General features: G+C 49.1%; 3 protein-coding genes and 2 long non-coding RNA genes across 9 annotated transcripts in view; 3 read left to right on the top strand and 2 right to left on the bottom strand.

The window, feature by feature from the left end:
- The window catches only part of PRR15L (proline rich 15 like), a 5,471-nt gene extending 1,818 nt beyond the window's left edge, over window positions 1–3,653 (top strand). Inside the window, exons 1-2 of one of the 3 annotated variants that reach the window (XM_033183312.1) lie at window positions 2,087–2,092; window positions 2,355–3,653. In XM_033183312.1, the coding sequence (XP_033039203.1) occupies window positions 2,384–2,695 (312 nt within the window). In that variant the 5' untranslated portion in view covers window positions 2,087–2,092; window positions 2,355–2,383 and the 3' untranslated portion in view covers window positions 2,696–3,653. Of the gene's footprint in view, window positions 1–2,086; window positions 2,093–2,351 lie in introns of those variants that run through there. The other 2 variants (XM_033183310.1, XM_033183311.1) reach the window with 2 other exon arrangements.
- Window positions 3,654–7,266: 3,613 nt separating this feature from the next.
- PNPO (pyridoxamine 5'-phosphate oxidase) lies at window positions 7,267–15,438 on the bottom strand. Its single transcript, XM_033183309.1, has 7 exons — window positions 15,156–15,438; window positions 13,532–13,656; window positions 11,979–12,078; window positions 11,083–11,136; window positions 10,706–10,834; window positions 10,317–10,387; window positions 7,267–9,788 (listed from the first exon to the last, which is right to left on the bottom strand). Exons 1-7 carry the CDS (start codon window positions 15,291–15,293, stop codon window positions 9,620–9,622), a joined length of 786 nt encoding a protein of 261 aa, XP_033039200.1. The 5' UTR covers window positions 15,294–15,438; the 3' UTR covers window positions 7,267–9,619.
- A 7,391-nt stretch (window positions 15,439–22,829) lies between these two features.
- LOC117067145 lies at window positions 22,830–28,182 on the top strand. The gene is made up of 2 exons (XR_004430624.1): window positions 22,830–23,879; window positions 27,024–28,182. It is a non-coding gene; the product is annotated as an uncharacterized LOC117067145 (long non-coding RNA).
- On the bottom strand, window positions 25,255–61,728 carry SP2 (Sp2 transcription factor). Of its 3 annotated transcripts, XM_033183308.1 has the most exons (9): window positions 61,591–61,658; window positions 48,109–48,174; window positions 41,997–42,073; window positions 40,256–41,230; window positions 34,026–34,338; window positions 31,902–32,076; window positions 31,456–31,649; window positions 27,935–29,268; window positions 25,255–27,333 (listed from the first exon to the last, which is right to left on the bottom strand). In XM_033183308.1, exons 3-8 carry the CDS (start codon window positions 42,057–42,059, stop codon window positions 29,168–29,170), a joined length of 1,821 nt encoding a protein of 606 aa, XP_033039199.1. In that variant the 5' UTR covers window positions 42,060–42,073; window positions 48,109–48,174; window positions 61,591–61,658; the 3' UTR covers window positions 25,255–27,333; window positions 27,935–29,167. The 3 variants fall into 3 exon arrangements, with proteins under 3 accessions (XP_033039199.1, XP_033039196.1, XP_033039198.1); XM_033183305.1 differs by lacking the exon at window positions 48,109–48,174 and having other exon boundaries at window positions 61,591–61,728; XM_033183307.1 differs by lacking the exon at window positions 48,109–48,174 and having other exon boundaries at window positions 25,255–27,261; window positions 61,591–61,728.
- Window positions 61,729–61,845: 117 nt separating this feature from the next.
- On the top strand, window positions 61,846–67,335 carry LOC117067144. The gene is made up of 2 exons (XR_004430623.1): window positions 61,846–62,182; window positions 66,930–67,335. It is a non-coding gene; the product is annotated as an uncharacterized LOC117067144 (long non-coding RNA).
- The last annotated feature ends 1,895 nt before the right edge of the window (window positions 67,336–69,230 follow it).

Here is a 69,230-nt window from a genome sequence, read left to right as displayed (position 1 = left end):
CAAGTTGGTCAGGCTAGTCTTAAACTCCTGGCCTTAAAAAAATAAATAAATAAATAAAATAAAATAAAAAACTCCTGGCCTTAAGCAATCCTCCTGCCTCAGCCTCCCAAAGTGCTGGGATTATAGTTTGAGCCACTGCACCTGGCCTCTGGCAGAGTATTCTAGAGAGACCAGAGTACAAGGCCAGAATGCAAGGGCATCAGAGCTGATGCTTTGATGGAGGCCCCAGGGCAGGGCACAAGGGCTGTTCCCATCTCTACAGTTTGCTGACAGGTTCCTCGTGATCTGTGGCTCCCTTTACGCCAAGGAGAGTTAAGCCCCAGGTTTGCCAACTTGAAATGCCTGTTAAAACAGGTGAATTTTAACGGGCACAGGCAGAAGCCCTTTTCTCCCTGGAGCTAGAAAATCTGGTGGTTATGACAGTCTTGGGAGCTGGATCTTCTGTTCTTCCATTCCCCAAGTTCCTTGGTAGCCCCAAATGGGCAGTGGTGGGGCTGTGGGCCTCATTCCAGACAAGGCAGTGACTGGGGCATCCACAGGCCAAGCAACTGCCCTGTTCCTCCTTCTCTGCTCTCCCCCACCTCCTTCCAGAAACCCATTCTGGAACACTAAGTTCTGTACAAGGCTGTGCTAAGCCCAGGTGGGGCAAGCTGCCAAAGCAAACCTCTCAGGCTGTCCCTAGGTGCGCTCACCTCTCCAGGGTGCCCTGGAAGTATTTATCACGCCCTCTCACTGCTCCTTCACTTTCTGAGCATGAGCTGCACAAGATCTCCCCTCAGCTTCTCTTGCTACTTGAGCCCAGCTAAAGGGACAGAGCTGGCAATGTGGGAGCTGCTTTCCAGACAGAGGTGTTGGAAGGAACCCACTGGCTGTGTGCTCTGAGGGAGGGGGTGGGGACATGGAGGATCAGGACACCAGAGCACAAGGGGTATGGATGCAGGCATTCAGGTCATTGTAAAGCCTAGGCCCACATCGTGCTCTCCTCTTTCCTAAATTTGATATGCCCCCCAACCCTTAAATAATCTATACTAATTACGGAAATTCCAGAAATCAGAAAACTAGAGAAGAGAAATCCTCTACTCCTACACAAAGAAAGGCACTATTGGGCCGGGCACAGTGGCTCACGCCTGTAATCCCAGCACTTTGGGAGACCCAGGCAGGCGGATCACCTGAGGTCAGGAGTTTGAGACCAGCCTGACCAACATGGAGAAACCCCGTCTCTATTAAAAATACAAAATTAGCCAGGTGTGGTGGCGCATGCCTGTAATCCCAGCTACTTGGGAGGAGTTTTACTTTGCAATGCATGGGTGCCTCTGTGGGCAGGGATTAACAGTAGAGCTAAATGCTAGAGCTGGATGGGATGGGTGAGGAGACTGAGGCCGAGAGGTGGTAGCTTGCCAGAGGTCATGAGGCTAGGACAGCCCCCAGGACTTCCCACTCCCAGCCTGAGGCTCTGACTCCTGCCTTAGGAACAGCCCAGCAGCTACTTTAGCCCTGCTGGTCACCACTGGGAAGTTCAAATTGCTTGAAATGTCACCAATTATATTTAATTTTGTAATGAATTCCAAGCAAAATGCCCAGGGCACTTCTCTCCCTATGCTACCAGTCAATGGTCTTCCCACGCCTGGCTGCAGGGTCTGGTGGTGTAGTGAGAAGTTCGGGAAAAGCATCAAAGGCCTGGATGCTATGTGACTCAGGCAAGCTGTCCACCTGCCTGTGGCCCTGAGGGGCCTGGCAGGAATTATCTCAAAGCTCCCGACAAACCTGCAGGGCAATGGTGTGTGCCTGTCCCACTGCCTCTCTGTCTGGCGGGTGACTTCCCTGTCTTGACCTTGACTTTGACCCTTTTCTTGTCTCACACTCTCCAAAAGCATTGTCACCCCCACTGATCTCAGTCTTGGGTTTATTCAGCCCTAGCTTAAATTCTTTCTTTAATTGTTCTTCTTCTTCTTCTTCTTTTTTTTCTTTAAGACAAGTCTCGCTCTGTCACCCAGGCTGGAGTGCAGTGGTGCGATCTCAGCTCACGGTAACCTCCACCTCCCGGTTTCAAGTGGTTCTCCTGCCTCAGCCTCCTGAGTAGCTGGGATTACAGGTGTGTGCCACCACGCCCAGCTAATTTTTAGTAGAGACAGGATTTCACCACATTGGCCAGACTGGTCTTGAACTCCTGGCCTCAGGTGATCCACCTGCCTTGGCCTCCCAAAGTGCTGGGATTATAGGTGTGAGGAACCGTGCCCAGCCCTTTCTTTAATTCTTAAAACAGCCCATGATTAGGAGTCTAAAGCACACTGGTCCAAAGGCACCTACCCCCTTTTCCCACTGACCCCTTTGTCTCCCCTACCCTGCTCCAGCAGAAAGCCCCACCCTCGGCTTAGGGAGCGCCATGACGACTGAAATTGGTTGGTGGAAGCTGACTTTCCTCCGGAAAAAGAAATCCACTCCCAAGGTGCTGTATGAGATCCCTGACAGCTATGCCCAAACAGAGGGAGGCGCAGATCCCCCAAGGCCTGACGCTGGAGGCCCCAACAGCGACTTTAACACCCGCCTGGAGAAGATCGTGGACAAGAGTACAAAGGGCAAGCACGTCAAAGTCTCCAACTCAGGACGCTTCAAGGAGAAGAATAAAGTGAGAGCCACGCTGGCAGAGAACCCTAACCTTTTTGATGATCACGAGGAAGGACGGTCATCAAAGTGAAGGGCTGAGGAGGGTGCTAACACCTCCTGGCTCCCTGCCATCAGCTAGATCTGAGACAGGACCTTGCCACGCTGGCCTCTTTGGCCATAGCTGAAGCTGTGGGGGTAGTTGATACCTGCTGGCAGGAAATGGCTGGTTTTTAGGTTTGTATTTATGTGCCTCCACTTTTGTAAGGCCTGGGAGATCCCAGGGTCCTCCCACCCTCCCCCGACCACATACAAAGGCACTCTAGTTCAAGGGTGAAAACTCTCACCCAAGAGGAATAGCCCTCCTTGAAGCAATGGCAGGGCCAGCAGAGAGGTGGGCATGGCAGAGAATGGAGGGAGTGAGCCAGACAGACTTCACCTCATCCCTAGACACAGGGTCAAGGTCAAGTTTGAACTGCTCCTCCCTTTACGTTCTCTACCCGTGACTACTCCCTGGACCAATCCTGAGGAGGGCACATTTTCCAGAAGCCACGTGATAGGGGCTGGTTTCTGTGGAGCCAGAGGCAGAGACACTGAACTTCAGCTCACCTCCTAACACCAGCAGTAAACTTCCTGGAACTTTGCCCTCAAGTGTGGAGGGGGCAGAGGACACTGGCACTCTGTTAGGGTGTTGCAGAAGACTAGATTGATGGTAGTTTGGCCTTTTGGTTCCTGTTTTGGCCATGACTTGTGCAGGTGGCAAGTCACACACCCTCGAAGGGAAGCTACACGGGCCAAATTGAGGGAGTGGATGGGGAATTTTCTCCTCTCCCTCCCTTACTGTAATAGTATTTAAGATGTATCAGCTCCAGAGATGAGTCCTGGAGCCTTGAATTTTGTTTAACAAACTAATTGTAGGTTTCTCTCTTTGTAATAACAATGCTGGAAAAGCAGAGAACCTCTTTTATGCTCATGTCTTGCATTTATTGAGATGACTGTTTCTCACGCCTTTATCTTCCTTCATGTAAGTAAAGTGGACCTTTGTGCTCAAACTGTTCCTTTCAAGCTTCAGGAAGGGTTGCCAGGTGTGACAATATAGGAACTGGGTCACTAATTTTTACCATCAAACTAGCCTTAGTATGGGGATGGGGTGCAGAAGGAGCTAGTTACACCTCAGTGGTCCGTTCTCTCCGGGTAACAGAGAGGCCATCAGGTGCTCTAAGAGAGTAGGGCAGACCTTTGGTGATTGACCCCAAAGTTTCAGTGGTTTGGTTTGGGATTAAGATTCAAACTCTGGCTCTCCCCCTTAGTAGCTGGGTGACCTTGGGAACATTTGCTTGTACTCTGAGCCTGGGTTCCCTCTTCTGTAAAAGGGGACTGAAATAATACCTATCACATAGGGAGGGTCAGTATTAACTAGCCTATGAGAGGCCCCATAGTAAGCACTCAGTTTAATACTGGCTTCCTTCCCCCTTACTTTATAAGGAACTCCACCATACCCTACAGCTTTGGTTTAAGAAAAAGGAGAAGGTGGGTATGGTGGCTCAGGCCTGTAATCCTAGCACTTTGGGAGGCTGAGGTGGGAGGATTGCTTGAGCCCAGGAGTTTGGACTAGCCTAGGCAACATAGTGAGACCCCATGTCTAAAAAAAGAAACCAACTAACAAACAAAAAGGAGCTGACTGTGCTGGCACATGCCTATAGTCCTATCTACCTGGGAGGCTGAGGTGGGAGGATTGCTTGAGTCCAGGAGTTCAAGACTACAGTGAGCCATGATTGTAGCACTGCACTACAACCTGGGTGACAGAACTAGATCTTATCTCCAGAAAAAAAAAAAAAATTCTTTTTTTTTTTTTTTTTTTTTTTTTGAGACGGAGTCTCGCTCTGTCGCCCAGGCTGGAGTGCAGTGGCCGGATCTCAGCTCACTGCAATCTCCACCTCCCGGGTTTACGCCATTCTCCTGCTTCAGCCTCCCGAGTAGCTGGGACTACAGGCGCCACCACCTCACCCGGCTAGTTTTTGTATTTTTTAGTAGAGACGGGGTTTCACCGTGTTCACCAGGATGGTCTCGAACTCCTGACCTCGTGATCCGCCCGTCCCGGCCTCCCAAAGTGCTGGGATTACAGGCTTGAGCCACCGCGCCCGGCCAAAAAAAATTCTTTTAATAAATAAGAAAGAGAGGCCAGGTGCGGTGGCTCATGCCTGTAATCCCAGCACTTTGGGAGGCTGAGGTGGGTGGATCACCTGAGGTTGGGAGTTCAAGACCAGCCTGGCCAACATGGAGAAACCCCACCTCTACTAAAAATACAAAATTAGCCAAGCTTTGTGGTGCATGCCTGTAATCCCAGCTACTTGGGAGGCTGAGGCAGGAGAATCGCTTTAACCCGGGAGGCTGAGGTTGTGGTGACCCGAGATTGCGCCATTGCACTCCAGCCTGGGCAACAAGAGCGCAACTCCATCTCAAAAATAAATAAATGGCCGGGCGCGGTGGCTCAAGCCTGTAATCCCAGCACTTTGGGAGGCCGAGACGGGCGGATCACGAGGTCAGGAGATCGAGACCATCCTGGCTAACACGGTGAAACCCCGTCTCTACTAAAAATACAAAAAACTAGTCGGACGAGGTGGCGGGCGCCTGTAGTCCCAGCTACTCGGGAGGCTGAGGCAGGAGAATGGCGGGAACCCGGGAGGCGGAGCTTGCAGTGAGCTGAGATCTGGCCACTGCACTCCAGCCTGGGAGACAGAGCCAGACTCCGTCTCAAAAAAAAAATAATAAATAAATAAATAAATAAATAAATATGCCGGGCACAGTGGCTCATGCCTGTAATCCCAGTACTTTGGGAGGCCGAGGTGGGTGGATCAAGAGGTCAGGTGATGGAGACCATCCTGGCTAACACAGTGAAATCCCGTCTCTACAAAAATACAAAAAAAATTAGCCGGGCGTGGTGGCAGGTGCCTGTAGTCCCAGCTACTAGGGAGGCTGAGGCAGGAGAATGGTGTGAACCTGGGAGGCAGAGCTTGCAGTGAGCCGAGATCGCGTCACTGCACTCCTGCCTGGGCGACAGAGTGAGACTCTGTCTCAAAAATTAAATAAATAAAAATAAATAAATAAGAAAGAAGAGAAAGCTATCATCTTATGAGGTTAGGTCCAGCTCTTTCTGAAGCCATAAGAGCTGGGAATTAAAAAAACGTTGGCGAAATCTCTGGAGCTCGTGGTAGAAACACAGGGAGAGACCAAGGTGGCCACTAAACAATGTGGTCCTGTAGCTTCCAGGTCAGCTCCTGGCAGGCTGCTGGGCCACCCCACCCCAGGAGCTGTTGCTCAGGGAATTTATTACTGAAACAAACAGACCTATACAAGGGAGCCTTTGTTAGGTGCCTCACCCAGGCCAGAGGGACCTCAAATGATGAGTAAGGGAGACCAGGAGCTGGAGGGATGGAAGGCAGGCTCGGGGTGCTGCCTTTTCCAAGGCTTCTTTCCACTACCCATTCCCACTACACAGAACTTTCTAGGGTCTCACCAACTACTCAATCCATGAGGCCTCCACAGAGGAGCTCAGACTTACCCCACACCGCAGCCCTGCGGTTAATAGCTAACTAACATTTATAGGGTGCTTATGGCAGGCGGCCCTTACAACAAGTTCTCCCTAAGCTTGTTCATTTAATCCTATCATCGCCTGAGACAGATACTGTCATTATCCCCATTTTTCAGACAAGTTGGCTGAGGCTTAGAGGTGAAATCACTCACCCCGGGGGCCAGGCACTGGCAGTGGTACAGCTGGGACTGAAGCCAGAGCTGGCTTGTACATGTGACCACTGTCCCACACAGCCACCTTCCACTCTTGATCCTCATCTGCTGCGGGAACAGGAAACTGAAGCTCGGAACAAAGAAAAGCACAGACATCTTCTGCGGAAGGGGAATTTGGGAGGGAAGGGAGCAACGTCTGGGTCTTAGGATCCTGGGAGGTGAGCATCATTCGAGGGAACCGGACAAACTCTGGAAGCAGTTGGATAAAGCCAACTAGTTTTGAAGCTGAGTGTCCCTTAAGACCCTAGACTACAGGCATCTCCCACATCCGCCCATTCTAGGTTTCCCTGAGGTGGGAGATAAGGATGGGCCCTGGGCCACCAACCTAAGGCTCTAGATAATACTGGCACTGTACTGCCAGCTCCTCCAGTATCACCATTACCCCTCTGGGTTAGAGTATCCACAGCCCCTCTGCCCCTTGCATGCTGACCCCGGCTCCATCTTCTAGGTAAAGTCCACCTATGTTTCTAAGCTGGGGTACCAGATGGATATGGGGTAGGTACTAGAAGCCAAAGGGGGATCTGGCGGCCCAGGGAAGCAGAGTGAGGCAGCTGCAAGTTTTCATGAGAACAGGGGAGGAGGAGGAACCGAGAGCGCAAATATGTGCGGGAACCGGGAGAGGCTACGGGTTATCGACCACAGTTTCACTGGGACGCGACCCAAGCGGATGAAGAGGGAGGCAGGGGAGGCCGGCTAGAAGTGGCTTTCACTGCCCGGAAGGGGCCGACACTGGGAGGAGGGCTCCCCCTGCTGGACGTACTGCCTACACGGTGGGGAGAAGTGAGGGGGCAGGAAAGTCGCTTAAATTCCCCAAGTCCCCGCCTTGGGGGTTGAGAGAGACCAGGCCGGGTTGAACATCAATAAAATGCACGGCTGACAGGCTTTTATTACAGACTGGGGGCAGTAACGGCTGGACAGAGAACAGAAAAGGAACATCTGAGACCAGGCTCAAAGCTGGGGGGGATAAACAACCTCCAAGAATACAAGGTGGGTGCAGCACTTCTAGACACACACACAGACACACATACACGTACTCATAAATGGCACAGCCTACGGTACAAGAAAAAGGGCAAGGTAGGTAAGGGCACCCGACACCCTCCTGCCTGCACGGGGCCAAGGGTTAATGTGCCTTCCTGCACGCAGGCTTAAGGGGGATAAACAAGGAGAGGGCTGCCCTTGGAAAAGGCCTGCGGATAATAGTGACTGAGGCACAGGTCCATGCAGGGGAAGGAAGCACAGTTCACAGAGTGGCAAGCTCAATGCCAGCCAGTGCAAGCAACAGTCAGTTCTCTGATCCTGGCTTAGTCACAGCAAATATTTACCCAGCCTGGCTCCTCTCCATAGCCAGCAGGTTGCTTGCTCATCCAGTCTGTCCCTGGTCAGCGGGCTTGTGCACAACGAGAACAAACACAGTTCAGCACAGGACTCAGCTGAGGGTCACTAAAGGATCACAGACTGTGAGGGTGGGAGCTCATGGTTTAGAGGTTGAGTCTAGTGCAGCTGGTCACCTGGGATCTAGTGAAAATGCAGGGTCAGATTCAGTGGGTCTGGAGTCTGAATCTCTAAGGGGCTGCCAAGTGATGTGGATGCTCCTGGCTTGTGGACCACACTGTATAGCAAAGCTCTAGACCAGGAGGTCTCAACCTTGGCTGCACAGAATTCTCTGGGGAGCTTTTAAATTTCCCAGTGCCCAGGCTGCACTCATATCTTGGCAGAGACAGAGTTTTGCCATGCTGGCCAGGCTGGTTCATTCATCTCTGAGGGTGAGACCCAGGCATCAGGTTTAAAGCTCCCCAGGTAATTCCAGTGTGGGCAAAAAGCCAATGATCTAGGAATTATCAGCAGAGGTGGGGAGTAAGGAAAGCAGATATGTGAATAGTCTGAAAAACATAATCTCTATAATCATTTAATTTTTCTTTTTGGAAAATGTATGTATATATACACACAATTTCTATAAACAAACATAGATAGTAAAGCTGATTAAAATCTTCCTGTCCGATTGGTACCAGCACATGAAGCTCTTCTACAAAATCCCTGACTGACTGGGAATAAAATTTCCTAGTGACAGCCCAGTCCTTCTTAGGCAGGTCTGACTGTTTGAAATCTCTCCCAATATTGAGATGAAACCTGCTTCCCTGTAATTTCCCTGTAACTCTACAGGTCCCTTGGAGCCACAGAGAAGGCAGCAATCAGTAGGGGAAGTGCTATAAAAATATACTATCATAGCTGGGCACGGTGGCTCATGTTTGTAATCCCAGCACTGCGGGAGGCTGAGGTGGATCATAAGGACAAGAGATGGAGACCATCCTGGCCAACATGGTGAAACCCCGTCTCTACTAAAAATACAAAACTTAGCTGGGTGTGGTGGCGTGTGCCTGTAGTCCCAGCTACTCAGGAGGCTGAGGCAGGAGAATTGCTTGAATCCGGGAGGCAGAGGCTGCAGTGAGCCAAGATCACGCCACTGCACTCCAGCCTGGGTGACAGAGTGAGGCTCTGTCTAAAAAAAAAAAAAATCCTATCCATAAATGAGTTAAGTTGTAACCAACAGAAATATATTCTAGCTAGATTAAGTTAAAAAAAAAAAAGAGAGAGAGAGAGAGACTTTACAGATAGTGGGGTGTTTCAAGGCAGGGGGAGGAACTGCACGGCCCAGACCTGGGAGGGAGGGATCCTGGGAGTTGCAACAGCAGCCGGCAGAGGCTGTTGGTTCCTGTTGTTTCCTGGCTGCCATGAATGACTTGGCTTCAATGACTCCCAAGGTTCTGGATCCCTCTAGTTCAAATTTCAAATTATTGACAAAACAATCTGATTGGCCACGTTGGCTCAGGTGAATATGCTGGCACTAAGCTTTGGCCAGTATGACTCACATGGTAACAGACAGGGCTGCTGGGGCCCTCCCTGTCACCAGAAACAGAGTCATACTGGTAGCTCCCCTTAGAGGGAGCTATCCTAATCAATCATAGGCAGGGTCAAAAACATAATTATGGAATGATTTTCCATTTGTGATTCTCTACGTCACCATTACACTCCACTTGACCAGCTAACTGAAAACCAGCTGAGTACAAAGAACTTAGAGCATGAGCTCTGAAGAGTCCTGAATATAAAGGGTAGGGAGGGAAATGGGTTGAGTTTAGAAAGAAGGGCCTGAGTCCCAATCCCACACCCTCTCTTGACACCTAGCCCTAGCTCCACTCTGGCCCAGCAGGTCCCAGAGTTAAGGTGCAAGTCTCTCATAGAGCCAGTCTTCCTCCCCGCGGTGGGTCATGGGCCCCAAAGGGGAATCTCCTGTGGGTAGGCCGCGCCGAAAGACTATCCGGTCATGCAGGCGGTTGGTTTGACCTTGCCAGAACTCCATCACCTGAGGGTACAGGACATAGCCACCCCTATAAGGAGAAGCAGAGGTTTCAGTGCTCTGTGGGTTTTCCTAGCCAGGTCACTCTCCCACCCTCACCCCTCATCCCCAGGGCCTCTTTTTTTTTTTTTTGAGACGGAGTCTCGCTCTGTCGCCCAGGCTGGAGTGCAGTGGCCGGATCTCAGCTCACTGCAAGCTCTGCTTCCCGGGTTTATGCCATTCTCCTGCCTCAGCCTCCCGAGTAGCTGGGACTACAGGCGCCCGCCACCTCGCCCGGCTAGTTTTTTGTATTTTTTAGTAGAGACGGGGTTTCACCATGTTAGCCAGGATGGTCTCGATCTCCTGACCTTGTGATCCGCCCGTCTCGGCCTCCCAAAGTGCTGGGATTACAGGCTTGAGCCACTGCGCCCGGCCCCCAGGGCCTCTTGAAGGAAGTTGCTGGGATGCATCTGATGAGGGTGGCCAGGGAGGAGGAGATCTGTGATTCCCCAGGCAGGTGGCTTCGAGTAAACACAGGGGCCTGGTGTCCCTTTCTAGATGACTACCAGATGTCACTCACCAGGATTTTGGCTTGGGCACCTCTTGATCCTGGTAGAGCTGTTCCAGTTCCTCATTTTTCTTTCTCAGATACTGTCCAGGGGAAGGAGTTAGAAGAAGGGCCAGGCCCAGTCAATGATTCATTAACAAGGACTTCCTGGGGATATGTGCTGGGGACATTGGTGAGCAGAGCAGACTGGCCTTTGCCTTCCAGGAGCACACAGTCAACGGGATGGCCAGATGGACAGAGGGGGCCTATTTTCCCTCTCCTACCCCTATTTCCCTTCGTACTGTCCTTTTCACTGTTTTCACTGGGCTGGAGAGAGAGGAACCTGACATCTCCTGGGGACAGCTTCTGGGGATAAGCCAAAGCCTCCACCACCTGGAGGACTACAGCGGAGCCCCACTCACCTCGCGATCAGGGATCACAGAACTCTGGTGGCTGACCACAGCCCCAATCTGACTGCTCTTGGGGCGGGAGTGGAAGTAGCTCTCAGCCTCCTCCTCGGGCAGCTTCTTCACAGGGCCTTCCACACGCACCTGCCCAAGGATGGCTCTGGGTGAATGGCGTTCAATGCCACCTGCCCTCCCTACCAGCACAGGCCCTGTTCCTCTCTGTTCTATCGGCTATCCCACCACTCTTGGCTCCAGCTAACTGAGGGCTATTTTAGAGGCAGAGTGCCCAGCTGGGATGTTTGCCCAGTCTGGGGACCTTCACTAGACTTAGCCATAAACTCAGGCCCTGCCAACCCAGCCCATCCCAGGCTGTCCTAGGAAAATTCACTCACCTGACGGTTAAGTGGCTCCCAGTAGAAGACAAGGGAAGCAAAGGGATTAGAGTCCTAGAAGTAAAAGAGAATCCACAGCCAGCCATCAGGATAGGGAGAGGAGGCCTCCGGCATGCAGGGAAAAGGCAGGAGAGCTGTAGTGTGCAGGCCCACAGCAGATGCATCCACTGTATGAGCTCATTTAAACCCTCAAAAGTAGGCCTATTGTCACAGATACGGAGACAGGCTAAGTCACATGCCCAAGTTCCTGCAGTAAGTGGTGGAGCTAAGTTTAAGCCAGTCAGACTCCAAAGTGAGACGGGATGATTTCTCTCACCCACAGATTTGCGAGTCTTGAGAAAGGCATGTTTGGCTGGCATGGACTCAGGGAGGTTTACTCACTTTGGATTCATTCATTGAATGCACACGAAGTGCTTACTCTGGGTTTGACAACAGGAGACATGTGGGGGATACAGCAGAGATAAAACACAGCATCCTCCACTCCTGCAGAGCTTACTGTTCAGCAGAGGAGAAAAATATCAGTTACATAATCACCCAAGTAAAAGCTTAGTTACAAACTGAAGAAAATGATAAAAAGGAAAGTTGCAAGTTATAATGGCAGCAAACAACATGAGGGGCTGAGTCTGAGTCGGAGTCAAGGAAGGCCTTCCTGAGGAGGTAACATGTGGGCTGAGATCTGAAGGAACAGGTGATGGCTGATGGGATGAGGCTGGTTAGAAAGTGCATTCATTTATTTATGGCAAAGAGCACAGCAAGTGCCAAGGCCTCATGGCAGGAGGGCACCTGCACATAGAGAGCAAGTAGACTGAGGGGTGGGGTGGCATGAGAAGGTGACTGAAGAGGAAAGGGCCAAATCCTGAAGGCCCTGGGAAAGATTACCAGCTGTTTTCACACACCAGCTCTTTTCCTTTTCGACTCTCGAAGTTAGTGAAGAAGCGGAAGCCATCTTTCCCAAAGCCCTTCAGTAGCAACATGCGAGCAGAGGGTTTTCCATCTCTAGGAGCAAACAGCAGAGCACTGTGGTCAGAGCCTGCTTCAATGTTCTGGCTACAGTCCCTCTCCCCAAAAGATGTCTCAGCACCCCCTCCAGCTGTACCTCCTTTACTGGGCTGTTAGGCTGGGGCCCCCTCCCATGTGCTCCTGGGGGTTTGTCCTAGAGCTATGACACCACAGCCTAGGGCCCTGTTATGGACTGAAGAGTGTCACCCAAAACCCCTGTGTTAAAGCCTTAAACCCCAATGTGACTGTATTTGGAGAAGGGACCTTATGGAGGTAATTAAGGTTAAATAACAAGGTCATAGGGGTGGGGCCCTAATCCAATAGGACTGGTGTCACTGTAAGAGAAGAGGAACTTCAGAACCACCTCCCTTGCCCCCTACAACACACACAGGAAAAGCAGTATGAGGACATGGCGAAAAGCAGCTGTCTGCAAACCCCAAGCAGAGGCCTCACCAGAAACCACCCCTGATGGCACCTTGATCTTGGACTTCCAGCCACCAGAACTATAAGGAAATAAACTCCTGTGGTTTAAGCTATCCAGTCTACAGTATTTTGTTAAGACATCCCTAGCTAACTCATAAGACCCTAAGGGCAGGGACTAACAATAATGCAATCATCCAGTGCTTCGGGATCACAGTGGTGCTACGAGATCTGCTCCTCTGCTCAGAGCTCTGGGAAATATCCACTCGCACAGTACAAGAGCGCTGGCTTCAAGGCCTTACACTTTAGCAAGGAGAATTGAATACAATTGATGTCTCAAAGGGCATATGACTGTCAAAGGAATGATATAGTCAAGTACTGTGCTAGATTTCGAGACAGAGACAGAGCTTCACCAGAAGTAGCTCCTGAATGGCAGACGAGGCTTGGGTAGATGGGGAGATGAGGGAGGCAAGGAGTTGCTTGTGGATGTATCAAGGGCAGAGATGAACAAGGTACTGCTTTTTTTTTTTTTTTTTTTTTTTGAGACGGAGTCTCACGTTCTGTCCCCCAGGCTGCAGTGCAGTGGCACGATCTTGGCTCACTGCAACCTCCACCTCCTGGGTTCACGCCATTCTTCTGCCTCAGCCTCCTGAGTAACTGGGACTACCCACCCGGCTAATTTTTTGTATTTTCAGTAGAGACGGGGTTTCACCGTGTTAGCCAGGATGGTCTTGATCTCCTGACCTTATGATCCACCTGCCTCGGCCTCCGAAAGTGCTGGGATTACAGGCGTGAGCCACCGCGCCCAGTCTAAGGCGTTGCATTTTTATCACTGAAATGTAATTTTGTGGTCTGGTCTTTGGTTTATAGGTAAGGACACAGGCCCAGAGAGGACAAGTATCTCATCTAAAGCCACACAGCACATTAATAACAGAGCTGGAACCATAAAGTTGGCATCCAGAGTTGAGAGCTTCATAAGCTTCCTAGTTCATATGTATCTACCCAAAGAGGGGCCCACGGCCATGCCCACCTGGTACAGGTAGCCAGACACATGGCATTTGCTTCCCCTATGTCAGGACACTGAACAGCCTCCTCAAACCAGGCAGCAAACTGTTTCACTGGGTCAAGGGAGGTCAGATGAGTCTCCTCAAATGCCTAGGAAGGGAGATTCATTCCATTTAATAAACATATATAGTGCTTACTAAGTACCTGGCACTGTTCTAATCATTTTTCAAATATCAACTCATTTAGTCGTCATGACAATGACCTTAAAATAAAAAATAGTATGCAGTAAGAAGAATCTGTGCCCCATTTTACAGGTAAGGAAACAGGCATAAAAAGGTCAGACAACTTGCTGTCCCAGAGCTAGTGATGGATAAATCAGGGTTTTCATATCATGGGTACCAAAACTGTCTGTGCATCAGAATCACCTGGGGAGCATTAAAAAAACTTTCTGGACTCCACCCCCATAATTTCTCATTCAGCAGGTCTGAGGCTTAATCAAAAACTGCATTTTTATTTACTTATTTATTTATTTTTTTTAGACAGGGTCTCACTCTGTCACCTAGGCTGGAGTGCGGTGGTGTGATCTTGGCTCACTGCAGCCTCAACTTCCCAAGCTCAAGTGATCTTCCAACCTCATCTTCCCAAGTAGCTGGAATTACAGGCACGCTCCAATATGCTCGACTAATTTTATTTTTTTGTAGAGACAGGGTCTCACTATGTTGCCCAGGCAGGAAAAACTGCATTTTAAACAAGCATTTCTAGAAATGACCACATGCAACCAGATTTGGCAACCAGGGCCCTGGACCCCAACTCCTGAAAGGTTCTCTTGGTTCCCCTCCTGAGGAGGGAAAAGGAAAAGAACTTCCCAGTGGTCAGCAGAAAGTACTGAAGGCAGTAAGCTAAGAGCTTTCTCCTCTCCTCCTCCCTGAGCTAGTCCCCTTCCGCCATATTCCACTTACTTTTTTGTCAAACAGTTTGTAAGCTGTTTATCACTGTACCCACCCAAAGAGGGGCCCATGACCATGCCCACCTGGCACAAGGAGGTTTGGGGGTCACCCAAACCTCCTTGCCCCAGGGGGTGGCCCCAGAAGCCCCGAGAGGCTGGTTCCTCCTACTCCCCTCCCCCTAGTAGATGACTCCCAGGACCACTCTTCCCCCGCCCTTGAGGGAGGCCCAGCACTGTCCTGACATCCATCACATGAAACCCTGATTCATCCATCACTAGCTGTGGGACTGAGCAAGTTATCTGACCTTGCTACCTGTCGAGTAGCAGGGTTCTAAGCACTTTACAAACATTTAAGACCATAACATCCCCGTGAGGCAGGTACTATCACTTCCCAGATGAGGAAACTGAGGCCCAGAGACACTAAGGATTCCAGCCCAGGCAGGCTCCAAAGTTCGAGCTCTTACCCATTACGAAAGGCTGCCTTTTGAACCCATTTTCATTTGCGTTTCCCCGGAACTCCTCCCCCAGTGGGATGTCTTTGAAGCCCCCTTTTCCCACTGAGGGTGATCCCCAAACCTCCTTGCCCCACCAGGTGGCCCCAGAAGCCCCGAGGGGCTCCTCCTACTCCCCGCCCCGCTGTAGATGACTCCGGGGACCCCTTTTCCCCCGCCCCTGCAAGGAGGCCTGGCCCTGGCGGCGGCACCTCTCGGTCCCCGCGGTAACTCTTGCGCATGGGTCCCAGGTCCATGGCAGCACTGCGACCACAGAGGTGACGGAGGTAGCCCGGCCACTCGGCAGGTCGCCCGAACGTCGCTGTGACGCCCCGCAGCCGGCACGTCATGGGGGCCGCCGGCCACGTGACCCGGCTGTGGCCCGGCGCTGGGTTCCTTTGAGTTCGGAACCAATTTCTCACCCTGGACTTCTACCCCGGGGAAGGAAGGATTTGCTAGTCGCCCAACCAAGCTAACAGGTCCTAAATCCTTGGAGCCAACGAGTTTCCAGGATCGGAGGAGGGAGACAGACACGGAGAGGTCATTGGTTGGAGCTTTTCTGTAGCAAGGCCAATTAGAGCGAGAACAGAGAAACCCAGCGACCAATGTGTAGCGCTTTTGGGGGCGGGAGCAGAGAGACAAGGAAATGCTGTCACCGCCGTTAACACGCACGTGGAGGTTGGTTAAAGGTATAGGAGGATCTCCTGCAGCTCAGGCGGGGTGAAGGATGTGTCCCGGGGGCTTGAGGGGAGTAGTCAGTATTAAGTGGCTGGCCCATAGTAGTGCCTGTAGGCGAGCTTAGGGCAGGAAGTACCCCTTGGGAAGGGAGACTAGTGGAATGGGAAAAGAAAAATGGAAAATGGAATTAGGGGCCAGACTCTGAGGCAAGGTGATGGGGAAACATAGAGAAAAGGGTAATATGGTTGTGGGGAGGAATTAGGGCATGAGAGTGGGAGAGGTTGAAATGACTTGTGGACCATGCCCCGAGTGGGGAGGTGCAGTGGGGTTAGGAAGAGACGGTGAGGTGAGAAGGAAGATGGCTTTGGGAAGGTCCCAAAGGAAATTTGGGACCAAGGTATCCCAGACCAGAGTGGTTTTCCTCTTCTAGTTTTGTTTTTGTTTTTGTTTTTGTTTTGTTTTGTTTTGTTTGAGACGGAGACTAGCTCTGTCGCTCAGTTTGGAGTGCAGTGGCGCGATCTCAGCTCACTGCAACTTCCACCTCCCGGGTTCAAGCAATTATCTGCCTCAGCCTCCCGGTTAGCTGGGATTACAGGCGCCTGCCACCACGCCTGGCTAATTTTTGTATTTTTAGTAGAGATGGGGATTCACCATGTTGGCCAGGCTAGTCTTAAACTCCTGATCTTAGGTGATCCACCTGCCTTGGCCTCCCAAAGTGCTGGGATTATAGGCGTGAGCTACCGCACCCGCCACCTCTTCTAGTTTTAAACCCCCTCCCTCCAACCTCATTTATCTAAGCAAGGGTCAGAGCATTTTGCTCCCTTTGCTCATGGTTTCCCCTGCAAGGGTGCATTGGAGTTCATAGGAGCCAGTGACCTGGTAGATGGTGAGGCTGCCAATGTCCCATCTCTCCAGGGCCTCCCCCATCTTTGTCGAGCTTCCCTTTTTCCACATTTTGCCCTTGCTAGGTAGTAGGAGTCTAGCCCCAAGGTCAATGCAAGTAATTGCCAAGTGAGAGTACACGGAGCAGGTGGCTGTGAGTAGCCCTTCCAGGCTGTGGATGCAAGGCTGAAAAATGGGAAACCCACTCGTGCCCAGTCCAATTCTGACCTGGCTGGGGCAGCCTTGGGTCGAGACCTCTCTGTAGCCCTGCTTTCCACCAGCATCAGGAAGGGGAACTGCAAGAACCATCTAGGCAGGCACCGAGGACTGTGCCAGGTAAGGGGAACTTCCTGGCCTGGCCAGGTGTCTGCATTACAGCTGAGCTTCATGAAGCCCTACATTAGATACCTGTCATCCTTTATGTGTACATAGCTTGAGCCAGATAGAATCTGGAAGACAATTTTGCTGCAAAATAATAATACATGTCTCAAAACTTAATGATATTGGTCTATGGATTCGCCACTGGTTGAATTTTTTTGTGCTGCTGTCATTTTGCTCCATCAGCATAACTGAGAGGAAGTTGACTAGATTTACTTTCCTGTTGAAGTTATCTTTCTTTCTTTCTTTCTTTTTTTGAGACAGAGTCTTGCTGTGTCGCCCAGGCTGGAGTGCAGTGGTGTGATCTTGGCTCACTGCAAGCTCTGTCTCCCAGGTTCACGCCATTCTCCTGCCTCAGCATCCCGAGTAGCTGGGACTACAGGCACCTGCCACCACGCCCGGCTAATTTTTTGTATTTTTAGTAGAGACGCGGTTTCACCACGTTAGCCATGATGGTCTCAATCTCCTGACCTTGTGATCCACCCGCCTCAGCCTCCCAAAGTGCTGGGATTACAAGCATGAGCCACCATACCCAGACGAAGTTGTCTTTCTATATAAGAACATTGCTGTACTCCCGCCCTCCTAAGCCCCTGCACTTGAACCTGTGTAAGCAGAGTAATGAGTGCACTTCAACTCAGGATGGGTTTTGTTCATGGATTTTGTTGTTGTTGTTGTTTGTTTGTTTGTTTTTTGAGACAGAGTCTCCCTCTGTCACTCAGGCTGGAGTGCAGTGGTGTGATCTCGGCTTATTGCAACCTCTGCCTCCCGGGTTCAAGCCATTCTCCTGCCTCAGTCTCCCAAGTAGCTGGGATTACAGGCGTGTGCCACCACACCTGGCTGATTTTTTGTAATTTTAGTAGTAGAGATGGGGTTTTGCCATGTTGGCCAGGCTGGTGTGGAACTCCTGACCTCAAGTGATCCACCCACCTTGGCCTCCCAAAGTGCTGGGATTACAGACGTGAGCCACCGTGCCCAGCCATGGGGTTTTTCTTCACACTCTTTTAGTACTCCTGGGCTGCCGCTACCCTGGACCTGGATTTTAGGACTAAGCTCATCCATGTATTTAAAAGCCAACAGCTCATTGTAGTGGAGGTAGATGTATATTTATGTATTAATTCAGTAGACATTTGCTAAAGACTTCCTTTGGACCGTGCACTGAACCAAGTCTGAAAATATTAAGATGAAGATGACAACCTGGGCTTGTAGTCTATAGGGGGAGGCAGATTTGTGAGCTTAAGAGTTGTTGCGGATTTTTTTTTTTTTTTTTGAGACAGAGTCTCACCCTGTCACCCAGGCTGGAGTGCAGTGCCACGATCTTGGCTTACTGCAACCTCTGCCTCCTGGGTTCAAGCGATTCTCCTGCCTCAGCCTCCCAAGATATTTTAACAGGTGTTTCTGTATAGTAAAGAGGAGCAAAAAGAAGAGGATCAAACAGTCAGGAAAGGCTTTGTAAAGGGAGTGGACATTTGATGTCTTAATGAGTAAGTTTTTGCTAGATGGGACAATGGAACAGGCGTCCCAGCAAGAGGGAACACTGTGAGTAAAGGCATGGTGCACTTGGGGGGAACCTGGAGACATGTAATACTGCTGGAGCAAAGGTGATGAGTAAACAAGCTGAACAAGCAGGCAGGGCTACGTGCTCCTTGCTGAAGAGTCATCATGCAGGTGCTGAGGGCCAGGCTTTTAGACACAATGATTCTGATATTTTATCCTGTGATATTTTTCAGCCTGTGAACCAGTGTCTAGTTCCTGCTTTTTAAAGACCAGATGGGGAGGAAAAAAGTGCTAGATTCTGACAGCGTCTCCTTCCCCTGGCCATTAGCAAAGAAGTGTGCAGTTGATTGCCTTTTTGTATTTTTCCCTTTGTCTTGAAGATAATAAGTAGACTTGTGTTACGCTTTTCTACTTTGTTGGATTTGGTTTCTGGATCACAAAGCAGCCCCGCAGTGCACAACCAGAAGGGAAACAAGCCTACTCGCTGCTTTTGCTACTGATGCAACCACCAGCAGGGACTTTCTGAGTAGGAGAAAGGAATTATTTTACTATTCCAGTCTTCTCTTGAGAAAGTCTTAAATGAATAGACAATACATAGCAACATTTTTATTGTACAGAGAGGCACACTGGTTTCTCAGGATGAAACAAAAAAGTCTGCATGGCCGGGTGTGGTGGCTCATGCCTGTAACCCCAGCACTTTGGGAGGCCGAGGCAGGTGGATCACTTGAGGTCAGGAGTTTGAGACCAGCCTGGCCAACATGGTGAAACCTGTCTGCACTAAAAATACAAAAATTAGCCAGGCGTGGTGGCGGGCACCTGTAATCTCAGCTACTCAGGAGGCTGAGGCACAAGAATGGCTTGAACCCGGGAGGCAGATGTTGCAGTGAGCTAATACCGTGCCACTGCATTCCAGCATGGGCAACAGAGCAAGACTCAGTCTCAAAAGAAAAAAAAAGTCTGCATGTGGGTTTGGGGACTGTGCCTTGCCTGTTTTCTTCTAATGCTTTTCCTTTTTTTGAGATGGAGTATCACTCTGTTGCCCAGGCTGGAGTGCAGTGGTGTAATCTGGGCTCGCTGCAACCTCCGCCTCCCGGGTTCAAGCAATTTTCCTTTCTCAGCCTCCTGAGTAGCTGGGATTACAGGCGCCCGCCACCATGCCTGGCTAATTTTTTGTATTTTTAGTAGAGACAGGGTTTCACCATGTTGGCCAGGCTGGTTTCGAACTCCTGGCCTCAAGTGATCGACCCTCCTTGGCCTCTGAAAGTGCTGGGATTATAGGCATGAGCCACCATGCCAAGCCATGTTTACTCTTTTTTTTTTTTTTGAGACGGAGTCTCGCTCTGTCCCCCAGGCTGGAGTGCAGTGCCCAGATCTCAGCTCACTGCAAGCTCTGCTTCCCGGGTTTACGCCATTCTCTTGCCTCAGCCTCCCGAGTAGCTGAGACTACAGGCGCCTGCCACCTCGCCCGGCTAGTTTTTTGTATTTTTTTAGTAGAGACGGGGTTTCACCGTGTTAGCCAGGATGGTCTCGATCTCCTGACCTCGTGATCCGCCCGTCTCGGCCTCCCAAAGTGCTGGGATTACAGGCTTGAGCCACTGCGCCCGGCCAATGTTTACTTTCTTAAACCACCTTTTTTTCTAATTATCTAACTAAATTATGTATTTCAGTTTTACTTTAGTGATTGGATTTGTGTTTTGGAACCTGGCTCTGGTGACCAAGTGGGTGATGAGCAAGAGAGGGTCAGGCTGGTGGCAGGGATAGGTTGGGAGAAGCTGCGGTGTTGTCTAAGTGGAAGGTGGGGGCAGGATCCTGATGCATGAGTATGGGGTAGGGCTTGTGAAAAGGAGGGATCCACTCACCAGGGCTGACTTTAGGTGACACGGGTGGTGCTGTTCATCGAAGTGGGGCATGTCGGAGGAGGAGGTTTGGGGGAAAGGTGAATTCCTTAGCAACATTTTGAGTGTGAGGGTTGATGGGACACCCACATTTGGCCAGGTTGGATAATGGAGTCTGGAGCTTAGTGGGGAGATCTGGGCTGATGATACTGGTTTAGGTAGCATGAGCCTCGAGGTGGCACTTAGAGCCGTGAGGGAGGATGAGAATGTCTGAGAAGGGAAGAGGACCTGGGAGAGTTAGGGAGGGTGGTAGGGAAAGGGAGAGTCAAGGAGGAGTGGTAATGATGCTGGTGAAATATAGCGTCCAGCTTTCTTTTTACAATTTTTTATTTTTTTATTTTTTGAGATGGAGTTTTTTTTTTGTCACCTAGGCTGGAGTGCAGTGGCATGATCTCAGCTCACTGCAACCTCCACCTCCTGGGTTCAAGCAGTTCTTCTATCCCAGCCTCCCGAGTAGCTGGGATTACAGGCACGCACCACCACACTTGGATAATTTTTGTATTTTTAGTAGAGACGGGGTTTCACTATGTTGGCCAGGCTGGTCTCAAACTCCTGACCTCAGGTGATCCGCCTGCCTCAGCCTCCCGAAGTGCTGAGATTACAGGTGTGTGCCACCTGCCTGGCCAGTGTCCAGCTTTCTAAGAGGTGAGAGGAAGAAGGCTGATAGCAGAGCAAGGGGTGTGCTGGAGGGCCTGAAGCTCAGGAATTCTTGGGCCCAGCCTTGGGGTGAACTCAGCTTGGGGCCCCAAGGGTAGCAACACCAGGACTTACAGAAGGGTGTGTGCTTGATGCTCTGCCAGCAGATGCCTGAGCCCTGAGTAGATTTATCAGAGGCCCAAAGGAGGTGAGTCCTCAGAGGCTTGGGGCGAGATCAGAGGAGGCTGAACCTTACCAGTGTCCTGCCCGTGGTGCTTGTGGCTAACCCCCTACACGATCCTTGCATGTGCTTATAGATGGCTTCCCAAATCCATTGTGTGTGGCTGGCATTCCCTGTTAGAACGGGAGCTCCTTGATGAGAGGGACCACATCTCTTAACTTTCTCTGGCTCCTTCTCACAATCCTAGCCCACAAGGTGTGCTCAAAAAATGCTAATCTGTAATGTTTATGCATAAACCACTTTTGTTAAGCTTTTCAGTATGATGGGTGTTAGGTATGGTGAGTGAGGTGTGGAACTTTTTTGCACCTGGTGGGAGCAGGGCTGAATGTGTATTTTTGTTTTTTGTTTTTGTTTTTCTTTCCTTTTCTTTTCTTTTTTTGAGACAGGGTCTTACTCTGTTTCCCAGGCTGGAATGCAGTGGCACACTCATAGCTCACTGTAGCCTTGACCTCCTGGGCTCAAGAGATCCTCCCATCTCAGCCTCCTAAGTAGCTGGGACTGTAGGCACACACCACCATGCCTGGCTAATTTTTTTATTTTTGTAGAGGGGTCTCACTATGTTGCCCTGGTCTCAAACCCCTGGGCTCAAGCAGTCCTCCTGCCTCAGCCTCCCAAAGTGCTGGGATTATAGGCATGAGCTGCTGTCCCCGTCCACGAGTGTTTGTTTACTGGAAGGATGTTGAGCTTCAAAGGCCAAGTGAATTAAATCAGTTTCAGTCCCCAGACTACCTGCCTTGGTAATTATGGTGTGGGCCACAGGCAGTAAGTGTGAGGAGGCCTGGTGGTGGGTTTTCAGGCAGGCCCAAAGGACATGGCCTAGCGGCTTCCTAGTTTCCTTTGAGAAATCCTGCTTGGTCCCTGCATTTGGCTTGCCCTGTGGTCAGTTCTATTTTCTTTTGCCCAAGGTTCCTATGAGCAGGTATTTGACCCTCTTCTCCAGGCCCTGAGTCACCACCATAGTCTACCATGGTTTGCTTCCTTTTTTTACCCACAGCCCTGTTCATTATTCCATCCTCCCAAGCTCACTTCTGCCTCTTCTACTCCGTGAGGACCCCTTCACCTAGGAAACCCAATTGCCACCTGTCCTGAGATTACCGCAGTTCCTTCAGTGACTCACCCCAGCCCAAAGACCTTGGTTGAATTACAAGTGTTCTCTGTCCCAAGGCAGCATCTCATCCTGAGTTAGGTTCCTCAGCATCTGTGTTCTATCAGCCATGAGCCCCTGATGGGTCTGGGGACCTGAGATGGTGTAAGTGGCAAGGGGCAGAATGGAGGTGGGGCCATAGCTGGCAAACTCTGCCTAGCAGGTGCCCACACCTCTCATAATCTCCAGAATCTCAGGGTCCTAGTCACCATAGTATGTGCTGTCCACTCTGATTCTGATGCTGCTTGGGTGATCTTGTTCCATTTGCTTCATTTTTTACTTCTCTATTCCAGGTCTTCCATTCCATTCTATTTGTTAAAGTAATTTTAGACTTACGAAAAAGTTACAAATGTAGTTCAAAGATTTCCCATACACCCTTCACCTACCTTCCCCAAATATTAAGATCTTACTACCATAGCACAATTGTCTACATCAAGAAATTAACATTGGCACACTACTATTAATTAAACTACAGAGGCCGGGCATGGTGGCTCATGCCTGTCATCCCAAAACTTTGGGAGGCCTAGGTGAGCAGATCCTTGAGCCCAAGAGTTTGAGACCAGCCTGGGCAACATAGGGAGACTCCAACTCTACCAAAAAAATAAAAAAGCAAACTATGGGCTTTTTTGAGTTTCACTCCTTTTTCTCCCACTCATGTCCTTTTTCTGTTCCAGGACCCAACCTTGCATTTAGCAGTCCTGTCCCCTTAGTCTCCCATCTGTAACAGTTCTCAGTCTTTCGGCTGCTTCGTCCAGGTCTCCCCAGCTGAAGAATAGGTGTGGTATGGGGAAATGGGTCCGCTCACTTTGGAAATGATGTGGCAGCTTGGTTTTGGAGACAGGACAAGAGATAGGGCTGGTCTTGGGCAGGGTGTTTTCCTTAGGGCAGTGTGCACTAGGAAACTTCTGCCATATTCCCTTTTGCCTGGGGTAAAGGACGATGCTGCTAAGAAGTTGTATCTGTGTGCGTGACCACAGCTCACTTTCTCACCATGAGCTGGGGAGCCCAGGGTGTCCCCTCGAGGACTCCGTTATCACAGTTCTATTAAACTTCGGGCCTGTCTCCCTAAAAGCTCCCTGGCATGGGGTGGGTGGCCCTGCTGTGCTGAGTAAGATCACCTGCCTGTGGGAGGACAGTGTAGAAGACACACACCTCATGGGACCCTGGTGTGGGCACTGCTGTAGGAGGTGGATCTAGCCCCCTCTGACTCTGCAGAGGAGTCTGTGTCCAGTCGACATCATGGCCGAGCTCTTCTAGGACTGGAAATTAGGAAGAGACTGAGACAATGTCAAGATGAATGACTGGGGACTGGGCCCTCTTACTGTGCTGCAGGACAGCAGTGGACCTAAGATAGAGCTGACCCCAAACTCAGGGGTGTACATCACACAACTGCAGTCTGCAGAGCTGTCACAGGTGTCACCTGAAAAGCCAAGGCTGATGACACAATGGATGCTCACCACTTCTCCTGGGGGTCTGCAGCCTGTTCTTTCACTACTGGGCAACACATTCTTGCTGACACTGCCACCATGAAAAGCTGTTTGCCTGCCCACTGGAGGGGTCAGTGCTGGTCTAAGGTCCTCTAAGAAAGGTCAGTGTGTTGGGGGCCTGGTGCAGGAGAGGAACTGAGAACCCTGTTCACCCCTTACAGGCAGGGAAAGCAGCAGAAGCAACAGGCACTTGAGCCTTTGGACCCTGAGGCCAGTGGTCTAACCCCTAGGGGCTGTCCCACTTGCTTTGGACAGTTGCCTCCTTCCACTTTGATAATCTCTTGGGCAGTAGGTTAAACTGTTTGGGGAGCTGGGTGCAATGGCTCACGCCTGTAATCCCAGCACTTTGGGAGGCCGAGGCAGGCGCGTCACCTGAGGTCAGGAGTTCAAGAGCAGCCTGGCCAACATAGTGAAACGTCGTCTCTACTAAAAATACAAAAAATGAGGCTGGGCATGGTGGCTCATGCCTATAATCCTAGCACTTTGGGAGGCCGAGGCGGGCAGATCACTTGAGGTCAGGAGTTTGAAACCAGCCTGGTGAACATGGTGAAATCTTGTCTCTTTAAAAAAAAAAAAAAAAAATAGCTGGGCATTGTGGTGGACGCCTGTAATCCCAGCTACTTGGGAGGCTGGGAACAGGAAAATTGCATGAACCCGGGAGGGCAGAGGTTGCAGTGGGCTGAGATCGCGCCATCACACTCCAGCCTAGGCAACAGAGCAAGACCCTGTCTCAAAACAAACAAACAAAAAACGTTTTGGCCATTGTGATCCTGTAATCTGGGGAAGGGAAGACTGAGAGGTAGGAGGTTGTTGGGGTAGAGAGGATGTCACTGGCCAGGGAAGGAGGGGATGGATGATGCAGAAGTCAAAAACTGGTAGCTTGAGGGCTGGAACTGGTCCTGCTGTATTTTTAAACAATCGAGCCAACATTGGAAGATCAGATTCCACCCCAAACTCCACATTTCTGGCTTCTCTTACAAAAATCACAAGAGTTGGCATTCTCACACAGCACCAACTGGCCGAAGCAGAGTAGGGGCACCCCCTGTAGTAGGGGGTGGATGTCCCAGTTTTGCAGTCACACACTCCAACATTTGCCCTAAGCCGAGGGTCACTGACATTGACCACAGTACTTGCTTTGTTTTCCTTATGGTTGAAAACAGTTTCCCTCCTGGTCCCTGAGGCACTGGGGTTGCAGTGGGCCTGTGTTAATTAAGGTACATGCGGGAGTCTATTTTGAAGCTGAAGAGGAAGAGGGGGGTTGAATAGCAGTAGGGCTTGAGGTGAACCCCAGGAAGAAGAGAGAATAGCAGTGGGGCTTGAGGTGAAGCCCAGGAAGAAGAGAGAACAGCCGTGGGGATTGAGGAAGCCCATGCTGACTAGGAGGGCTCTGAAACACAGGTGGAGGGAGGAAGGCGAGGGGTCCCAGACCACTGCTCAGGAAGGTTCTAGTGATGAAGGAGCCAAGATCAGACCAGGTCTTAGGAGGCAGAGAAGATGCCTTCATTTTTATTCAGAATTGAAATAACCAACAGCTTAACTTCTTTGGCCCAATTTCTGGGTGTGGCAACTTTAAGGGACAACCTTAAAGGGGTCTCAGGTTTGGGCATTGGTTCTCAAATGGAGAACCCGAACACCCCATTCTCTGCACTCAGACCAGGACAGCTTGCATCCATTTGCTTAGGGCTCCTACACACCCACCCTGGGCTTGGGGCTAGGTCTGAACCCTTCTCTTGCTCCATCCCGTCTTTCTCAAAATATGTCATGTGTGGTGGGCTGTAACTTCAGCACTGTCCTCAGACAAGCATGGGGCCTCGCAAGGGCACTGGAAAGATTATTATTTTCTTTCTTTCTTTCTTTCTTTTTTTGAGACAGAGTCTTGCTCTGTCACCCAGGCTGGAGTGCAATGGCATGATCTCGGCTCACTGCAACCTCCACCTCCTGGGTTCAAGCAATTCTCCTGCCTGCCTCAGCCTCCCAAGTAGCTGGGACTACAGGCATGCGCCACCACGCCCGGCTAATTATTGTATTTTTTAGTAGAGACAGGGTTTTGCTATGTTGGCCAGGCTGGTTTTGAACTCCTGACCTCAAGTGATCCACCTGCCTCGGCCTCCCAAAGTGCTGGGATTACAGGCACGAGCCACCGTGCCCAGCCAGAAAGATGATTGTAAAAATGGACTGGGTGGTTTGAAGGAAGGGCAAGGACGACCCATTTGCTGGTCTGGTTAAAGGGGAAAAAAAATGAAGTATATATAATGCCTGAATTTGCCTTTGGGAGGGAAATCCTGCCCAGTCCCCATTCCAGGCATGGAATCCTGGTCTCTGGGATAATGAGCGCCATGTCAAGTCTCAGCTGGACAGACAGGAGGGGCATGAGGGATAGACTTTGGTGGACATGACGCTGGGGACAGTGGAGGACAGAGAAGGAACCACACATGTGGGACCCCCACCCTTGTGCTGCACCCAGATTTTTATCAAGGGCCCATCAGGATCAGGTGTCTGTGTGGGAGCCTCTTGCCCAGAGTGAGCTTAGACTACATCACACCTTCAACAGTTCCCCTGCAACTCTCAAATAATGGATAGGTTAAAGCCTGAGGAGGGTTAATTTGCCCACAAGTCTTTCTGTGCTTTCCTCGTGCCATCACTCAGCTAGGCAGAATACATTCTCTCGCTTTTAACTCAGCCATCCCAAGGGAGGCAGAGATGATCAGACATAACTTTTGAACCCCCATCTCACTGGAGAAGGCAAATCCTACACGGGACATGCTCGTCCTGCCCAGCTGGGGGTTGGCATCTTCATTTCCAAATGATGCTGGGAAGTCTGGTCAGTTTCTGTACTGGAAGCATAAAGCACATGGCTTGGAATCAGCTCCCAGGAAAGGATCATTCTTTGTGCCTGAGAGCAAAGCCAAGGGAAACATGTGGCAGAAAGAGGTCACTTTGTTAATATTCCCCTTCTCTCCACCAATCCCCTTATTCAGAACACAGCAAGGCAGGTTTCTAGTCATCCAGTCCACCCATGAGGAATAAATACACCTCATGTCCCCCTGCTGCCAGTGCAGTGATGAGATGCAGGGCTGAGGGGCTGAGGAAGACGCTTCTGTGTCAAGGTAGATTCCGTTGGTGGTCTAGTATTGCCCAAACGGCTTCAGTAGGGATAGGAAAGGCCCCCTGCTTGTGAACAAAGAAGAGGTGAAGGGCAGAGAACCTGGATCCATCTGAGATCCGTGGGCTTTTTACTTTTTCAGCCATTTGAGGGTTGACTGGCTCTAAGGAAAAGCTGTTTGCTGGCAGACACAGGTGGCTGGTGACAAAGGGAGCAGAGCAGGGGAATGGATAGCTCAAAACGAGCCTCACCACTCCTGAACAGAACAGTAATCCCAGTTGTGTCCTTCGAGGGTGAGTGAAAGCACATGCTGTCCTGTACATGCTTGAGGCGGACTTGCCTGTCTCTTCAGGCCGGATGCTCTTCAGGGCCCTGTGGGGCTTAAACACATGTACTGAGCTAGCTCCAATCTTAATCTGCACAACATTGCAACCCCTGAGTTCCTATTAGCTCTGCAAAACAAAGCAAAACAGATCCCCACCAAAATTTCAGATTTGCAGCATCTGCTAAAACCAAAAGGCACAGTCAACTTGTCGTCCTCTCTGGGTTACTGGGCAGGGGATATAGAAGGAACCAGAATCTGTGGCCAGAGTCCTCTCTTGGGTAGAGCTGGGCTCCAGGCCTCTCTAGCTGCCAAGCCCTCCCAGGAACCTGCCTGGCCCTTCACTTTGGGAAGGGACCTTGGCCCTTGGGGAAATGCATTTTTGCCAGACTGTAGCCTTCTGGAGGGGACTGAGCCAAGGCCCCATTGGCTCTCCTCTCTGAGCCTCTTGCTACTGAGCTCTGAGGCCAATGCCTTCCTCCAGGGGTTGGGGAGGTGGGTGGAGGAGTTAACTTGCTGGCTGAGGTCACTGCTGTGACTTGGCTCTTTGTATCTGATTTGTGTACAGGCAAAACTGACTTACAGAAGAAAAAAGCAGGAACACCTACATTGGGCCCTGGCCCTTGGAGGTGCTCTGGGGGCTCGTGCCAATGTCGTGAGGTACATGTGGCTGCGGCCCCTTTTGGGCATGTGGCCTGGGTTTGCTGACGGTCAGGAGGGTAAGGTCCTACCTTGATCCCAGTGTGGCTCGCTCTGAGAGACCACAGCTCCCTCCTCTGGAGTCCCCTCTCCGAGCTCTCCAAGGGAAAAGACAAAGGAAGCCGAACTGCCAAGTTGAAGATTTTGCCTCAGGCAACTAAATTTATTAGCAAGAAAAAATTTTTGTCAGCCCAGCGCTGACCAACAAAGTACGTTAATAAAGGATAACAAATCTGTCACTTAATTCATAAAACATACCTCAAGCAGTTACAACTAAAAATAAAGTTGGATTTTTGTTTAATTTAAAAGCCTCAAAAATAACAAGCAATATGTTTTTAAACATGTAGTAGACACAATTGTCTATTATACAATATACACTGTACACAAGTAGAGCTTGGGCCGGGCAGGGGTGAGGTGAAGGGAGAGGGAGGAGGTGCAGGATGGGCAGGTGCTGTTATCTGAATCCAGATTTGAGTTTAAATGCTGTGTCATTTAGAAAAGGGAATTGCTAGAGTGAGAAAAAAATTCATATGCTCATCATTGCCCCCAACCCTCAACTGAAAGCAGGCATCGGGGAGGTGAATAACAAGGAAAGGAAAAAGGGAGCAATTAAATAAAACTTTAAAGCACACACAGTACACAGTGTTCATCATCTGAAGTAGAGAGTATAAGGCAACGTTCTCCATAGAAAAAGAGGGGGTCAGGAGGAGTCGGTGGGTATCTTTACTTTTTAAACAGAGCTGGAATGTGCTGGAGGAGAGATTGTGGCGGGGCTGGGCACATGGAGTGGAAGTGGCCCCGAGTCTCTCCAGAGGTGGGTGCCAAGCCCCAGGGCTTCCACAGTGGCCGGCAGGGCCAGGGAGGTGCAGGAGAGTGGGCATGGCACGATGCGACTCCGGCAGTGTTGGGAGCGGGGATTGGGGTGGAGGGTGGGGGCTCACTTTGCTCCTCGACGGAGTGAAATGCATGTTTTTCCTTTGGAAATAAGGGTTCCCACGCGTCCTGGTTTAGAACGTCTCATTGGGCACGGCCAGTGTCCACAGTCTGGGCAGGCCGGGAGCTCGTGGTAAGGGGAAGGGCCAAGGTGGAGCCAAGGGGCTTCAGAAGGAGGACAGGGAGCAGAGCCCCTTCCTGTGGGGACAGTTGCAGAACAGGAGTGGGGCTGAGGGCAGGCCCAAGGCAGCCACAGGGCTCCTTTCCATCAGGGGCCCAGGGAGGACACAGGCAGGGGATTGCATCTTTAGGGCCTCCCGCCGCAGTTGGCCTTACAAGTTCTTCGTGACCAGGTGGGTCTTGTAATGCTTGGTGAGGTGGTCACTCCTCATGAAGCGCTTCTGACACTGGGCGCACTCGAAGCGTTTGTCCCCTGGGAAGAGGAGATGCCCATCACCCACAGACCCTGGGCACAGACCTTGTCTCTGCCCAAAAAGGTGGGGTGCGTGTAAGGGGCACCCAAACAAGCTGACGTAGCCTTGTCACCACATTCTGCCCACCTCCTGCTCTCACATTTGCTCCCTGGTGCCTACTCATCTAAATCTTTTTTTTTTTTTTTTTTTTTTTTGAGATGGAGTCTCACTCTGTTGGCCAGGCTGGCGTGCAGTGGTACAATCTCCGTTCACTGCAACCTCCACCTCCCAGGTCAAGCAATTCTCCTGCCTCAGCTTCTCAAGTAGTTGGGACTACAGATGCCCGCCACTGCGCCCAGCTAATTTTTGTATTTTTGTAGAGATAGGGTTTACCATCTTGGCCAGGCTGGTCTTGAACTCCTGACCTCAAGTGATCCGCCCACCTTGGCCTCCCAAAGTGCTGGGATTATAGGCCTGAGCCACCACGCTTGGCCCTTACTCATCTAAATCTTTATCAATTCTCTTTTCTCTCTGCCCCCCATTTGACCTCTCCAGTCTATTTTGTTTCCATTCCTTGTCCCTGGAGCCCCTGCACCTAAGAGTCTTCCCGTGCAGGGTTGTCTCCCTGCTTTCTTCTTTTGTCTCTCTGACTTTGAACCTGGATCAGCATCCTCCCCATCGCAGGAAAATCCTGCTCCACCCTGACCCTGCCAGCCCTAAGCACTCAGTTGGAACCATGTTGACCCCAACTGCTTTCCTGTGGAGTGCTGGCTCCTCTGCCTTTTGGGGAGTAGGACCTGTCTCACCACACTGGTCGGGAGCTGGAGCTCTGGGTCACGCTTCCCTCAGCCCTCTAGCCCTAGGACAGGTGTCTGCTCACTGCAGGCATTCACTATAGCAGTGTTTGCCAAACTGTGTGTGTGGACCACTGTGGATACCCAGGACAAGTTCACGTGGCAGATGTATGAACTTTTTTTTTTTTTTTAAGAGATGGGCTCTCGCTATATTGCCCTAGCTGATCTCAAACTCCTGGGCTCAAGTGATCACCTGCCTCAGCCTCCCAAAGGGCTGGGATTACAGGTGTGAGCCACTGTGCCCAGCCTGGATCAATATTTTTAATAGTTTTGCATTGATTTGCTAGTACCTAAAACTATAACTGTGATATCTCACTTTGGGAGGTAGAAGAGGGAGGATCAACTGAGCCCAGGAGTTTGAGACCAGCCTGGGCAACACAGTAAGACCCTGTCTCTACAAAAATTTTAAAATTAGCCAGGTGTGGTGGTGCACGCCTGTAGTCCTAGCTACTCAGGAGGTTGAGGTGGGAGAATTGCTTGAGCCCAGGAGTTCAAGACTGCCGTGAGCCAAGATTGTGCCACTGCACTCCAGCCTGGGTGACAGAGTGAGACCCTGTCTCAAAAAAAAAAAGAAAAAAGAAAAAAGAAAAAAAGCTGTGGCAGGGCCTGGGTTTGAACCTGGCTGCACCAGTCACTAGCTGTGTGATTGGGCCACCTCTCTATGCCTCAGTAAAATGGGCATCAACAGGCCGGCGCAATGGCTCACGTCTGTATTCCTAGCACTTTGGGAGGCTGAGGTGGGTGGATAACCTGAGGTCAGGCGTTCGAGACCAGCCTGGACAACATCGTGAAACGCCGTCTCTACTAAAAATACAAAAATTAGCTGGGCATGGTGGTGGGTGCCTGTAGTCCCAACTACTTGAGAAGCTGAGGCAGGAGAATTGCTTGAACCCGGGGGGTGGAGGCTGCAGTGAGCTAAGATCGTATCACTTCATTCCAGCCTGGGCAAAGAATGAAACTCCATCTCAAAAAAAAAAAAAAAAAGGCATAAACATAAACAAAGTATCCTCCCATAAAGTCCTTACCAGGATCAACTTTACAATCAGTAAAGTGCTTAGTACTGTGCCTGGCACACCATGTCAGTGTTTGTTAAATAACTATGCTGACATGGCAAAAGTCATCAGGTTGTGTCATGCAATGACAACAATTCCTTTCCCATTACTTGGGGAAACAACAGTGATAACGGAATGGCTTGAAAATAATTTCCTATGTTGTCCCTGGACAGTCTGTAGCTCTTGCTCAGTGTGGCAGTTCTAGGAGTGTCAATGTTGCTAAAGCTGGTAGAGTGGGGGTGGAGGGACAGGCAGGAAGTTGACCTGTATGGTTGGAGGGTCCCGAAGGCAGGGGGCTGACCTGTGTGGGTGCGAGCGTGCCGCTGGAGCTCGTCACTCCGTGTGAACCTCTTCCCACAGAAGAACCAGTTGCAGACAAAGGGCCGCTCGCCAGTGTGCAGGCGCACGTGGGCACGCAGCAAGGACGTCTTACGGAACGTCTTGCCACAGTCAGGGATGTGGCACACATGCTTCTTCTTGCCCTGCTCTCCAGACCTGAGAATTGGGGTGAGGGTAGAGTGGACGGAATAGGAAGAGGAGAGAAAAAAGGTAGAGGACGGGGCAGGAACAGGATGCAGTGAGGATGTGGGGTCAGGTCAGGAGCACAAGGAGGCAGGGGGCAAGGTGACACAGAGCTGCCAGCTCCTCCCTGTCTGATCTGTGCCAGTTGCAGCTCTGAACAACTGTTCAGGAAGGGTTTGGGGAACACAGGCCAGCCTTGTAGCTTGGCCCCTCTCCTTGAATTACCTCTTCTCCCCATCCTTGCAGTTGGGACATGTGCAGGCCATGCGGCGCCGCTTCTCCCCAGGCTGGGTCTCTCCGGCCAGGGCTTGTTCCATTTGCAGCTGGATCTGGGTGGGGCTCAGCCCACTGATGGTCAGGTTGTTCCCAGAAACATTCTGCACTGTCAGCTGCTGCTGCCCTGTGGGGACAAAGAGGGCAGAGTTCAGGGCGAGGAAGCCTGAAACCTCGAGTCAACCCTTCTGCCCTTCTGCGCAAGACAAAGATGATAATCATAGCAGCTATTTTTGAGAGCCTGCTATACGGTGGATACCGTTTTAGGGACCTTGTATGTATTCACTCATTTAATCTTCATGACCCTATAAAATAGGTACTATCAGCACTTTACAGATGAAGAAACTGAGGCTCAATAACATAGCAAGATCACACAGCTAGTAAGTGGTAGAACCCAGATCTGAACCCAGGAAGCCCATTTCAAAGTCAGTACCCTGAACCACTATACTATGTAGGCAGAATTTGCTTCAAAATATTGCCCACATGATTTCAGTTGGGAAGGGACTTGTCTTAAGACATTTCTTCCTGAATCTCCTCCAACCTTAGGCCCCTGTGAGATACCAACTCTGCTTTTAGGAAAGTCTCCAGAAATTTCTGTTAAAAAGACAGAGGTCACAGGCTAGGTACAGTGGCTCATACCTGTAATCCCAGCACTCTGGCAGGCAGGACAATTGCTTGGGCCCAGGAGTTCAAGACCAGCCTGGGCAACATAGGGAGACCCCCACCTGTACAAAAAACTAAAAAATTGGCTGGGCATGGTGCTACATGCCTGTATTCCCAGCTACTCAGGAAGCAGAAGTAGGAGGACTGCTTGAGCCCAGGAGGCTGAGGCTGCACTGAGCCATGATCTTGCCACTGTACTTCAGCCAGCATGACAGAGCAAGGCCTTGAGGCCATGTCTTAAAAAAAAAAAAAAACCCAAAACACACACACACACAAAAGAGGACACAGTTCTATGGGCTTTGGGAAAAATCAGATGCTCTAGGATGCCTTATCCTCTTGGGGGTCACCTCAAGAGGGAAAAGCAAATGTGTTAAAGTGCTAAAAATTCATTAAGGATGGGCTGGGTATGGTGGCCCACGCCTGTAATCTCAGCACTTTGGGACGCTGAGGTGGATGGATCATGAGGTCAGGAGTTCAAGACCAGCCTGGCCAAGATAGTGAAACCCCGTCTCTACTAAGAATACAAATATTAGGCCAGGCGCGGTGGCTCAAGCCTATAATCCCAGCACTTTGGGAGGCCGAGACGGGTGGATCACGAGGTCAGGAGATCGAGACCATCCTGGCTAACACGGTGAAACCCCGTCTCTACTAAAAAATACAAAAAACTAGCTGGGCGAGGTGGCAGGCACCTGTAGTCCCAGCTACTCGGGAGGCTCAGGCAGGAGAATGGTGTGAACCTGGGAGGCGGAGCTTGCAGTGAGCTGAGATCCGGCCACTGCACTCCAGCCTGGGCGACAGAGCCAGACTCCGTCTCAAAAAAAAAAAGAATATAAAAATTAGTGGGGCATGGTGGTGGGTGCCTATAATCCCAGCTACTCGGGAGGCTGAGGCAGAGATCGCGCCACTGCACTCCAGCCTGGGTGACGGAGCGAGACTCCATCTCAAAAAAAAAAAAAATCATTAAGGATGAAGAGAAATTCAGAGAGCTCCCACTACATAAGGAGCCATTTTTGCTAGGTTGCTCTGATTTTTCCTCTGGTTATTTGCAAGGCTGGTTTCACAGTATAAATCTCACCACTGAACTGAAGTGCAGCACAAACTGTTCCGACTGCCAGGGGCTCCCTTTTCTTCCAACCTTAACTCAAAGCTTTCTCCTCCAAGAAGCTGTTTTTGCGTTTGGATGTTAGTTGGAAAGTTTTCCGAGTACATCTGTCTTCTCTGTCTTCAGCTGTCAGATGGGGACATGTGCCTTAAACTATCTCTGAGTGCTATCGTTAAGGCCTAGGTGAGAAGCTGCAGGTGGACGTACCCTTAAGCTATGATGGACAGCATCCTCACTATTGTTACTGGAAATCCCGGGGCCAGCCCATAGTTTCCACCTGCCAACACCCTGGCCACAGGGGCCATCCTCACCGCCTGTGTTGGTGATGGTGACAGGCACGCCCTGGACCTGGACACCATTGATGTTGATGGTCTGCATTGCCTGGGCAGCTGCCGCCAACTGGGCTGCATTCAGGCTGATGATGCTCCCGGCGGGGGCAATCTTTGGCAGGGGACGCTCTTTTCGGAGAATTGCAGCTGAGTGCTTTTTGCTGGTCCCACTGAGATGGGGAGCACGGGATGCAGGGCTGCTACAGGTGGTATTAGAGGTGGCTGCAGCTGTTGCTGGGGGGCTGTCCTGGACAAGGACTGTCTGCACCTCACCGGAAGGCGTGCGGATGTAGACCTGGGAGGGGCCAGAGGAAAAAAAGTCAGTGACCGGAAAAGACTGGGTTCCTGGGGCTTTCAAATGTCCCTGCCCAAGTGAGAACTGGGGGCGCCTGACAGCTAAAAGTCTCTTCAATTCACTCAAATCTACATTTATACACAGCTAATGCTCAACAAAGGGCTGCTGGCATCCTATACTATGCTGGCGAATGTTGACTATTGATTTGAAATCAAACGTTGAATTTACTTAGCATGGAAAAAGGTAATTGCCAAGAATCAGAATTGGAGATTTAGAAGGCAGTGCACTGTGAATGACCATCAAACAAATGACACAGGTTCATTTTAGTTTTTAAGAGCCACATATTACAGCCCACGAGTTCCAGGTTATAGTGAGCTATGATCCCTCTACTGCACTTAGCCTGGGTGACAGAGCAAGATGCTGTCTCAAAAAAAAAAAAAAAAAAAAAAAAAATTTCTGGTCTTTGTAATCAGAAGAAGAAAAAAAAGAGCTACATATTAATGAAAAACAACTTTTCTCCAATTCAGATTGGAGAAAAATAAAATATGCTCATTGTTGGTGAGAGAGCAGAAAACAGGCACTTACTCGTATATTAGGTGTGGAAGTATGATGTGGGCTAACCTTGCTGGAAGGAAATTTGGGAATATGTATCAAAAACCTTAAAAGTATGCATGTTAGCCGGGCGCGGTGGCTCAAGCCTGTAATCCCAGCACTTTGGGAGGCCGAGACGGGCGGATCATGAGGTCAGGAGATTGAGACCATCTTGGCTAACACGGTGAAACCCCGTCTCTACTAAAAATACAAAAACTAGCCGGGCGAGGTGGTGGGCGCCTGTAGTCCCAGCTACTCGGGAGGCTGAGGCAGGAGAATGGCGTAAACCCGGGAGGCGGAGCTTGCAGTGAGCTGAGATCCGGCCACTGCGCTCCAGTCCGGGCGACAGAGCAAGACTCCGCCTCAAAAAAAAAAAAAAAAAAGGAATGTTAGAGGCTGAGTGGGACAAGGAGGGCATTTGTAGCGGGGAGGAGGGTATCCATGGTGAGTAGGGAATGGCGGTGGCAGGCTGAGGAGGGTGTCCCTATGGGAAAGCTAATGACTCTGGGAGACTGGCTGCATACCTAGGACTTACCCAGAAGGGAAGTATGTTAAGGATAACAGGAGCGAGGGCTCTCACTGTCACAGAAGGGAGTTATGGAAAGGGAGAAGGCTAGACGGAAGGCTGTGGTGCTAGATGGGAATCAGAGACATTGGTGGAAACTCATGGGTTTCAATATATACAGACAGAGAAATATAGATTCAAATGTGTATATATGTGTATGTGTATATATTTGTGTGTGTCCTTATATAAGTTTATCTACATCTATCCATGTAGGCATTGCTTTGGTATGTCTATTTATATATACTTCCTAGCTGTGTCTGTTGAGAAGGGCTAGGACCAGCTATGCCCAGTAGCAATGAGCTTACCTAGCACCCAGGCCTTAGCTTGTAACTCACATGCTCCACTAAAAGGAACCCAGGTTCCTTGGAGAAATAGCTGATTCCAGGGTTGGGGCAGGGAAGGTACAAGAAAAGCTTGGAACACTTGTACTAGAAAGTAAAGGAATGCTTACAGAATGATGGGGACTTGAAAAGATACAAGCCAGCTTAAAGGGGTACCCACTGGCCAAATCTAGGTCAATGAAAACATCGAAATAATCTTTATGGATTATAACCCAGTGAATAAAACAGGAATCTGGCCAGGTGCGATAGCTCATGCCTATAATCCCAGCACTGTGGGAGGCAGAGGCAGACAGATCACTTGAGGTCAGTGGTTCAATACCAGCCTGATCAACTTGGTGAAACCCTGTCTCTACTGAAAATACAAAAAAAAAAAAAAAAAAAAAAAATTAGCTGGGAGTGATGGTGCACACCTGTAATCCCAGCTATTGGGGAGGCTGAGGCAGGAGAAGTGCTTGAACCCGGGAGGTGGAGGTTGCAGTGAGTTGAGATTGTGCCCCTGCACTCCAGCCTGGGTGACAGAGCGAGACTCCATCTCAAAACACACAAAAAAGCAGCAATCTCTGAGTCCATAATGACATAAATAAATAAATGAGGAGGAAGAGAATGCCAGAATTAAAAAGAGGCTATCACATCCTTCAATGAGAGGAACCAGGAATCTGAGAAGAAATGGTTGACCCTAAGGCTGAGGTTGGGAAAATGTAAGGAATGAAGTTCAGATACATGCTACAACAGGATCAACCTTGAAACATTATGCTAAGTGAAAGAAGCCAGTCACCAGACACATGCTACAACATGGATGAACCTTGAAAACATTACAAATAGACCAGTAGTTGCCAGGGGCTGCAGGGAGGAGGAAATAAATGGGGAGTGATGGCTAAAGGGAGTTTCTTTTTGGGGTGATGAAAATGTTCTAAAATTATATAGAGGTAATGGCTGCACAACTCTGTGAATATACTAAAAATCATTGAATTGTATACTTTAAAAGGGTGAGTTTCATAGTATGTGAATGTCTCAATAAAGCTGATTAAAAAAAAAAAAAAGAATGAGAGCCTGTTAAAGGGATATAAGAGCCGACCTGAAGGCCGGGTGTGGTGGCTCGTGCCTGTAATCCCAGCACTTTGGGAGGCCAAGGCGGATGGATCACGAGGTCAGGAGTTCAAGACCAGCCTGGCCAAGATGGTAAAATCCCGTCTCTACTAAAAAAAAATACAAAAATTGGCCAGGTGTGGTGGCTCACGCCTGTAATCCCAGCACTTGGTGAGGCTGAGGTGGGCAGATCACGAAGTCAGGAGATCGAGACCATCCTGGCTAACATGGTGAAACCCTGTCTCTACTAAAAATAAAAAAAATCAGCTGGGCGTGGTGGCAGGCGCCTGTAGTCTCAGCTACTCGGGAGGCTGAAGCAGGAGAATTGCTTGAACCCAGGAGGCAGAGGTTTCAGTGAGCTGAGATGGCGCCACTGCACTCCAGCCTGGATGACAGAGCGAGACTCAAAAAAATAAAATAAAATAAAATAAAAAGAATGAGGAAGTGTTTCAGATCAAAAGAGGCTAAGGAGACAACTAAACATAATATGTAATACTGGATCAGATCCTTTTGCCACAAAGGAATTAGTGGGGCAAGTGGTGAAAACAGAGTGGGGTCTTGGAATTAGTAGTGTGTTTCATTGCTAATTTTCTGGGTTTGACAATTGTATTGTGGTAATGTAGAATGTCCTTGTGTGTAGGAATTAAAGCACTCAGAAGGGACAATCATGGTGGCAATTTACACTCAAATGAGTCAAAAGGAAAAAAGTTCTTTGTAAAAAAAAAAATCCTGCTGTGATTTTGATTGGGGTGATTTTTAATTCCTGGATTATTTACGACTGTGCTTCTTCTCACTTAAACACTAATCAACATCTCATCTCTTAAATTTTTTTTTTTTTATAGAGACAGGTTCTGTCACCCAGGCTAAAATGCAGTGGAATGATCATAGTTCACTGCAGCCTCGAACCCATGGGTTCAAGTGATCCTCCCACCTCAGCCTCCCGAATAGCTGGGATTACAGATGTGCACCACCACGCCTCACTGATTTTTTTTTTTTTTTTTTTTTGAGGCGGAGTCTCGCTCTGTCGCCGGGACTAGAGTGCAGTGGCCGGATCTCAGCTCACTGCAAGCTCCGCCTCCCGGGTTTCACACCATTCTCCTGCCTCAGCCTCCCGAGTAGGTGGGACTACAGGCGCCTGCCACCTCGCCCGGCTAGATTTTGTATTTTTAGTAGAGACGGGGTTTCACCGTGTTAGCCAGGATGGTCTCGATCTCCTGACCTCGTGATCCGCCCGTCTCGGCCTCCCAAAGTGCTGGGATTACAGGCTTGAGCCACCGCGCCCGGCCGCCTCACTGATTTTTTAATTTTTTGTAGAGATGGGGTCTTGCTATCTTTCCCAGGCTGGTCTTGAATTCCTGGGTTCAAGCGATCGCTAGCCTCAGCCTCCCAAAGTGCTGGGATTACAGGCATAAACTACCTCACTTGGCCCATTTCTTAGTAAATATGCAAATCTCATTCCTAGTTTTCTGATATGTGCCCCTTTTTCAAATAACTGATATTTTTTGTCTGATTTTGTGTGTATGTGTGTGTATGCATGCATGCGTGTGTGTGTGTGTGTGTGTGTGTATTGCGTCTGAAGGTTCAGCAAGCTTTTTTTATAAAGGGCCAGAGAGTAAATATTTTAGGCTTTGTGGGGCATATTGTCTCTGCTACTTAACTCTGCTACTACTGATGTGCAAGGGCAACACAAATGGATGTGCCTGCACTCCAGTTCAACTTTATTTACAAAAACAGGTGGCTGGCCTAGATTTGGCTTGAAAGTTGGTCACAGACTGCAAACCTCTAATATAGAATACAAATTTTTAAAAAATGTATGTGTCCTTGACCCACTTTTAGGGATTTATTTAGCTATAAGATTGGAAACAGCCTAGATATATACAGTTAACAAGGTATCAGTTGTATAATAATCCGCATGTTGGGATGATACAAAGCTGTGTAGTCATGAAAAAATAATGCTGTAGCTAAATCTTTCTGCATATGCATCATTATTTCCTTAGGGAAGACCTGGGATTAAGTCCTGTCCCGTCAACCTCAAGATATGGAACCTCATGGAAGGGAGGGAGGCAATGCCGAGGATGTACTCCTGAGCAGGTGCCACAATTCTTCACCTGTCAGGTAGGTCTGATGATGGGAATTCACAGATACTGTGATAAACAACTTATAAAAAAATCACTTGGCAACATAAAATATGCCAGAAGGGTGAATTCCTGTGTGACTTCTGTGTCCACAGTTCAAACTCAAGGGCTGTCTTCTCCACCTGGGAAATCCCACTCTCAGTCATTCGGTTCTCCCTCTATAGACAACGAGGTCATAAATTCCTCAATGGCAGAAACTTTTTTTATATTAAAAAATAAAACTCCCCAATTTTAATGGTAGCACCTGCTACACAAAAGACACGAGAGTCAAGGTGGAAGATGGAAGAGTGTGGGGTCTGAAGTTACAAATCTCAGTTGACTCCTGGTTCCTGTCATTTATGCCCTATTTGATCCTGGATACTTCATAAATGATCTGAGTTCTGGGTTCTCCATCTGCAACATGGGCACAATTACTGGCACTTAGTAGGCATGCACAAAGAATAAAACTTGCCTCACAGAACCAAAGAAATTCCAGAGTATTAGAGCACATTAATAAATGCCAAAAATAAGAACATTCTTGTTGAATTCAGCATCCCAGTTTGGCAGGAAGCAGTGGCTCAGCCTGGCATGGTGGCATACACCTGTAGTCCTGGCTACTCAGGCTGAGGTGGGAGGACTGCTTGAGCCCAGGAGATTGAGACTGTAATGATCGCATCACTGCACTCCAGCCAGGACAACAGAGTAAGACTCTATCTCAAAAAAAAAAAACCCTAAAACAAACATTCCAGATGAATCTAGCCGAAATATTCCTGCTATAAAGCTAGGCTGCTCTTCCTGTTTTTATCTTGTCATTAATAATGATCAGCATTTTTCTCATTAATTTTCTTACTTTACATAAAATTCTATGGACTGGAATGTTTTCATTCTTGTTAATGTTTTGAGTATGTAATTCTATAATCAAAAATAAGTGTTATTAAAAAGTATGTATCTGTCCCCTTTCTATCCCCTGAAAAAAAACCCATAAAGAAAAAGGGCCAAAATATCCCTATGTTTCATCTAATTTCTAAAGATAAGCAGTACTTGGCCCTATGAACTAAAGAGAGCCCATTGGTCAGGTAGAAACAGCCACTTACTGCCCACCCCAAAAGATACTGACTCTCAACGGTCAGATGAAGCTGGGAGATGATCAGCATCATCTTCAGAGCAAGCCAAAAAGTAGTAACCAGAGGAGGAGGAGGATAGTACAGGGAGTGTGGTACCTGAGTAGGTGTCGGCTCAGCTGCCTGGATCTGAAAGTTCTGGGAGGGCTTCTGGGGGACAGTGGGGAGGGTGGCAGATGCCGCCTGCACCACCCGCAGAGCCTGCTGGGGGATCTGCACCACCTGCTGCTGCTCGGCCTTGGGGGGCACCACCTGGACCTGCTGGACCACAGCTGGCTGGCCCCCACCAGGGCTCTGAACAATGAGCAGGTTATTTCCTGCTTGGATGATGTTGTCCGCGGTGGTCTCGATCAGCACTGTCTCCACCTGCTCAGCCACAGCCACAGGGGGCTGGGAGGCAGGAAGGCTCTTCTTCCTTGCTTTCTTGTTAGTTTTAGACAGTGGGGTTGGGGGGCTTTCAGTGAGAAGCTGAGTGGGGGCCCCAGTGTCACTGGCGTTCATGAGGTTGTTGACAGGCAGAGTGAGCGTCACATTGCCGCCCCCACCTGTCAACTTCACCACATTGGCCCCGCTCTGCACGGGGGTGGTGGTCGTACTTGACTTCTGGATGGGGGCTGGCTTGATGGGGACAGGCTTGTGACTGGACGGTGAGGGGGTGATGATGGCTTGATTGGTGCCAGGGATGATCTGGATCTGGTTGGTGAGATTGGGCTGTACTTGGATGGTTTGGGAACTGCTCGCCTGAATCTGAGGGACTGCCTGGTACTGGATATTGGCATTTGATCGGGTCCCTTTGTTGATCATGGTGGGATTCTGGATAGCGAACACCAGCTGCCCTCCAGGATAGGAGGCGCTCAGTTGTGACCCCTGAATCTGAAGTATATTTCCTTTGGAGGACAAGATTCCAAAGCTGTTCTTGCCGGGGCTGAGAGGGAGAGGGGCAGGTTTGATAGGGACAAGTTTCCGCGGTGTGGGCTGTGGGGGAGCAGGAGGTGTCACAGCAGCTTCAACTGCTGGAGGGCCAATTTTGCTACATGTTGCAGCAAGCAGGGCTAAGGGAGATGGCTGGGAGTCCTGCAAAAAAACAGCAGAGAAAAGGAGTGAGACAGGAAGGCCCGCTGCCCAGCCGCCTCTGTCCATGATCCTCTCTTCCTGGCGGTATTCCACGCCACTCTTCCCCACCTCCGTGGCAGGCATGTTGCCAGCACCCTCCCCTGCTTGGCTGCTGTCTCCCCTTCTCTACTGGTTTCTCCATTAAGTGAGGGAGAAAAGGTGGACAGTGTCTTTCTCAGGAAGGAATCCCTGGCAGCACCCCACAGACAGGGCGAACTAACAATGTGAGCTGACTTCCTACTCCCCACTGGCCTTGTTTCTAAGGACAGTGAAGCATGTTTGGCTCTTAGATGGAGTTTTGTTAGCCCACCCCAGGGACTGAGGGGTCCCTGATTGCTCAACTGAGGAAAGAAGGGAGGAAAAAAGAAATGGAGGGGCAACAGGAGGAATAAATACTTCAGTAAAGGGCTTTTTAGTACTCAGAACATGTAACTTTATAGATTGGGCTACACTTTCAAGACAGTGAGAGAGCTTCTGTTTTCCTTTTCCTTTTTTAGTGAGGTCTGGTGGAAGGAACACAGAATTTAATCCTTGTTTTTCCGGCAGCCCAACTGTGGCACCTTAGGTAAATGGCCATGGTTTCTCAGTAAAGAAAATGTGGCTAACTGAACCTTCCCCAGTCTCATAACCTAGGGTATTTATAGTGAGACAGTGAAGAGAAAGTGTTTTCGGTGAGTCTGTCCAGGATGCTGCAGCCCCAAGCCCTCGGAGTCCAGTGCCTACTCGCCTGTGTGGTGGAGGCAGCAGGCTGCAGGTAGTCACTGGGACTGACAGCAGCAGTGGCAGCCATGCTGGTCTGTGGATCTGTTGGAAGAAAAGAGATGGAGAAATGTATAAGATGCTCAAAAAGAACGCAAGCCCACTTGCCTCAGATTTTCTTTCTTTTCTTTGAGACGGAGTTTTTGCTCTTGTTGCCCAGGCTGGAGTGCAGTGGTCTGATCTCGGCTCATGGCAACCTCCCCCTTCTAGATTCAAGCAATTCTCCTGCCTCAGCCTTCTCAGTAGCTGGGATTACAGGCGCCACCACCATGCCCAGCTAATTTTTGTATTTTCAGTAAAGACGGGGTTTCACGATGTTGTCCAGGCTGGTCTCGAACTCCTGACTTCAGGTGATTCACCTGCCTCGGCTTCCCAAAGTGCTGGGATTACAGGCATGAGCCACCACACCTAGCCAGATTTTCTTTTTGCCTCTATTTGTTGCTGCTTCTCCAAGGGAAGTTAATGACTTTTCCCCAGACTTCCCCACCCTGGGTTGACAGCCTTACATCTATTTCAGTAGATTACTTTCTCCTCTCCTCAGACTCAGCCATCTGAGGTTGTGAGGACAGCTGGTCCTGCTGTCGTTGGACTGCCCCCTCCAGCCACCACAGAGTCTGAGATAACACAAAAATAACCAAGACTATACCAGGACTCTCTTCTGTAACTCAGCTATGCCCTCTCTGATGGGCACTACTGGCTCTCCATAGCTAAACTGGAACTCCTCTATGGTGGGCAAGGGGAGCTCCCCAGCTAATCCTCTAGCTCAAACTCAAGCCTCCTGTTCACTCCTGCTGCAGACAGATGCCAAAACTGGGAGGGAAGTATCGCTCAGTCAGTTTTTCGGACAAGGAGGACTGCTCCAATCCCAAATCTTGAGTGTTTTATGCTCAGCCTTCACCACAAAGGCTGTTGTCGCCAGGCAGCATATACAGCACATGGGTCAATTCTTTTTTTTTTTTTTTTTTTTTTGAGGAGTTTCGCTCTTGTTGCCCAGGCTGGAGTGCAATGGTGCGATCTTGGCTCACTGTAACCTCCACCTCCCAGGTTCAAGCGATTCTCCTGTCTCAGTCTCCTGGGTAGTTGGGATTACAGGCATATGCCACCATGCCCGGCCAATTTTTGTATTTTTAAGAGAGACAGGGTTTCACCATGTTGGTCAGGCTGTTCTCAAACTCCTGACCTCAGGCGATCCACCTGCCTCAGCCTCCCAAAGTGTTGGGATTATAGGTGTGAACCACCGCGCCCAGCCTCATGGGTCAATTATTTACGTGAATTTACACTTTTTACATAGTACAATAGGCATGGCCCCACAGGCATCAACCAAGACTCGGTAGAGCTAATGACTAACTGGATATAACAAGGAGAATGAAAACAGAGTAAATTCTATTTTTGTTTAAATGTGTATATATTTCTATATATGAATATAACCAAATAGGAAAAAGTCTTAAGCCATTATCTCCTAGTGGTTGAGTTTTGTTTGACCTAAATTTATTCTGCACCTTGTTTTTCTGTACTTTTTCATTTTCCCATGATAAATATCTTCTACTGTACTTTTTTTCTTAAATAAAGAAAAATAAGGTTGAAGAAGTAATGAAGGGACTCTCTACTGTGCACTTAAGTCATCTAAAAGAGGCCAGGTACAGTAGCTCATGCATATAATCCTAGCACTTTGGGAAGCCAAGGTGGGAGAATTGCTTGAGCCCAGGAGTTCAAGACCAGCCTAAGCAACACAGTTAGACCCTGTCCCAATAAAAATTTTTTAAAAAGAAAGAAAAACAAAAGTCATGAGAATTTTAGGAGAAAGAATCTATGCCATCTTAAAGTTCATAAATCACTAAGGAAAAGAATCTGCCCAGGCAGAATCAGGTTTCGATCCTGGACCTTTGGAAAGCAGATTTCACTAAGTACAGAAATAAGAGGGGTATTACTTTGAAGACTCAAAGAGACAAAAAGGCTCAGGGTGCATTCTGCTTGGAAGGCTGAGACGGAAGGATCAGCTGAGGCCAGGAATTTGAAGCTGCAGTGCCCTATTATCACACCTGTGAATAGACAAAACACTCCCGCCTGGGCAACATAGCAAGACCCCATCTCTTAATAAAACAACCAAAAAGGCTCAGGGGTTGAGTCCTTGTAAGGAATTTGGCAAAAAGAGGACAGATATTGGGCTGGGTGTGGTGGTTCACGCCTGTAATCCTAGCACTTTGGGAGGCTGAGGCAGGCAGACTGAGCTCAGGAGTTAGAGACCAGCCAGGGCAACATGGTGAAACCCAATCTCTACTAAAAATACAAAAAATTAGCCAGGCATGGTGGCAAGTGCCTGTAATCCCAGCTAAAAGGGAGGATGAGGCAGAATCATTTGAACTCAGGAGGTGGAGGTTGCAGTGAGCTGAGATCGCACCACTGCACTCCAGCCTGGGCAAGAGTGAGACTGTGTCTCTAAAACAAACAAACAAACAAACAAACAAACAAAGGACAGATATTGGGAAAGCAGAACCGTTCACATTTTGGCTGGCCTCAGGCTTCTCTGGAAGAACAATTCTTTTTTTTTTTTTCTTTTGAGACGGAGTCTCGCTCTGTTGCCCATGCTGGAGTGCAGTGGCCGGATCTCAGCTCACTGCAAGCTCCGCCTCCCGGGTTTACGCCATCCTCCGGCCTCAGCCTCCCGAGTAGCTGGGACTACAGGCGCCTGCCACCTCGCCCGGCTAGTTTTTTGTATTTTTTAGTAGAGACGGGGTTTCACCGTGTTAGCCAGGATGGTCTTGATCTCCTGACCTTGTGATCCACCCATCTCGGCCTCCCAAAGTGCTTGGATTACAGGCTTGAGCCACCGCGCCCGGCCTGGAAGAACAATTCTTAAATGGGGAAAGGTAAAGAAAAGGTGAAGGCACTGGACGCAGTGACTCATGCCTTTAATTCCAACACTTCGGGAAGGCGAAGTGGGAGGATTGCTTAAGGCCAGGAATTGGAGACCAGCCTGGGCAACAAAGGGAGACCCCATCTCTACAAAAAATTTAAAAATTAGCTGCACATGGTGGCACATGCCTGTGGTCCCAGTTACTTGGAAGGCTGAGGTGGGAGGATCACTTGAACCTGGGAGGTCGAGGCTACAGTGAGTAGTGATCACACCACTGCACTCCAGCCTGGGTGATGGAGCAAGACCCCATCTCCATTAAAAAAAAAAAAAAAAAAAAGGTGAAGTGGAAACTGAAGCCCTGGATAGGTGATGAGCTGGTAAGAAAGCACACCAGTGCCTTAAATGGTTACCAGGCCTGAAGTTCACATAAACTGTACTCCAGAGGAGGAGACTTTGCAGACACACCTGCAAATGTGTGTGGAGCCAGAGGGCAGCTCTGGGCAAAATTATATATGCAGATCCTGTAATATTACAGGCACTGATCCTTGGCAAAATCCTAGGACAAATGATTGAATAGTACTGTAACTACTGAGGAAAGGAAGGAGTGACCACAAGGAACAGCATTATAATATAGAAGAAAAGGTCATGCTGAACAAATCTGTTTCTTTTCATAGGGTTTTGGAAGGATACATCAAAAGCATGGTATACTCCAGGTATTTTATTTCAATAGGCATCTGGCTGACATTTTCATAATATTCTTGTGAACAAACAGGGAGGAAACTTGAGCAATATGATAGTCTAGTTTGGGGCTAAACTGAGCATGCCTCCACCTAAGTGCCGAGAAGTCTGCTGCTGCAAGGTGTCTCGAACTGGGGTGGGTCTCAGGACCCGGGTTCACAGGCATCTCTACAGAGGCATTTTTATTCTTTTCTTATGTTTTCACTGTGATGATTTTTTTTTTTCTTTTTGAGACAAAGTCTCACTCTGTTGCCCAGGCTGGAGTGCAGTGGCGCGATCTCTGCTCTATGCAAGCTCCACCTCCCAGGTTCATGCCATTCTCCTGCCTCAGCCTCCCGAGTAGCTGGGATTACAGGTGCCCGCCACTATGCCCGGCTAATTTTTTGTATTTTTAGTAGAGAAGGGTTTTATCATGTTAGCCAGGATGGTCTTGATCTCCTGACCTCGTGATCCGCCCGCCTCGGCCTCCCAAAGTACTGGGATTACAGGCGTGAGCCACTGCGCCCGGCTGATCTTTTAGGGGTTTTGCCTTGTTAACTAGGCTGCTCTCAAATTCCTGACCTCAAGTGATCCACCCACCTCAGCCCCCCAAAGTGCTGGGATTACAGGCATGAGTCACTGTGACCAGCCACAACAAAGATTTTTATTTGTTTATATTTATGTAGAAACAAGGTCTTACTCTATCACCCTGGCTGGAGAGCAGTGACATGATCTCAGCTCACTGAACCTCTGCCTCCTGGGCTCATGTGATCCTCCTACTTCAGCCCCTCAAGTAGCTGGGATCACTGGTGCACACCACCACACCCGGCTAATTTTTATATATTTTCTAGAGACGGGGTTTCACCATGTTGCCCAGTCTTTTCTCGAACTCCTGGACTCAAGCAATCCCATTGCTTCAGCCTCTGAAAATCCTGGGATTACGGGCATGAACCGCCATGCCCAGCCCAATCATCTTTTTAAAAATGAACATGGCCGGGCGCGGTGGCTCAAGCCTGTAATCCCAGCACTTTGGGAGGCCGAGACGGGCGGATCACGAGGTCAGAGATCGAGACCATCCTGGCTAATACAGTGAAACCCCGTCTCTACTAAAAAAAAATACAAAAAACTAGCCGGGCGACGAGGCGGGCGCCTGTAGTCCCAGCTACTCGGGAGGCTGAGACAGGAGAATGGCGTGAACCCGGGAGGCGGAGCTTGCAGTGAGCTGAGAGCCGGCCACTGCACTCCAGCCTGGGCGGCAGAGCAAGACTCCGTCTCAAAAAAAAATAAAAATAAAAAAAATAAATAAATAAAAATAAAAATAAAAATGAACATATACCATAGATCACCAGATAACTGCTGCATAACCAAATCCTGCACATTTCAGGGCCTGTGTGTGTGTTTACAAGTGCACTGTGTGGGCTAATTAGGACAACTTCATTCTGCACATTTAGTTCACAATACATCTGTGCAAAGTGAAAGATGACATAACTTCAGAAGCAGTGGGAAGACTGTGCCACCCTGACTGACACGCTACAGGATGGGTGTGCAGAACTCAAGGAGCCTAAGTGTCAAGTCTGTGCCGTGCTTACAAGGAAAAGCAATGATTTGGGTTCAGTTAAACATCACCCTCTCAGAATGATGCTGATAATTTGAATTTTACTGGCTTTTTTTATAGTTACATATGTGAACTTTACAGGAGCTAGATCAGTGAGCTGACACACAGATTCATGTTCATACAAAATTAAGTTGTAATATTGTAATGAAAATAATCTAAGCCATCCCCAAACCATTTTTCCTTTAGAGTGGTGGTGTTCAAACTATCAGACCACAAACCACAGTTACAAAAACAATTTGCACCAAGACCCACCATATGCATACATACACCACACATTCTTGTCCCATGCTCACGCAATGAAAGTTTCCTGAAACAAAACTCCCTTTTTTTAAGGGAGTTATTTCATTTTCTTAAATGCTGGCTGTGACCCACTAAATTGGTTTTGTGCCCTACAGGTTGGAAAACTTAGGCTTTAGAATGGTATTCACCACCCAAGTTCGGCAAAGATCTAGATGACAAGTAAAACTTGCAGATGTTGGCGGGCGTGGTGGCTCACGCCTGTAATCCTAGCACTTTGGGAGGTTGAGGCAGGTGGATCATTTGAGGTCAGGAGTTCGTACCAGTCTGGCCAACATGGTGAAATCCTGTCTCTACTAAAAACACAAAAAAATTAGCCAGGTGTGGTGGCACATGCCTGCAGTCCCAGCTACCTGGGAGGCTGAAGCAGGAGAATTGCTTGAACCTTGGAGGTGGAGGTTGCAGTGAGCTGAGATCGTGCCACTGCACTCCCGCCTGGGTAACAGAGCAAGACTCGGTATCAAAAAACAAACAAACAAAAAACCTGCAGATGTCACAAAAGTGAGGATTGTAAACACAATGGGTATCGGTCAATAGGGTTCAAGGACATCTTAAAAAACTGGTAGGTACAATGTTTAAGAACATCAGGCTCCATACCTAAATGAGATTCTGACTGTGTGGTTCATTAGTGGGGTGGTCCCTCTTAGCCTCCTCCAGTGCCCTCTGTAAAACAAAGGTAATGTCATCCTTCTAGGATTTCTGTGAGGCTCTAATAATTTATATGACAGCATCAAGAGTTTAAAGGCTATATAGGCTTTAAAGTTTAAGAAGTCTTGGCCAGGTGTGGTGGCTCACGCCTGTAATCCCAGCACTTTGGGAGGCCAACGTGAGCAGATCTCTTGAGCTCAGATGTTTGAGACCAGCCTGGGCAACATGGTGAAACCTTTTCTGTATATTAAAAAAATTAAAAAGTTTAGTAAGTCCTCCACTTAGGTTAAAAAGCCAATCACATGCATAGAGGGCAGAAAGAGCCTAATAGTGCCACGTGGAAAAGCCCCAGAGGTTTTGACTTTAAGCTGAATGGGGGCCAGCACAATCTAGATATGGCTGCCAAAAAGGCTACTGCAATCTTGGATTGCATTTCTAAAAGTTCAGTTATAGAACAAAAAAATAATATCCTCCTGTAGTCGGCACACTTGGGCCACATCTGGAGCATCAGGTTCTGTTCTGAGGGACATTTTAAAAGGGGGATTTTCAGCTGGAGCTTGTTCAGAAGACAGCAGCAATGGTTGTGGCCAGGGTGCCAGAGTGGGGACATGGGTTCAAAGGGTAGAACCAAGACTCCTGTGTGGACATTTTGAGGCAGATTTTAGTTAACACAAGAGAGAACTTTGCAAAGATTAAAATCAGTTGCCTTCTGAGGTGCTATGTTCTCCCTTCTCTGTAATCACTTAACCAGAGGCAGGACATGTGTCCCTGCTGGAGTCAGGATGTTGAGATGGGGTGGGAAGTTGGACCAAATGATCTTTAAGATTTTTATTCACGGCCAGGTGCAGTGGCTCATGCCTATAATCCCAGCACTCTGGGAGGCCAAGGCAGGCGGATCGCCTGAGCTTAGGAATTCGAGATCAGCCTGGCCAACATGGGGAAACTCTGTCTCTACTAAAACTACAAAAATTAGCTGGGCATGGTGGTGCACACCTGTAACCCCAACTACTCAGGAGGCTGAGGCAGGGGAATCACTTGAACCCGGGAGGCGGACGTTGCAGTGAGCCAAGTTCGTGCCACTGTAGTCCACCTGAGCGACAAGAGCAAGACTCCGTCTCAAAAAAAAAAAAAAAAAAAAAAAAGATTTTTATTCACTGGAAGAAAGTACAGTGATTTAAAATACGTTTTTTTAAAAAAAGATTTTTATACTTCTCAGACCATATTGCTGATAAAAATACAAGATGAGTTTGTTGCTGGCAGAACCACAAAGGAAGGCAATGGCTCTCCCAGGAGGCTCCCCCAGGGCTCAGGTTTGCTTAGCTAAAATTAGTGAATGACTCTCTTAGACATCCTCTATTATAAAACAGAAGGGCCATAGGATCCGTGCAGAGTGTAAATGAAATGAGACAAAATAAAAACTGGCCTAGCGTTTCTTCATCATCTCCCTCTCTCCCTTCTCTGTAGTCCTTATTACCCTGGACTCAAACTGTTTGGACACTGGGCTGGGTTCTGAGTGATTCTTCAGTTAGGAGGTTAAAGCAGAATCTACTGAAGGGGCAGTCTGCTGGTGCTCGACGTTGCACCATTTCAGCTTGTTTCATTTTCCTTCCCAGCTGGTTCCTGAAATGCTCCTATAGATCTCAAACCAACGTTTGCAAGTATCTTCCCTAGTGTCACTCAGAGCTTTATGGCCACAGGCTGCAGACCTGGGCAACCAAAAGAGAGATCGATCTCCCTGCCACTACAGAATTAATCTCCTGGAATTAACCATGAAAAGGAAAAGAGAGGCATTTTCCACTGATGTTTGGAAATGAAAAGTGGTTAAGAAGAGGTAGCATAGATACCTAATTGTAAGGCTATGATCAAAGGCACTTTAGAAGCTCATTAATTTGGAACCTTACATTTAAAATATACAATTTGGACATAAATTGTGCTTAACTTTTCTTTCATACTATTTTTTTTTTTATTGTTCTTGTTTTTTTTTTGAGACGGAGTCTCGCTCTGTCGCCCAGGCTGGAGTTCAGTGGCGCGATCTCGGTTCACTCCAAGCTCTGCCTCCTGGGTTCATGCCATTCTCCTGCCTCAGCCTCCTGAGTAGCTGGGATTACAGGCACCCACCACCACGCCCGGCTATTTTTTGTATTTTTAGTAGACACAGGGTTTCACCGTGTCAGCCAGGATGGTCTCGATCTCCTGACCTCGTGATCCACCCGCCTTGGCCTCCCAAAGTGCTGGGATTACAGACATGAGCCAAGGCGCCTGGCCTCTTTCATACTATTTAAAGCGAGCCTAAATGGTGTTCGAAGATTGCAAAAGGACTCTTAGTAAGAATAATTGTTTTATATAACTTCCGCTATTTTACTAGTGCCACTTGCTTTTAACAGTAGTTTACATCCAGTCACTGAAACCGACACCTAACAACATAGGTAAGTGGGATTAGTGCATATTCTTGAAAAGAAAAAGCTGCACTGCTTTCCAAGTTATATCATTCAGACTTTTCATTAAGTTAGGTTGGCTAAAACTTTCCCAAGAGTCCCTAAGCTGGTGAAGTTTTACAATGATTTACTATACAAGCAATAGTACCTCTCTTGGGCTCTAAGGAAAACTCCAGGGGCATCAAACAAGGTTTGAAGGCAGCATGGGGTCGGGATGGGGTTGCAGGTGCCTGAAGGGACCACACACAACATTCCTTTCCCATACTGGAAACCAATTTAATTCCAAAACCAGCAGAAAAGCATCCCGAGTTTCTGGACTCTTGATGTACTACTGATCACCCGCCTCTACCTCCTGTTCCCTCCAGCACAGCCTCACTTCTTACCCCCTTGGCCAAACTTGGTAGAAAAACTGCTGGCACCCTGCTGTCCCTTCCCTCCTTCCGTACTTATTTCCCGGCAGCATTAGGACGTCTACCCTGGCACTGTGCTCATGCTGCACCTGCCCAGGTCGCCAGCGACCTCCTTGCTGCTCATCCAGCAGCCCCTCCGATGAGTGCCTCCTCCTCGAAATTCCCATGGATATTCTCCCACCTCTCCTGCCACCTCTTCCCCTTGTGGGCTCCTCTTCCTTTGCCACCCCTTAAATACTGATGTTCCCCAACATCTGTCCTTTCTCCTCACCCAGCACCCTTTCCCTGGGTGACCATGCCTATTCGAATGGCTTTACGTACCTTCCACAGGCTGGCAACTCATAGGCCTGTGTCTGGTCGAGATCTCTGCTCTATGTGTTAGACCTGTACATCCAGCCCTCTGTGGGTCTTCCACTAGGGCTGGCCACAGACACTTGGAACATTGAGCTGTCAGTTTTGCCCATTCTTTCTCCAGCTTTCTTACCCTCAGCCACCACAGGCCTTCTTCCAGATCCTTGAAAAACTTTCGTCTCTGCAGCTGTCTTTCCTTGCTTACAACTCTTTCTGTTCTCTTCACTAGCTAAGACCTCACCCTTCAGGTCTCTGGCTGTTTGACTTTCCCAGCATAATTTAAGAGCCATTATGTAACAAGCATGCCATTTCCTCAGAGTGGCCTTTCTGGACCCCTGAGACGAGGTTAACTCCTTTGGGAACACTCACTACCCATTCATTAACTAATCATGAGCCCGATGTATGCGAGGGCTCCCCAGGGTGGGCCATGTCTGTTTGCACCACTGAACTGTAGACACTAAGCCCAGCACATGGCTCACGGACACCTTCAGTGCCTATGGGCTGTATGAATACCCTGGGTTAAAGTAGCCTCTCTTCTGGTATCTCCAATCAGGACAAAACCTGAGTATCCCCCTCACTGCCAACCAATCATCAAGTCCTCATGACTCCACTTCATAGACAAACCTCCCTGTAGTGTACCCAGGCTCCCGTCCTCATCACCTGAGGTATTGCCCACGGCCTCCAAAACTGCTTCCTGGCCTCTGGCCTCCCCCTTAGCCAGCCTCCACAATTTGGTCAGAAGGCTCTTTTTAAAGTGCAAATCCCATCCAGCTACTCTCCTAATTAACCCCCTCAATTGTTCCCTGATGCTCTTGTGATAAACTTATAAAGGCCAGAACAAGCTGTCCCTCCCTGGTCCACCCCCCTGACCTCTTGCCCTTCCACCTCTCCCAACACACACTTCAGTTTTTCATTTCTGGAATTAAAACATGCCACCCTGTCTCACTTGGAGCCTGAAGCACACTCTCTCCCATTTGCCTGGTCAGCTCCTGTCCTTCAGAGCTCATTTATACTCTCACTCAGGTCAAGCCTCTCCTGACTTCCTCCCACCTCAAGTCTGGGGCAGGTGACCCTGCTACCTGCCAGTGCATACTCCAGGCACACTTCCACACTGTCCCACCAACACAGAGCTGGGAGTGTGTCCCTGTCTCACGGGTCTTTCTAGGCCTGACTCGGGGAGAGCACGTAACAGGAAGAGAGACCTCTGAGCCCTGGCCACCAGGCTTCAGGCTGTTCGACTGGTCCTTTCACTGAGAATGCTACTCTTGAGACCCAGCAAATGAGAGAGGGCACCTACAGAAATACTATAACAGTAGGCTTTAGGAAGCTTTTCCTTCTGGAGAGAACTTGGCTCCATCTCCACAACCCAGGTCTTCGGGGTAACAGCTTTTTTTGCCTGTGGGTTCCTGCCATCGTGGCTCTGGCTTTCTTGGCCTTTTGCTATGGTATTTCCCCTGGAGGAATTTCACACTGTGCAAACAGTCTTTCTGTTGGCTATTTTGGTCAGCTCAGCTGGGCCTTAAGCCAACAAAGCAGTTTCTAAGCCCAGGCTTTTCCAGTTGCCTAGCCTGGAAGAATTCAGAGCTGGTGAGGGAAAAGCATGCCCTGGCTGGTTTTAGAGAACAAAGTTGGACCTCAAAGAAAGCTGACAAATGGGTAAGAGAATTCATTTGGATGAAGAGAGCAGCAACCTTGGTAGTGAAAGACTCCAAATTGTGCTGAATATTTCAATGAGAAGCAAACCTCAGCAATCACAATAGCCATTATAAGGTGGGCACGGTGGCTCATGCCTGTCATACCAGCACTTTGGGAGGCTGAGACAGGAGGATCACTTGAGGTCAGGCGTTCAAGACTAGCCTGGGCCACACAGCAAGATGCCATCTCTACAAAAAATGTTTACAAACTAGCTGAGTATGGTGGTGTGTGCCTGTAGTCCCAGCTCCTTAGGAGGCCAAGGTGAGAGGATTGCTTGCGTCCAGGAAGTTGAGGCTGCAGTGAGCTATGATTGCACCACTGTGCTCTGGCCTGGGTGACAGAGTGAGACCCTGTCTTTAAAAAATAATAATAATAGTTAAATAAATAAATTAATTAAAACCATGGTAAAAGAGCCCCATAACAGTAAAACAAATTTCAATGGCTTCCATTAAACGAGAACACCTCTGGGCAGTGGCTTGCTAATGCCACAGGCCGAAGGAAGGAAGAAGGTGAGTAAGGAATGGAGATCTTGTCTCCACATTAACCCTTTACTGAGCTTCTCATCTCCCCCCACCCCCCCATCTCAGACCCCCAGCCTCAGGCAATGACCCTTAGGAATGTCCATGATTTCACCAAGAAGTTAAAATTTCCCTCATCAGCTAAGATCCATTATGTCTCACCTTCTCCTCAAGCAAAACTCCTTGCAAGAGTTACCTATACTTCTCTCCTGCTAGCTTTTCTTAAACCTGCTCCAACCAGGCTGCACCCTCCCCATGCATGCCACCAAAACTGTTCATGCCACCTCGGCCTCCCGAGGAGCTGGGATTACAGGCATGAGCCACCGCGCCCAGCCTCTTCTTCCTTGAAACACTTTCTTTACTTTGCCTCTAGGACACACTTTGCTAGTGTCTGGCTAAATTCTCCCACATCTCCTTTGCTGGTTCTTCCTCTCCTCTCAAATTCTAAATGATTGGGTTGCCCTAGGACTCTGTCTCAGGACCTTTCTTCTGTCTACACCTGTTTCCTAGCTGATTTTGTCTAGTCTCGTGGGTTTAGAAACCAGTAAGATACAGATTCTATATAATTTTAACTCTCACATTTCTATCTCGACTTGTATATCCAACTGCCTACTGATATCTCCACTTGGATGTATTAATAGGCATCGTAAATCTAACTAGCCCCAGCTGGGGGCGGTGGCTCACGCCTGTAATCCCAGCACTTTGGGAGGCCGAGGCAGGTGGATCACCTGAGGTCAGGAGTTGGAGACCAGCCTGGCCAACATGGCGAAACCTCATCTCTACTAAAAATTAAAAAATTAGCCAGGCGTGGTGGCGAACACCTGTAATCCCAGCTCCTCAGGAGGCTGACGCAGGAGAATCGCTTGAACCCGGGAGGTAGAGGTTGCAGTGACCCAAGATTGTGCCACTGCACTCCAGACTGCGTGACAGGAGCGAGACTCCATCTCAAAAAACAAAACAAAACAAAAATCTAACTAGCCCCAAACAGTGCTCCCGATATTGTCCTAATCCTATGACTCCTTCAAAATTCCCCACTGCAGTGAATGAATAGTAACTTCTTCTTTCCAGCTGCTCAGCCCTAAAACCTTGGGAGTTATCCTTATCTTTTTTCCACGCCCTACATTTGACAGCAAACACTCTCTCTTCAAAATATATGCCCAAGCTGACTGCTTCTACCACCTCCTCTGTCATCACCTAGGTCCAGGTTTCTATCATGTCTCCCATGGATTAACCTCATAGCTGCGCTTCTGACCTTGACCCCATCAGTCTATTCTCAACACATCTAGAGTAAGACCCATCACACTTAAATGAAACCATGTTATTTCTCTGCTCAGAAGCCCCCAATACCATCCCATCTCCCACTCAAACTAAGAGCCAAAATCTCCATCGTGATACAGAAGGCCCCTGGGGGACCTGACCTCTTTCACCTGCCCTGTCACTCTCCCTCTCTCACTGCTTTAGCCATGCTGGCTCCCTGCTGTTCCTGAACATACCAAGTATGGCCCCTGCTGAGGGCCTTTGCATTGCTCTTCTCTCTGCTGAGTTCTCACCCTCCTCCCCTCACCCCAGACAGAACAAGGCTCAATCTCCTCCCCACTCCTTCAGGGTTTTATTCAGATGTCACCTTATCATTGAGACCTTCCCTGATCACCCTATGTAAATTGCCACCTCCCCCTTTCTTTCCTTATCCTCATTTTGCCTCCTTAGCACTTCTCACTGTCTAACAAATATCTATTAGTTATTCATGGCCGGGCGCGGTGGCTCAAGCCTGTAATCCCAGCACTTTGGGAGGCCGAGACGGGCGGATCATGAGGTCAGGAGATCGAGACCATCCTGGCTAATACGGTGAAACCCTGTCTCTACTTAAAAATACAAAAAACTAGCCGGGCGACGAGGCGGGCGCCTGTAGTCCCAGCTACTCGGGAGGCTGAGGCAGGAGAATGGCGTAAACCCGGGAGGCGGAGCTTGCAGTGAGCTGAGATCTGGCCACTGCACTCCAGCCTGGGTGGCAGAGCAAGACTCCGTCTCAAAAAAAAAAAAAATAAATAAATAAAAAATATTAGTTATTCATTGTCTCCCAGTAAGATGTAAGCTTCCTAAAGGCAGGGACTTCTCTGCGTTACTCACTGATGTATCCCAGTCCCTGGCACATGGTAGGTGCTTAACAATCTATGTTTGTTGAATAAGTGAATGAGTAAATCCTGGAGGCTTTACGGCACAAGAGCCTAAAGGCAGTGTAGGAACCAAAGGAGAAAAGCTGCAGATATGCATACCCTGGCACTAGGTCAGGATCCACTCCACAGCTGGTTTTAGCTGACCCAGACCCTGATGGAACCCTCAACCCCACCAGTCACCTCACATGTGGGCCAGTACAGTCCAGTCCTGCTCCTGGCCAAAAACTTAAAAGCGCACAACTCTCATCACCACAAAGCAGGTACTATTGCATTTCAATGCTTCTCTCAATTGACATGCATTATTAATGCTTCTCTCAATTGACAAGCATTGGCGGAGCCAGGATTGCACCACTGCACTCCAGCCTGGAACGCCATCTCAAAAACAAAACAAAACAAAAACAAAACAACAACAACAACAACAAAAACAAAAACCAAGCCGGGCCGGTGGTTCATGCCTGTATTCCCAGCACTTTGGGAGGCTGAGGCGGGCAGATCATGAGGTCAAGAGTTGGAGATCATCCTGGCCAACCCAGTGAAACTCCATCTCTTCTAAAAATACAAAATTAGCGATGGCCGGGCGCGGTGGCTCAAGCCTGTAATCCCAGCACTTTGGGAGGCCGAGACGGGCGGATCACGAGGTCAGGAGATCGAGACCATCCTGGCTAACACTGTGAAACCCCGTCTCTACTAAAAAAAAATACAAAAAACTAGCCGGGCGAGGTGGCGGGCGCCTGTAGTCCCAGCTACTCGGGAGGCTGAGGCAGGAGAATGGCGTGAACCCGGGAGGCGGAGCTTACAGTGAGCTGAGATCCGGCCACTGCACTCCAGCCCCAGCGACAGAGCGAGACTCCGTCTCAAAAAAAAAAAACAAAAAAACAAAATTAGCTGGGCGTGGTGGCACATGCCTATAGTCCCAGTTACTTGGGAGGCTGAGACAGGAGAATCGCTTGAACCCGGGAGGTGGAAGTTGCAGTGAGCCAAGATCGCGCCATTGCACTTCAGCCTGGCAACAGAGCGAGACTCTGTCTCAAAAAAAAAAGATAATGAAGGCACTCGAATTTGGATACCACCTGTCTGTCTCTACCCTTAATTCTTCTTTCCAAAACGTGACTATGTCATTTGCTAGTTTGCATCCTGACTGGGTCACATCCCATTGTACTGGAAGGGACTCGGGAAGTGTGTGGGGGTGGGGATAGCATAAAGAGAACCTGATCAAAGCAGGCCCAAGAAACAGCATCAAGTTTTTTTTGTCAAAGAATACTGGGCCTCAGAATTCTTAGAGAACAGGAGAAAAAAAAGCAAGATACACTTTTTCCCCTAAAGAAGCTCATTATGTGCTTTGGCACATTTATTTGTAACTCCCCACACTTATCCCGGGCCAGGATCAGCTTGTTTGTTTGTTTGTTTGTTTGTTTTGAGAGTCTTGCTCTGTCGCCCAGGCTGGGGTACAGTGGTGCGCTCTCGGCTCACTGCAATCTCCACCTCCTGGGTTCAAGTGATTCCCGTGCCTCAGCCTCCGGAGTAGCTGGTACTACAAGCGTGTGCCACCACACGTGGCTAATTTTTGTATCTTTAGTAGAGATGGGGTTTTGCCATGTTAGCCAGGCTGGTCTCGAACTCCTGACCTTAAGTGATCTGCCTGCCTCAGCCTCTCAAAGTGCTGGGATTACAGGCATGATTACCAAGCCCGGCCCCAGGCCAGAATCAGCTTCTGAAATGAGTGGTGATTTCATTTCCCCTGAGAAGACAGGGCTGGCTTACCATTTACTTTTTTGGAGGCTGGGAAATGTCTTGGTTTGTTTTCTTCTAGGCTGATCTAAGAAGATTCCTAATTATCAACTGGGAGCAGAAATATTCCACTTCCAATTACATGGCCCTGCCTGCTCACTCTTACTTCCTATTCACACTCTTTTGGAGGCCACTTTGTGATTCTATCAAATCCTATAGGAGAGGTGACAACCCCAAAGAGAAGGCTCTAGAAAGATGGCATTTGGAAATCTGTAAGTTAGTGTCTGCTGGCTCCTCCTGAGCCACTTCTACTCTGTGATTGAGAGGAAAGGCCACCTAACTGCCTAAATCACCACACAGGGACAAACTGGTATCTCAGAGCACTCAGCAGCAAAAACAAGTAAGCTAAGCCTCTGCACTGCAATGTGGCAGGGCTTCTGGCTAGGTATAGCAAGCCATTCTGATGTGGAGACAAACAGCAGCAACAGGAATGAAATGCCAATGAAGGATTCCAGCCATTGGGTCTGCAAGCATGCTTGTCCTGTGATACAAACAGCCTAGACATCTCAGCACTGCTTGGAGCTGCTCATTGGGGGAGCCTAAGAAACATCAGCCCTTTCACAACCCCCTGCTCCTGAGCAGAGCTCATCTCCCAAGAGCAAATCAGCCTGCAGCCCAGTCGGATGAGAAGCACAGTGTTCCCCTGTGCCAGTGGCAGCCTCAGAGCATCCTGAAAGAGCGCTTCCTAGACACGCAGTGGAAGCCATGACTTCCCCTAAGCTGCCAGTGCTGCTTCTGAACTCACGTGGAGGTTCTTTTTTCAGTGTCCCCAGAGGCAGTAGAAAAATCCATTTTCCATTTTGGAATCTATCAAGTAGGACAAATCTGCCACCTGGGAGCATCTCCTCAAGGGCAATCTCTACTCCCTTTCTCACATAGCCTGACAATACCCTCGAGTTAGAAATATCCCTTGTTGGCTAGGCACAGTGGCTCATGCCTGTAATCCCAGCACTTTGGGAGGATTACTTGAGGCCAGGAGTTTGAGACCAGCCTGGCATAGACAGACTATGCCTGTATTATTTTTAAAAAAGAAATGTCCCATATTTTTACCCTCTTCACTCATCTTTCCACCTTGTTCCAATAGATTGCTGACAGAAAAGTGAGATCTCCTCCACCCCGAGGTCTCCTAAGAGAGTGCTGCTAGCCAAAAAAAGATCTGCTGATTATTGAGGAAGAGCATCTTTAAAAAGACACTCAACTACATTTCAGAAAGATAAAGATCTAAGTGTTGGCTCTATGAGGGAAGAAATAAAGAGAAATAACTTTTTTTCCTCCTACAACAGGTCTAGACCATGTCATACAAGGAGTTGCAAGCATATCCAAAACAAAAGCAAGGCAAAAACAAACAAGCAAAAAAGCAACAAATGCATTCCAAAATGATCTCCATTTCTCAGCCCAGATATGTACTGGATACTGGTTTAGTTCAGCCAGTAGGTGCTGGGAAGAAATTCACAAATCCAAGTCAGTTGCAAAAAGGGAATACTCCAGACATATCACCCAATGAACCTGTAAGAAAGTATAAGAGCTTCTCTGAACAGATTTTACTCCAGGTTTGCAGCCCACAAGGTTTAAGATCGGGCCATGAGGTTAAATCTGGTAAACTCAGAAATGTTCATGCTACTGTATCCCTAAACTTTGTAATTCTCTACGTACCCTTTAAAGCAGTGTTTCTCTGCATCTTTTATTCCATAGCCATTGTCCACCTGATCCAAAATATCCTAAATTTTTCTATGTTTGGAAGCAGGGTTTCTAATTTTGTGTATACAGAAAAGGGGTGTGTGTGAAAAAAATAAGTATTAGAAAAAGAACATGTTACATATGTATCACAGAAATGAGTGGGCAAGATTTAGAAGATTGCTGAAACAAAGCCAATACTAAGGTCTACTGGTTGGCTGCAACAAGTTTAAAATGTCTTCAGAAGGGCCCTGGTTGGGCAATACTATACTTGCTGACAGTAAGCTTGGGAACTGACACAGACCTATAGCAAAGGACTGTCCAACTTCTCCAAAAAGCTGGTATTAACCACCAGAAGAAATAAGAAGTTCAAGGCCAAAATATCCAAATGAACCAACCACTCTACTTGCTGAAATGCCATAAAGCTTCTTTACCCCAGACATTTACCCAAATCTTATCATTTCTTGTCTCCTCTCTGACAGGCCTCCACAGGCCCAAACTTTAATAGAATCTGAGAGAAAAAAGTGGCCAGTCTATCTGCTGTCCAGAGTGATGCCAAACTCTTTCTCCTGGAGCCAGTTCTACCTACTGGGCAGTCAGATGTGGGTCCGATTATTAACAAACTCTACTTCGGTCTCCTTGGCAGAGTTTGTGGCTTCAGCAGCCTAGCTCGGGGGGGTTCATAATTATGTCAGACTAGGTTTTTTTCTTGTAATTGCTTTTAACCAAAGAGGTTAAGCCTCTGTACAACTAAGAGGAAGAACTAGAATTAGAAAACTTACCAATCGTCCCAGCCAATGATAATCCATTTCCAACAGGTATTAACGCCTGTTAGAAGCCACTGGAACACTGACATCATCAGCCCAATTGATGGGTTGTCTGATAGATCCCCCCCCTTCATCGCACACAAGAATTTAAAACAAAACAAGACACTGCAGTTATATTCATTATTGCAGACAATGGGTTTCTTTGTGTCAGTAATTGAAATTACTGCTGTGCTCTGGACTCCATTATTCCCTTTGCAGCCTGTGAGCTGGCCAACACTCTAAACTTTCTAGCCCTAAAAATTGTATCATCCAGAATACCAACTCAGTACAGCCCTCCACTGTGAAACTGAATGCCTTCTGGGGTGCAGCATGAAACAGTTTTAGACAGTGCAGGCCAGTGCACCTTGAAACAGCGTCCTTCCATCTGTAATGAAATCTGTAAACGGGAAACTTGGGCCAATTCATTGTTTAAAGCAGATCTACTGGCTCATACCTTTCTCTAGGAAACAATAAGTGAACAAGAAGTAACCTCAGAGGAAGAAAGAACTTTGGGAGAATGCACTGAGAAAGGCCAGACTGAGTCCCCTTGGATGAAGTTAATTAAGAAACAAACATGCAAAACCAAGGAATGCAGTGAGGATAGGTTTCTCATTGCCCAGAGGAGAAGACATAGTTCCTTTTGAACTAAAATTAGAAAGCCGCTGGGAAGGAAACCTAAGAAGCATGGGTAAGAGGCTGAAAACCGTAAGTCAGCAATGGGGATACAGGTGGGTGGAGGAAGAAAGCAAGTATCTATTTTACTTCTTCTGTAATTCCTCAAGATTGTTTGCGCCTGAGCTTTGGGACTGCAGTCTTCCCCCACGGGGCGTCAGGTAACAGGCTGGGAGCTCTGGCAAGAAGTTCTCAAACTTCTCACAATTCTGCTTAGAGCTTGCATCTAGCTGGAGGATCAATGATCCAAGTGAAAACATTAAAGGAAGGTTTTTGCCCACTACCCAGTGAGAGGTCATCTGCCCAGGGAGTGCCCTCGTGTCCTGACACCATCGCCCGACTGGGATACATCAGTAACCGGGCTGTCGTCGATGCCGAGCAGTGCCCATCTGGTTGGCAGCGTCCGGATCTCAAGCGTTCCCTCGCCCCTCTGTACTTCGGGGAGCCCTGAATCGCTGGTAGGCATCTACAGTTAAGAGTGCAGGAAGGCCTCTCAGACACGGGGCGAATACGAGGGCTGTTGGCTGCCTCCTCGGAGCCGACCCAGGCATAGTCCGCCCAGGCGGGAGAGCGGCGCTGAGGTGGGTCGGCACCCGGCTGAGAGGTGCCAGGCCACCCCGGTTCCCGCTCCTCTCGCCGGCCCCCGGAAGCGCCGCCCTCCCGTCCGGCGGGCTCCGAGGGGGCGGGGAGTCGAACGCCCCCTTCCGGGTGCCTCCGCCCGGCTGGCCAGCCCCGCTCCTCCTCCGGGCGGGAATGCTCCCTCCCCCGCCCCTCCCGAAGCCGGGCCCCGGCGCCAGGCCCGGCCCCAGGGGGAACCCCCGGCCTCGGCTCCCTCTCCCCGCGGCCTCTGCCCGTCTTCCCGACCCTTGGGGGCCGGGAAGACCCCGCCGGCAGCGGCCGGGACCCACCGCTCATTACGACATCTTCCTCCCTGGCCTCCGCCGCCTCCGCCGCCACCGAGAGCCTGACACCGCCCGCCAAGCACCCGCCAATCCCGGAGCCCGCCACCGCCCGAGCGACGGCAGCCTTCACCAATAAGGGCTTGGAACATTGGGGACCGACAGCACTATTAACCAATCAACCAGAGGCGTCTAGAGCGACGTTGATTTGACCAATAGGTCTGTGCAATGTCACTGATGGACGGTAGAGCGCACCAACCGAAAACCAATTGAATAATGAATGACATGTTCATCAGCCAATTGGAGGGAGGCAAAGTCCCGCCTACTGGGTGGTTGATGGACAGCAACAGGAAGCTGGGAGGGGAGGGGCTTAGTCGAAGAGTGCTTTTGTATTGGTAGTGGTTGACCTTCCACCCACCTCTAACCCAGAGGATGAGTGATAGATCTGCCCTGAAGCCAATCAGAAGTCCTTAGGGTGAGGCCCACAAATGCCCCAGAAATAGCATATATGTTGCGCCCTAAAGTCCAGTCTCGCCCAGGTGTGGCAGGAGCTTTTACCTGCACTTCGGCAGTAGCTGGCTGCCACTCAACCCCACGCCTGGTGAGTGGAAAGCCATCAACCTTTTATTTAGTCCCTCGCTCGTTGTCGCCTCGGGAGGGGCGACTTTGTACAGTGAGGCACTGGGGTCCGGCACCATAGTGAGAGTTGGGGTTGTTTACGCGACACTTCTGAAGGGATTTTCACAATCGGTTAAGCCCCCGTTTATCTTCACATGGTTATTGCGGCGACCCCCATAGCCCACGGTCCCAAACATGTGCATCTGAATCATCCGAAGCGCTTTCTAAAGGCAGGTTCCCCAGGCCACCTCTCCTAATCCGACTCGGTACTTCACGGGGCGTGCCTAGAATCTGCATTTTAGCAAGGGCCTCGCATGGACAGAGTTGCACGCTTGAGTTTGAGAAGTACTGCTTGGCCTCTGCCCCACTTACCCGTACCTTCTTGAGATGAGGTAAAGCACTTGGTAGGCACTATCTGGATAGGTTTATCTTTGCTCCCAAGTCTCTTCCGAGAACTTGGGAAGGCTGCCTAGCTTAGTGAGGGAATCCATTCTGGCTTCAGACCAGTCTGGGTTTGAAACCTACACGTCCCACTAACTGAGGCAGGGTACGGAAACTCCCTGAGCCTCGTGTCCTCATCAGTAAAACGAGGTTAATCACACCTACACCTTAGCGCAATGGCTTTAAAAAAAACAAAACAAAACATAGCCCATCAAGAGAAATACATTTTGCATACTGACCAGTACACTTCTGTTTGAGAGTGTCATAAAGTTTCCGAAAACAATGCGTACTGCTTGTGATGCACTGATAGTTTCTATGCCTATTCTATCCTATCTTATTCTCCTTCTTGTTGATCATGACTGGCAATTTGAAAAACACAGCTAGGAAAGGTTGGTTGATAATACAAAATGCAGAGCAGAATACCGGGTACACAGTAATTGCTGAAAAAATGTTAATAGCCTCTTCCAGTCTACTACTCTCAGTGTTAGCCTTTGAAAAACAAGACTTTAGACGATAACACTCCTCTAGTAAAGATCCTTCATGGGATCCGTATCTCCTGGATAAAGCCCAAACTTCTTTCTAGGCAAATTCCTGCCACTCTTTTTTCTTCTTAACCTCAGTATCCACCAGAGGACACACTCTTACTGGTGTATCTTTCATGCTTTATCTCCTCCCTGTACCCCCATTCCCTTCCTACAAATCCTACCCTTTTACCTCCAGGAAAGATTCCAGGTTCCTAAACACTTACTTTTTTCCACTAGTTGACTTTCTATCTTACCCTTCCCTTCTGGTAAACCCCTATACATCCATGGCCGGATGTGGTGGCTCACACCTGTATTCCTAGCGCTTTGGGAAGCCAGAGGCAGGCGGATCGCTTGAACCCAGGATTTCGAGACCCAGCCTGGGCAACATGGCGAAACCCTGTCTACAAAAAAGCCGCATGGAGTGGTGCACACTTGTAGTTCTAGCTACTTGGGAAGCTGAGGTGGGTGGATCACTTGAGCCTAGGAGTTTGAACTTAAAATGAGCTATGATCACACCACTGCACTCCAGCCTGGGTGACAGAGCGAGACCCTGTCTCTCAGAAAAATAGATAAACTCCTATGCATGCTTCAAGACTCTGCTGTAAGTCTGCATACCTCACTCCTGCCCAGCTATAGGTTCTTCCTCCTCTGTGCTGCCCTGGCACATGCAAAAGGGCTTCTCTCACACACACTATTTCCACACTTTTATTCTCACTTCTTGCTCTCTTGCTAGACTGAGCTGTGGTAGAAGGATTGAGGCCAGCACAGAGGAGGATCAGCAGGAAATGTAAGCTGAGTTAAAGAGTGAATATTTGCATACAATGACATCTGCATGACTTGTTTATATAGTCCATACATTCTGTTCCCAGGCCATTTTTCAAGTTTAGATTGCTTCACTGTCAAACCAAGGACTCCACCCAGGTTCCATGACTCACCTGTATTAGGGTGCAGGGATTTTGGGGGGGAGGTAGGTGGGGTTGAATATCCTGCTGGGCCACTGTCAAACCTCTTCTGGGAGAAAAACTGGGGGTAGCTATGCTTCTAACCTAGAGGCCACATCTTGAAGACCACAGAGGTGAAAAAAAAAAAAAAAAGTGTGCACACACGGGAAGGAGGACAGGGAGTGAAAACTTGGAAGAATTCTGCAGTCGTTTTGAATTATTTGATTGGTTTTGCCCTTTTAAAGGTCACCTTATCTTTGTTTTTGTTTTTGTTTTTGTTTTTGTTTTGTTTCTAGGCTGTCTGACTCTTCTTACTAGCGACACAGCCAAAGAAGGGGAGGACCCTTTGGTTTTTTTTTTTGTTTTTTCTTTCTTTCTTTCTTTCTTTTTTTTTTTTTTTCCCAGAGATAGAGTCTTGCTCTGTCACCCAGGCTGCAGTGCTGTGGTGCAATCTCAGCTCACTGCAACCTCCGCATCCCAGGTTCACGCGATTCTCCTGCCTCAGCCTCCTGAGTAGCTGGGATTACAGGCATGCACCACCAAGCCCGGCCAATTTTTGTGTTATTAGTAGAGACAGGGTTTCACCATGTTGGCCAGGCTGGTCTCAAACTCCTGATCTCAAGTGATCCACCCACCTTAGTCTCCTAAAGTGCTGCGATTGCAGACATGAGTCACTGCGCCCGGCGGAAGGGGATACTTTCTTTTCTTTTCTTTTTTTTTGAGATGGAGTCTCGCTCTGTTGCCCAAGCTGGAGTACAGTGGTGCGATCTCGGCTCACTGCAAGCTCCGCCTCCTGGGTTTACGCCATTCTCCTGCCTCAACCTCCCAAGTAGCTGGGACTACAGGTGCCCACCACCACGCCCGGCTAATTTTTTGTGTTTTTAATAGAGATGGGGTTTTACTGTGTTAGTCAGGGTGGTCTCGATCTCCGGGCCTCGTGATCCGCCCGCCTCGGCCTCCCAAATTGCTGGGATTACAGGCGTGAGTCACTGCGGGAAGGGGACACTTTCTAAGAAGAAGACCTCGTTATACTTTTGTCAGGCCCATTGGATTCTTAGAGCCTCGTTCACAAACCCCCCCGCTCCCCCAGTGACCACACAACTTCTCAGGGATTTTTTCTTTCAAGATGGCCCCTGTCTTCAACAGAGAGGGAGAAGGTCAGACAACAGATTGGAAATGCTCGTGGTCTCTCTGGCCACACTTTATTATTTATTTATTTATTTATTTATTTAGAGACGGAGTCTCGCTTCATTGCGCAGGCTTGAGTGCGGTGGCGCTATCTCAGATCACTGCAACCTCTGCCTCGCAGGTTTAAGCGATTCTCCTGCCTCAGTTTCCTGAGTAGCTGGGATTACAGATACGCGCCACTACGGCCGGCTATTTTTTGTATTTTTAGTAGAGATGGGGTTTCACTGTGTTGGTCAGGCTGGTCTCAAACTCCTGACCTCATGATCTGCCTCCCTCGGCCTCCCAAAGTGCTGGGATTACAGGTGTGAACCATTGTGCCCTCCCTTTATTTTTATTATTTTTGAGACAGAGAGTCTCTGCAGCCTCAACCTCCTGAGCCCAAGTGATCCTCCCGCCTCTCGAGTAGCTGGGACTATAGGTGTGCGCCACCATGCCCAGCTAATTTTTAAATTTTTTGTAGAGCTGGGGTCTCCCTATGTTGCCCAGGCTGGTCTCAAACTCCTGAACTCAAGCGACCCTCTTGCCTCAGTCTCCCAAAGTGCTAGGGTTATAGGCGTGAGCCACTGCACTGGGCCATGGCCACACTTGAGACTCACTAAAAGAGCTTTTAATAGGTTCTGAAGTCTGGGTCCCATCCCAGGAAATTGGACTCTCTGGGGGCATCAGTATTAAGGAGTTCCTCAAGTGATTCCAATGGGCAGCCAGATGTGGAAAAGGACTCCTTAGCCCAAAGATACCTACCCACTGGGGGTGCCCAAGTAAAAAACAAGGAAAAGTCTGTGCCCTCCACCCCCACCCACTCCTGTCCCTCCCCTTTCTGAATTTCTCTTCTTCCTACCCTACCTGCTGCCATCTTCACAGAGCCAGAGCCAGTGGGTGGTTCTGAGTGTGTCTGTCAACCTCAACCAGGGGCGACATCTCCTCCCTGGTGTGTCTGGAGGCAGGTTATCTCAGTGATATTTCCCTTTTGTCTCCAACTGCTTTCAGTTTCTTTCTACTCCACATTGTCACTTTCTCTACATTTCTAACTTGCAAAGCTACACATTCCCCACCGCTAAAAACCCCATGCTCGTCTTGTCTACCATGGCACCTTCCGTTCCCAGCACATTGCTTGATTATAGTAGGTGCACAGTAAATGTTTGCTGACTGACTAAATGACTATATCCTTTTAACATTTCTCAGGGACTTACCCCTTCTCTTTCAGGCCCAGCTTCTTCCACTTCCACTTCTCCTTCCATGTCTACCTCTGAATTCCCTTCTTTTTTTTTTTTTTTTTTTCTGAGACGGACTTTCACTCTTGTTGCTCAGGCTGGAGTGCAATGGCACAATCTCAGCTCACCTCAACTTCCACCTCCCAGGTTCAAGCGATTCTCCTGCCTTAGCCTCCCTAGTAGCTGAGATTATAGGCATGTGCCACCATGCCTGGCCGATTTTGTATTTTTAGTAAAGACAGGGTTTCTCCATGTTGGTCAGGCTGGTCTTGAACTCCTGACCTCAGGTGATCCGCCCGCCTCAGCCTCCCAAAGTGCTGGGATTACAGGCTTGAGCCACTGCGCTCAGCCTGAATCCCCTTCTTTCTTCACTTTCCTGTGCTTTTCCTGCTTCCTGACATTCTCTTTGTCCTTTTTTGCACAAGGCTGTCCTCATCTAATCCATCAGTACCAGACAGTGAACATCTCTCCCCCAGGATGCTGAGGAAGGGTGCTGGACGGAAGGATGTGGAACTACAGCCTCTGCTCTCAAGATGCTCAGATCCGGGCAGGGAACATCACACATCTGGGCCTGTCAGGGGGTTGGGGGCTGGGGGAGGGATAGCATTAGGAGAAATACCTAATGTAAATGACAAGTTGATGGGTGCAGCAAACTAGCATGGCACATGTATACCTATGTAACAAACCTGCATGTTATGCACATATACTCTAGAACTTAAAGTATAATTTTAAAAAAAAAAAAAAGCTTCAGATCCCTCCTGGAGCCTCCTGTGAAACCACATGGTATAGCTGGTGCTGTTGGTCCAGAAACTAGAAGAATATCAGGCCAACTTTCTTGACTCTCTGTTGGGCCTCACTCATAGCTACAACCCAACCTTTATTGTTGGTGTTTATCTTGAAGGGTTACAGCCAACCCAGTCTTCTAAAGCGGCTTGTTTTGCCTTAAGGATTTCCCAGTAACCTCTGCTTCTCCCTTTTCCCTCCTATGGTTTTCTATTTTCTCATCTCTTCCCTTTCTACCTATGGGGAAACCAAAATTGCAAATTTTTTTTTTTTTTTTTTGAGACTGTCTTGCTCTGTCGCCCAGGCTGGAGCACAATGATGGGGTCTCGGCTCACTGCAACCTCCACCTCCCAGGTTCAAGCAATTCTCTTGCCTCAGCCTCCTGAGTAGCTGGGATTACAGGTGGGTGTCACCACGCCCAGCTAATTTTTATATTTTTAGTAGAGATGGGGTTTCATCATTTTGGCCAGGCTTGTCTCAAACTCTTGACCTCAGGTGATCCACATGCCTCGGCCTCCCAAAGTGCTGGGATTACAGGCATGAGCCACTGCTCCCAGCCCAGAGTTGCACACTTTTGTAACCCAGACTCTCTCATATGCAGACCCACAAAAATATTTGATGGGACAAACACCTAGCTTGGATGAATTTGGGTTTTTTTTTTCCTCCTAGGGTCCATCAGTGATTTCAGGGATCTAGGTTTCCTCAGTCTTCTGTGAACATGAAACATTGACAAAGGCTATAAGATGTATCTCCCTGTTACACCACACCCCGGGTGCACACGTACAGACACACCTCTGTCCTCACTGCCGGGGATGCCACTCCTGACTCCTGCCCTAACACATCAACTTCCTCTGCCCCTGGTTCCCCTGTCCAGGCTGATGGCTCCCCACCAACTGCCATGGAATCTTCCAGCAAGGACATTCCACTCATCCTTCCCCACAGGGTTCTTCCTTCTTTGCTGCTGCTTTCTACCCCCAGTCTCCCTGGGGTGGGATCTGTGGAGTCTCAGGGAGAAAGGCCAGGCCCCCAGGTAAAAGGAGCCCTTTAAGGCGGAAGGCACGGGTGCCTCCTCCGCCTTTGTGTGTCACCACCAGGGGGCACCCAAGGCATTTCCAAAGCAGCTGCCCAGTGTTCACCTTACAGGAACACAGGGCGGGCAGGGAGATCCAGCTTAACAAGCAGCTATTCCCCCAGGAATGGGGCCTGTTTCATTCAGAGACTGAGTGGGTTCCAGCCTCTACAAAGAAACTCCTTAAGAAGAGCCATTTGGGGCCGGATGCGGTGGCTTATCCCTGTAATCGCAGCATTTTGGAAGGCCGAGGTGGGTGGATCACCTGAGGCCAGGTATTCAAGACCGGCCTGGCCAACATGGCGAAACCCCATCTCTACTAAAAATACAAAAATTAGCCAGGTGTGGTGGCACGTTCTTGTAGTCCCAGCTACTTGGGAGACTGAGGCAGTAGAATCGCTTGAATCTGGGAGGCGGAAGTTGCAGTGAGGCGAGATCTTGCCACTGCACTCCAGGCTGGGTGACAGAGTGGGACTCCATCTTAAAAAAAAAAAAGACAAAACAACAAAAAAGAGCCATTTGGGCCGGGCATGGTGGCTCATGCCTGTAACCCCAGTACTTGGGGGAGCCTCGGGTGGGAGGATTGCTTCTTGAGCCCAGGAGTTAGAGATTAGCCTGGGCAACATAGTGAGACCCCCATCTCTACAAAAATTTTAAAAATTAGCCAGGCTTGGTGGCTCTCAACTGTAGTCCCAGCTACTTGGGAGGCTGAGGCGGGAGGATCCCTTGAGCCTAGGAATTCGAGGCTGTAGTGAGCTGTGTTTGCAACACTGCACTCCACCCTGGGTGACAAAGCAAAACCGTGTCTCCCTGTCTGAAAACAAAAACAAACACATTTATCTCTTCAAGGAATTGGTTTCCTACCAACCAGCTC

This window comes from Trachypithecus francoisi, unplaced genomic scaffold, assembly GCF_009764315.1.
Source record: "Trachypithecus francoisi isolate TF-2019V2 unplaced genomic scaffold, Tfra_2.0 Lachesis_group20, whole genome shotgun sequence".
NCBI classification, from domain to species: Eukaryota; Metazoa; Chordata; class Mammalia; order Primates; family Cercopithecidae; genus Trachypithecus; species Trachypithecus francoisi.
The sequence above is the reverse complement of the archived record's forward strand: the minus strand, read 5'-3'. Positions and strand labels throughout refer to the sequence as shown.

Excerpts from the sequence above, each read along its gene's own strand:
- PNPO (XM_033183309.1), bottom strand. The coding sequence starts at position 15,293 with ATGACGTGCCGGCTGCGGGGCGTCACAGCGACGTTCGGGCGACCTGCC. Across the intron at positions 13,657-15,155 it reads GTTACCGCGGGGACCGAGAG|GCATTTGAGGAGACTCATCT; the intron begins GTGCCGCCGCCA and ends CTCCCTTCCTAG. Across the intron at positions 10,388-10,705 it reads CTGTGATCCCTGATCGCGAG|TATCTGAGAAAGAAAAATGA; the intron begins GTGAGTGGGGCT and ends TCCCCTGGACAG.
- SP2 (XM_033183305.1), bottom strand. Across the intron at positions 32,077-34,025 it reads CACCATCACCAACACAGGCG|GGCAGCAGCAGCTGACAGTG; the intron begins GTGAGGATGGCC and ends TTGTCCCCACAG. Across the intron at positions 29,269-31,455 it reads GCACGCTCGCACCCACACAG|GGGACAAACGCTTCGAGTGC; the intron begins GTCAGCCCCCTG and ends TCCTCTTCCCAG.